The 70,767-nt window shown below is 35.7% G+C and overlaps 9 protein-coding genes and 1 long non-coding RNA gene across 10 annotated transcripts; 6 read left to right on the top strand and 4 right to left on the bottom strand.

The window, feature by feature from the left end:
- The first annotated feature begins 9,486 nt into the window (after positions 1-9,486).
- On the top strand, positions 9,487-10,037 carry LOC136797374 (uncharacterized). Its single transcript, XR_010845242.1, has 3 exons — positions 9,487-9,522; positions 9,732-9,795; positions 9,928-10,037. It is a non-coding gene; the product is annotated as an uncharacterized lncRNA (long non-coding RNA).
- Positions 10,038-11,962: 1,925 nt separating this feature from the next.
- LOC136797384 (uncharacterized) lies at positions 11,963-14,910 on the bottom strand. The gene is made up of 4 exons (XM_067053966.1): positions 14,835-14,910; positions 13,233-13,325; positions 12,722-12,781; positions 11,963-12,572 (listed from the first exon to the last, which is right to left on the bottom strand). The coding sequence occupies exons 2-4, from the start codon at positions 13,314-13,316 to the stop codon at positions 12,075-12,077; spliced, it is 642 nt and encodes a 213-aa protein (XP_066910067.1). The 5' UTR covers positions 13,317-13,325; positions 14,835-14,910; the 3' UTR covers positions 11,963-12,074.
- A 9,067-nt stretch (positions 14,911-23,977) lies between these two features.
- LOC136797379 (PE-PGRS family protein PE_PGRS26-like) lies at positions 23,978-26,202 on the top strand. Its single transcript, XM_067053961.1, has 4 exons — positions 23,978-23,989; positions 24,633-24,825; positions 25,018-25,455; positions 26,123-26,202. Exons 1-4 carry the CDS (start codon positions 23,978-23,980, stop codon positions 26,200-26,202), a joined length of 723 nt encoding a protein of 240 aa, XP_066910062.1.
- A 12,456-nt stretch (positions 26,203-38,658) lies between these two features.
- Positions 38,659-39,588, top strand: LOC136797383 (endoribonuclease YbeY-like). Its single transcript, XM_067053965.1, has 2 exons — positions 38,659-39,048; positions 39,232-39,588. The coding sequence occupies exons 1-2, from the start codon at positions 38,973-38,975 to the stop codon at positions 39,585-39,587; spliced, it is 432 nt and encodes a 143-aa protein (XP_066910066.1). The 5' UTR covers positions 38,659-38,972; the 3' UTR covers position 39,588.
- Positions 39,589-39,788: 200 nt separating this feature from the next.
- LOC136797378 (uncharacterized) lies at positions 39,789-47,992 on the top strand. Its single transcript, XM_067053960.1, has 8 exons — positions 39,789-39,981; positions 40,415-42,914; positions 43,326-43,592; positions 43,917-44,257; positions 44,480-45,177; positions 45,440-45,638; positions 46,552-46,645; positions 47,501-47,992. The coding sequence occupies exons 2-8, from the start codon at positions 41,250-41,252 to the stop codon at positions 47,990-47,992; spliced, it is 3,756 nt and encodes a 1,251-aa protein (XP_066910061.1). The 5' UTR covers positions 39,789-39,981; positions 40,415-41,249.
- Positions 47,993-49,073: 1,081 nt separating this feature from the next.
- LOC136797382 (uncharacterized) lies at positions 49,074-50,596 on the top strand. Its single transcript, XM_067053964.1, has 2 exons — positions 49,074-49,621; positions 49,723-50,596. The coding sequence occupies exons 1-2, from the start codon at positions 49,136-49,138 to the stop codon at positions 50,530-50,532; spliced, it is 1,296 nt and encodes a 431-aa protein (XP_066910065.1). The 5' UTR covers positions 49,074-49,135; the 3' UTR covers positions 50,533-50,596.
- A 5,044-nt stretch (positions 50,597-55,640) lies between these two features.
- Positions 55,641-56,384, bottom strand: LOC136797377 (CBY1-interacting BAR domain-containing protein 1-like). Its single transcript, XM_067053959.1, has one exon. It carries the CDS (start codon positions 56,382-56,384, stop codon positions 55,641-55,643), a length of 744 nt encoding a protein of 247 aa, XP_066910060.1.
- A 287-nt stretch (positions 56,385-56,671) lies between these two features.
- LOC136797376 (2-(3-amino-3-carboxypropyl)histidine synthase subunit 2-like) lies at positions 56,672-58,075 on the bottom strand. Its single transcript, XM_067053958.1, has one exon. It carries the CDS (start codon positions 58,073-58,075, stop codon positions 56,672-56,674), a length of 1,404 nt encoding a protein of 467 aa, XP_066910059.1.
- Positions 58,076-59,648: 1,573 nt separating this feature from the next.
- On the bottom strand, positions 59,649-60,647 carry LOC136797381 (mRNA turnover protein 4 homolog). Its single transcript, XM_067053963.1, has one exon. It carries the CDS (start codon positions 60,568-60,570, stop codon positions 59,887-59,889), a length of 684 nt encoding a protein of 227 aa, XP_066910064.1. The 5' UTR covers positions 60,571-60,647; the 3' UTR covers positions 59,649-59,886.
- A 6,738-nt stretch (positions 60,648-67,385) lies between these two features.
- On the top strand, positions 67,386-70,369 carry LOC136797375 (centrosomal protein of 135 kDa-like; the record flags this gene model as incomplete). The annotated part of the gene is given in 8 exon segments (XM_067053956.1): positions 67,386-67,432; positions 67,643-67,712; positions 67,715-68,346; positions 68,770-68,898; positions 69,190-69,471; positions 69,732-69,882; positions 70,026-70,087; positions 70,235-70,369. Coding segments are annotated over 7 exon segments (1,449 nt in total), but the record flags the coding sequence as incomplete, so codon positions are not given.
- Between the last annotated feature and the right edge of the window lie 398 nt (positions 70,370-70,767).

The raw sequence follows: 70,767 nt of genomic DNA, 5'->3' as shown, positions 1-70,767 counted from the left end.
CATTATGTATATTCTTTATGAAAGGGAAGCACTTTCAGTTTCACAGTACACATTCTTATGTTTGGGTTTTCAAAAGGGATTTTTATTAGATTTTTATCTTGTGATTGAAGAAAATCAACTTTGATATCATTCTAGTTCTTAATATGTTGCGAAACCTGTAATGGTTTTAATTTAAGTCACTTTGCATCAGAAAGGGTAGATTAAACATGTTTTTTTTGGATTGACACTTTCGTTATGTATGGATCTTACTGAGAAAATTTTAACCGCATCGGCTCGTGCTTCTTAACTTTAAACAGCTCTAGTAACATTGAGCACTTTTTATGAAGACTCATTTCACCAATTTATAGTCTGATTATGATTCCCTTGCTCTCTTCATGAGTAAGTTCCTCTGGGCTAATATCTTCTATCGGCGGGGCATTCATAGCGACAGCTAACTGCTAGTTTATTCATAAGATGACTGTAGGTTCAAAGTAGAGTAGAGCCAAGTAGAGTGTTGTTGAACACATCAAAAGACCTGATTATATAATTATTATTTTAAGCGCTGATTTCCAGAAATATCATATCGCCAAAAAGGGCAAATATTTAAAATGAAAGAATGACAAAAAGGAGAATATTTCACGCAGTAAGAAAACCAAAGAAAATTTTATATATTTTCAAAATAATGAGATGAAATATTTTGCATTATACTTTCATATATATAAAATATTGTAAAAAATATAAAAATTTAAAGTAACTTTTGGAGTTTTTTGAAATAATGTACGTGCTAAAAAGTAAAAATCTTTCAAAACAGGGAAACAATTTCATATTTATTTTCCGACAGAATGCAAAAAAAAAAAATCTCATTGTTATATACTGGGAAGTTACATTTCATAATCTGAAAGAATGTCGATAGGAAAAAATTCCCCTAACATAATAGTAGGGGGAATTTTGTTCGATTTTTTGGAATCGCTTGACTGTTTTGTTAGAAGCACTTGTTATACATTTTTGGAAAGCTAAGGGGTAGGGGAATCGAAATTACTATGTTTCCAATTTTTTTTCGGGCACTTTGGTGTGATTTTCGGACAAATATGACGGTCTCAGACAAAAATCATAGAGTTAAAAATTAATGAAAATTTTAGCTCGAGAAAACGGAGACCTGTTGTATATTTTTGGAAAGCTCTCAAAAAATTAAGATTAGAGATATATTGCAAGTATAGGTGATTTCTGTACCTAACTCGAGATATTAACCCTTGAAAACCGTGTTTTTCAACCAGAAACAGCTATTTTGTCCAGTTTTTGCGCTTTTTGAAGCTCAATATCTCGAGTTAGGTACTGAAATCACCTATACTTGCAATATATCTCTAATCTTAATTTTTTGAGAGCTTTCCAAAAATATACAACAGGTCTCCGTTTTCTCGAGCTAAAATTTTCATTAATTTTTAACCCTATGATTTTTGCCTGAGACCGTCATATTTGTCCGAAAATCACACCAAAGTGCCCGAAAAAAAATTGGAAACATAGTAATTTCGATTCCCCTACCCCTTAGCTTTCCAAAAATGTATAACAAGTGCTTCTAACAAAACAGTCGAGCGATTTTACAAAATGCCCTCTACTATAAGCCATTTTGTGATTTCCGAAAGCATGCTGCAAGAGCAAAAAATGTCACATACTTGGAAACAATCAAAATTTCCAAAAAAATTTCAGAAAATAAAATAAATTGTCATGCCAGGAAATCACTTGAGTTTTCTTCATTTTTTAAATGCATGTGGAAGAAAATGTAAAAATCACGACAAAAGTTTTCCACGTTTTAAATGTGCATACTGTCAACTGCTTTAACTTGGGACGATTGGTCAAAACATGGGACTGTTTGATATCTGGTCTGTATTTTCACTAACTTGTTAAATCTCTTTGACAACAAATTTGATTTGATAACTCCACCAAGTTTATCAATCATACTTCCTTTCATAACATGTCACGATAACTTTCACTGATATGTAGCGACGATTGGAGAATTAGAGAACACATGCTGCCTAACTGCCTATCGCCCTATGGGATTAACAAATAACGCGTGTGTAACTTGCTGTGCGAGTGATGTCAAACGCTCCATTGTTTGCCATTTTTTCAATACACCGTTCATTAACTCAAATCAAATGACTTTGGAGGTTCGGTGAAATGGTGACCAAATCGCCGTCCCATGTTTTGTCAGATAGTCCCAAGTTGGAGCAGTTGACGGTAAGAAAATCTCCAAATTCACGACAAAAGTTTCCACGTTTAAAACACACGTTGCAAAAGATCTCTAAATTCACAACTAAAGTTTTCCACGTTTTAAAATGCATGCGGGGAAGAAAATCTCCAAGTTCAAGCTGGTTCAAGAAAAATTTTAATTGTACATGTGAGGTGATTTCAAATTATTTACATCCATATTCAATGCAATAAACCTTTTAAGAAGTATAACATAACATTCTTCATATTGGGGCCGTGGTGTTCCGGATCCGGTTATCAGCTTTAAAATTTGAAATTTATAACCGCAACGAGTTTTCACTAACTGTCACTAACCCCAGCAGTTTAAATTCATTGTTGTAGATAAAAAACCAAGGGAAATTCAATCATTAACCAGTCAATTTTGCTCCATGTTAAAATTTTTTAGCTAAAATCAGTTCATCAACCATTCCCATTGTTGCATTGTCGGCATTGCATTTGGGTGCAAACTTTTTTCATATTGCAAGTATATATGTAATTTTTCAGGTATAACATGGTCAGATTTATTCACAGTCAATTGCCTTCGAACGATTTATGCAAATATACAAACAAAATTGAAGTTAGTTCGTTGTGAAAGTTGATAAAATGTCCTGTTTTTCCAAGTCCAAGAAAGACCAACAAGACAGTGTAGACCTAAACTTAAATAGCGTATACTAAACCACCATTTTACCTTTATTATTGTTTTTTGCAGGACGTCAGAAACTAAGCTACACACCATTTATCGCGCGCACAGTCAAACAATAAAGTCGTGACGTAATCCCCAAGAGTCGTATCGTTAGCTGAAATGGATATCAACAAAAATAAATTCTCGGTTTCGTCAACACGAACTCGGCCAGAAAATATATTATGAAAAATTGCGATGTTCTGATTGGAAGAAATATTTCCGACAGAATAAACCAATGGGCATACATGACTCACAAGACATAATTCGATAATTGATATAGCACTTATTATAAACGATTTCGAAAAAGTTGTCAGAAACAATCATACTGAAAATATGTATTTGTACATAGAACAATACACCATATCTTAATACCTTGATAGACATAAAAATAATTAACATTTGCTTTTGTATCATTAAGTAAACCATAATTCCCAAAAGACAAAAGTTAGTGATAAGAAAATATTAACAAAATCATCGTTACGGATTAAAAAAAAGTTATACATATTTACTGTACGTGTTTTGTTGAGAAAGTGGTGATGATGATAGAGAGGTTGAAAGCCGTTTGAATGTGTGTTGGAGAAGATATAAATTGAAATGAATTTGTGGAATGTGACATTAATTTTACACTTAGAAGTTTAGTTAGTGTCTGGCATAAATTTGAATTATCCTGTATAGTAAATTAGATCTCATCAAATCTGATTCGTTAAGACATTTCCCATTTTTGACTGGTCAAAGGTGAACGCAGTTGGCTATTCGCATACATTATAAAAATCATTTCGAGACAAAAATGGTCAGTTTTTATAGCTCAAAACAAAAGAAGCTTATTAACACGTAGGAGAGGAGCTAAAATGCCGAGAGTACTTTTTAATTTTGGTACAGAAACTATCGGCTTCTTTTGGCTTCTTTTTCATTGCTTTTTCGTGACCCGGGGGGGGGGCTGTCCTTGACAGCCGACGGAGACGTGCCGCTGGAATTTGAAAAGAGGACCCTGCCAGAGCAGATAAGAATTTACGGAAAATTGGGACCCTATCAAAACGAAAAATTTTTCTTATATAAAAATAGACGGAAAAAGATTTTCTAATTTCCACCCTGAAAATTGTCTAAAATAACCAGAAGTCAACCCTGTCAGGTTCACATGAAAATTAGTAAATTTGGGACCCTGTCAGATATCTTCAGAGCCTAAAAAATGGACCCTGACCAGTGGCACTTCCCCGTACGTTTTTTTGCCGAGGTGCCTTCCCCGGGTTCGTGATCTACTAGTACGTAAAATATTGCGTCAACATTTGAATCAAAACTTAGGACAGAGGAGTTGCTGAAACTGAAACTGTCGATATTGTCGATAATTCTAATAAGCTCGGCAATGAACGTTTTGCCGAGAGGATTTTGGCAAATGATGTGAAAAAATAAACCAATGCTAAGATATCGGCCAAAAACGTATTTCTAACGTTAAAATTAAGAATTTCGAAACAGCACGTCAAAAAGACGATTTAAACAACGTGGCCATTTTAAAGACACTAAAAATATTTCAAAATCCTAAATCTACGTCTATAGTCTAAATTTGGTGTTGATTTTATTAACAGAATTGAAATTATGGCCGTTTGTCGATACTGACGTCATTTGATTGCTCGGAATGAAGTGTTTCGTCGACCTCGTTCCCCGCGTATTATTAACTTTTCGATGCTTACTGATAGTGCTAGATTATAATAGCGAGATTATGTGTCTGGAATTCTCTACGACTACGGCTAGGCGAGGGAAATAGCGAGTAAGGCAATTAATGGTGGGTGAAAGCAATCTCGATATTTGACGTGCATTATGTCGACTTTGCTTATACGGTTTTTGATCGTTTTCCCGCACAGAGCAACCGTAGCCGTAATTCCCTAGCATTAGCGAGTTTATGTATGTGTGTTTTTCAGCGACGGAGACGGTAAGGTTCTAATTTGAGTAGATCCTGACCAGCTGAGGACGACGGTAAATCAGTACTTTTACCGTCCTCGATTTTTTGGGGCGGAATTGCGGGTTTTTTGAAATCACTTCAGTCACTCTACCGTCCTCAAAAGTGCAAATACATAAACTCGGTATTTGCGAACGCGTAAGATTATACGATTATGTAATTCAAAAAGAAAACGTCAGATTTCATTTGTTCTTCTTTTATGACGTATTGTTTAGAGTATTTCCCCCTTTGAAAGGGGAACTCGCATCAGCCAACACCAGGGTATTCTCTGGCGTCCATAAGTAACCTAAATAAAGCCTGGGATACACGGGAACGAGGTTGGTGTTTCTTTAGTGTGTTTCACGATGACTAAAACGGTTTTTGGCTGTTATTTTGATTGGCTTGATTTAAAATTTTCCTTAGTACTGCCACACCCATGTGTCACAGCCTCGCTTGGACCCCAACATACTGGAAATTTGTCCCCGGTGGGAAAATACCCTACAACCTCAGCCCACTTGTAAATTGACATTTAGTTTTCAGCATTCGAAATTCAATTTAAAAATATTGCACTTGATCCCCACTGAATGTTTTATATTTCGATAGAACTTTTTATCCCCACTATGTCCACTATGAGAATTCCACCGGGGCTGTGAGACAGGGGTGTACTTTCCAAAATCTCTTGTTAAAACGCTTGATTTGACCTTTATGCGAATTTAAGGAACAATGTTTTTGAATCTTGAGTTCCAAAGGTCTACGAGTCTGAAGTTTCATGTTAAAGCCTAGAGCTTCTATATTCTTCTACAAACTCTACATTCCAGTATAATAGCTTAGAACATTTAAGATCATTTTTTGTCCTCCAAGGATAGTGAATTCCGTTTTAAACCGAGTATTTTTTCCATAATTGTAGCTTAGAGTTTATGGGCTTAAGTTTGTTAAATTTGTCTGAAACCCAAGGGAGGCCGGGGGGCACTTAGGCAAAATTGGGTAAAGGGACGTGCCACTGGTCAGGGTTCCATTTTTAGGCTATGAAAATATCTGACAGGGTCCCAAATTAACTGATTTTCAAAATTTTAATCTGACAGGGTCGACTTTTGGTTATTATGGCCAATTTTCAGGGTGAAAATTAGAAATTTTTCGTCTACTTTCAGTCATTTTACCAATTTTCAGGGTGAAAATCCAAAAGAAATTCGACTTTTCGTTCTGACAGGGTCCCAGATTAAACAACCATCATATCTGACAGGGTCCACTTTTCAGACTCCAGCGGCATGTCCCCGTCGGCCATCAAGGTTAGTGTCCCCCCTTTTGAAATTTGAAATTGTCCTTTGAAATTGGACCCTTATAGTAAATGAGTAAATTTGGGTGGAAAATCAACTCTTACGTTTATTAAAAAATGTTGAATTACCTTTTTGAGGCAAATTATGATCAGATTTTACATATTTCGTTTTTTTTTCTTTTAGTTTTTATATTTCAATTTTTCGCTTTTTAAATTCTACAAAGGTGGGTTTAACAGGATATATAAAATTTTCGGTCTCGCGAAACTTTCTGACCGCGAAAGTTTCTGCCCTTAAGGTAAATCCTACTAAAATTAAGGTCACCTAAGTTTTGGCCGATAAGGTATTGGCTGGCAAAATTAAGAAATACAAATATTTTTTGGCAAATCAACATATTACATGAAAACTTACTCTCAGGTTTAGGAAATAGGAACGAAGACAATTTTATACCGCCGTGTTTTTACCAATTTTTTCTAACTTTTTGGCTCTTTTTTCTGACTTTCCTAGAAATCAGGAGATATTTTGAGTGATTGATCCCTCGAATTTTCCAGCGTCGTATTACTTTTAGCGATATCGTTTTCACCTCAAGAAAAGCTATCCTTAAAAGATCAGGACTTCAATTTTATTAGGAATACACTTTAGAGATTTCGGCCGAAGATGTAAAACGTCAAAGAAATTTCAAACAAATTTTGCTGATTTCGTCATATATGATGGCACTTTATAGCAACATTTCCTGAAAATTTAAAGCTAAATTATAAGTATGAAGGATTTTAAGAATCCCCTTGCCTACTTTGCCTACTTCGCAAAACTCGATTTTCGCCAATCGTCAATTTTTGAATTTGTTTTTCTCTAGGTTTCTCGTTTGTTTTTTTAATCATATACATGGTGTAACCCTGCAATTCATCCGTCTACCTAACGGGAATGCCAAATGTACTCTTGTCGTAGTTTGTTCACCTTTGATTCGTAAAAAAATGGTGAAAGTTTCTTCTCGTGCATTTCTTAAGAACCTGGTTTGACTACTTATAGAAATATCATTTCAATTTGAAAAAATGGTGTTCGAAAAAGGATGTGGCTGCAAAAACCATGATCCAGCTTCAATATGTAGTAACTTCCTGCGAATAGGTTCTAGCGAGATCACAGCTAACGAGGTTAAAATTATGAAAGAGCGTGGTGCTATCACTTGTAAAACTGTGCGTGTTTGTATGGAATGTAAAGATCGATACGGGGTAGCACCACCAACAAATACAGAAGAAGACATCGTTCAAAGTATCTTGAAAGACATAAAAAATATACGTAAGGAAGGTCCCCTTGACCTTGAACGATTGGGAGACTATGACGTTCACCAGTGGCTTGGAAAAAGGCCAAAGGCATTGGTAGAAAATTTGAAAGTATTCTGTGGTATTGACTTCTTGGCAACACAGCAGGACTATAACATACTCGCCCTCATCATTGAGCTAATTTATGGATGTCGCAGTAGAAATTTGGTACTTCCGCTATCCGCTATGAAAAATATAATTTTGCAAACCACAACGCAGTCAAAAGAAACAGTGAAAGTTGAATCGCGTCTGGCACCAGCTGGTTCATACACCCACATTTCTAAGCTACTAGACACTGCTGCGGTTGATCAAATTCCCGTTCCTCAGGTTGATGTGATGTCAATGCTCGATAATAATCAAGTCCTGGGGAAAACTTGGTCTTTGGAACCGCAGAAGAAGATGCCTCTTAGCGTCATCACAATGCATGCACAGAGACCAATCGAGAACTCTTTCCTGCAATTCGAAGAGCATCTGAAGCCCAAGCATTATTTATTGACACCGACGCCCATTCAAATCTTGGATCAGTCGAAAAAGACTGACTTGTTCGATCTCTTTCGGAACGAATTTCTAAAAAACCGAATCGATTCTCTCCAAAAAACTACAGAAATGTCAAAAGGTTTGAGCGATACTAGAACATGGCTTGGCAATGTGAAGTTCTGTGTGCTTTGTGATAGGGAAAATGCAAAGGTGTACCGGAAGTGCCGCGCCTGTAGGGAAGGTAACCTTGAGACACGCGAGTTTTTGCTGTCGGAATTTTTACTAGGTGATGAAGGTGGTGAGGCAGGAGAAGAGAAAGAGAAGAGAGAAGCGGTGGTGGACGAGATGGAAGAAGAGGACAAAGACGATGAGGAAATGGAGGTTGATGAGGGAGACGTGTTTGAAACAGAGGATGTGGGGGCGACGGAAAGTGAGCTGGAAACAGAAAGCGAATTGGAAACAGCAAGTGAGGTGGAAGTAGAAAGCGAATTGGAAACAGCAAGTGAGGTGGAAACAGAAAGCGAATTGGAAACAGCAAGTGAGGTGGAAATAGAAAGTGAAATGAGATCGGAAAGTGGAGTGAGACCGGAAAGTGAGGTAAGAACGGGAATTAGAGCAGAAACGGCGAGTGAGTTGGAAGATGAAAGTGGTGAAAAAGGGAACGGACCTGATCATTTCAGAGAACGGGAATGTGGAAATGGTGGTGAGATGTTGTCGTCAGGTTGCACTTGTGATACGGCTCAGTCCATCGATGATGTCGATCCATATGCCGAGGTAGCAATTCAGCAATGTAAAGGGAGTGTGGCTAAACTTGTATGTGGAGAACCAGATCTTCTCAATCCCAGCTCATATGAAAACATAGCTCACGTGCTACGCAACCATGGTATACGATCAGGTGAGGAACGTAATCTAAAGACATAGTTCATCTAATGTTTTTGACATTTTTTACACATGTACGCATGTGTCATTTCTCGTTCTTTTCCATATAGCGTTATTTAGCGCAATGTAGTAAAAGAAATGAATACGATCGGAAAAAAGATAGAAAAATATGTCGTCCTTGTTATCTTATTGTTATCTTTAGCCTGTGTTGTTATTTTTGTTGTTTTTATGATTATTTGTCAGTCTTTTAGACGGTCTGGGAAAGTTACTTTAACAGTCTGTAAAGTAATTCTACAAATATTATCTTTTGAGAGTATTTTGTAGATTGAAAAAGACTTTACACACGACAATTTGAACCTATTATTGTATAGCGGAACTTGCACTTTCTCATCATAATGCTGAAATGTCATTATTACTCTCTTTCTATCGTCCTGGTCGATGGTACTGTAAACTTCGTAGCAATCACTAGCTTAAAGTGTATTAACTTTCGTGGTTTTTTGGTAAAATCCTTCGAATTAAGTACCCGCCAAAATTATTACATTGAAGGTCATTGCCGCGAAAAACTTACCGTATCAGTCATGAAGAGTTTATCACTTTTCAGGAATCACACAGTATAACGCTGGGACGAGAGAATGGCTTTTCTTGGAGGTGGACGCGACGATATTAACAATTGTCCTTGAGTTGTTTCAAAAAGCGTACATTTGCAAAGAGTGCGACAAAAGCTTTTACGGAAAGGCGCTTTACGTGGTAGGTGGTCGTTTTCGGTGTAAGGTTATCAGAACTTGTTTGTAATAATATATCAATATGTCCTTTGCTTTAATGTACCAGCAAAAGACACATCTCAATTTTTGCTTGTGAGGTTGAATGGACCTAAAGCCTCCAAAAAAGACAACTTACTTTGGTATCGCCTTCCTTTCCGACGCGAGGTCCGTAACGAAGTACTTTTTTCCTCATAGGATCATGGATGTGTAATCCCAGAGAATCACGTGATGGAATTTGACTGGATAGTTCCCATACCAGGTAAATAGTTGTGTGCCTTTTCCCTTCCCCCGAAAAAAGTAAAATGATATACACCTAATATTCATCATATAGTAATAATAGTAATAATATATAATGTAAATATCTGACAATCATAAATACGATCTTTCTTAGGCTTACTTCATATAGAGATGAACGCCTGCAAAGCATTTATGAAATGGAATTGGGAAATCTTCTTGAGGAAAATCATAATTGACCTTGGATTCGAGACAATTGCTGCACAGCAAATGGTATGTGATGACTTCGCTGTCAAATTACGTAAAAGTTATCATATATGACCTAGTTTCCTGGCAAGGAATTTCTAAAAATAGAATGATTGTTTGTTATGATTAACCAAAAGAGTTTATATAACAGTCACTGTCTTGTTAAATTGTTAGATGAAAGCTTGCAAGGATCACCATAAAGCATGGCGATTTTGCGAACTTGTACTCTACGCATTCACTGATGAGATTCTAGCAAGATATCTGCAAGAGAAGACATCAGGCGAAATTTCCGTTCCTGGATTTTGGGATTGGCAGCGCAAGCAAGAAGAGAAGCATAAACTGTCGACCAACTATGTTTACACTTCAGAGATGATTTTAAATGTCTTGATGGGTATTCATGTCTTTCGCATTTCTGTTCGTAGAAATAACTATGATGGTATGTAAACTTCAATCCCCTCTTCTTAGGAGCAAAAAAACCGAACATAATGTCCGCGAAACAAATTTTTGCGGGGACCAGTTTTTGAAGTTGACACCCATTATCTGCTTTTTTAAATTTTCTAATGCAAAATGCATTTCGAAAGTTAATTCACGGCTTAACACCTAAAACGCCAAACTATAGCTGCCGAAAGTATTGTTAGTTTTTGGTATACCCTTATAACAATTGGGGCGCTCATGAAATCTCAACAAGTAAAGCATCGCACATACAAGTTTCGTCTTACAGATCCCTTCTTTCAATTTACAGGCATGATGGCTGGTTTGAAACGGATCAGTCCCATTTTCTTTGGAGGAAATCATCCTTACTATCAAAAGGTTATATACCTATCTTTAAAATTCAAATTTCAGGCCAAACGTATGTCGAAAAGAATCTGAATATTTTTTTACATAGAAGAAGTCTGTATTATTCTCGCAGAGAAGTGGAATGGTAAAAGTGGTTATATTCTTCCTAGGGAATGCTTGTTGCAGAAGGGCTATTCAGAGCTTGCGGGGCAGGTTTGTTTCTAAAAAAAATGCCATTTGGTTCTTTACATTATTTATTCTCTATCCAGATCTACACACACTTTGTAAAACTTGATGCCACAATGCCAGAGGAAGTCAAACAGCTTTACAGGAAGAATATGGCATCTTCGACAACAGAGCTGTCCAACAACTGCCAAGGAGGTGTGGGTCTATATACACCTTCATTTTCTGTTCACAATTTCATCTGTTCATGGTATTACCAAAGGTATTACCGCAGTGCCCGGTGGCACTTGCTGTCCTCAGTGAGGATGAAAAAATCCCAATTTTTCCAGTGTTGTGGGGGCAGTGACAAGAGGGTGTGTTATTTGAATACCATACTTTAACCAGTTTACCTTCCAGTAGTTGACAATACAGTACAACGTGGAAAGATATTACCCAGCCCATAACATTTTTTATTTTGCTTTAGGTGATGCTCTTCTTGAAGAGCTTAACAAGAAAGTCAAATATTGGTTGCCAGCCAGAGGTGTTCCAACAAATACACAATGGATCCGGTGTGTCAGGCTTCATGACCGAATGGAAAAGGTAAGGAATAGTTGTAATAATTTAATGAATGATAGATCATGATCTTTCACTATAGCATAATCTCGGACAACAAGACAAAACAAACCTTTGGAACCTTTAGATATAGGGGCATTTTATGATGACGTCGATTGTTTTACATCTAGAAGATCATTTCAATTTATGATAAAGAAAATATTACGTAGAATTGAAATTGACGCCACCGTCCCAAAATGCCCCAAAAGGGGCCAAAAGTAAATTTCAGCACATATACCCAAAAGTGATTCTAATTCTGCTAAACGTACAACGTACCTTTTAGAAATTAAGCTTTAGAAACCTAACAAGAACAATAGTAACTACAAAATCGGGGTAAAAACTAGATCACAAATGAATGGTAAACAAGTATGTTAATTAAAGATATATAGTCAGGTAGAATTAGGTCATAAACCACCAAAACGGAGACAAAAATGGTGTAGAGATGAAACATTTTTGTCTGGGTAGTTATGTAGTTAATTCTACCTGACTAATAGAACAACACCATCGTCAAAGATCCAACTTTTTTGTCGTCCTGCGCAATCTTCCTGATCGTGTTGAATGTGGAATGTCTGAGTCTCTCTCTTTACTCTCTGCAACGGTACCAATATCAACAGAATGGACCTCTTTGTGCTTCTCTTTGTCTTTATTTTTATGACGTGGGCAACGAAAATCGATTGCTAATATCTGTGCCTCACTCTCCACGGACATATTAACACAGCGGACGTGCACCCAATAATTACACTCTGACCCACCCTCGCATCCCATCATTCGATTATTCAATCCACATGCGTCGTTTGCCACGTCATCAGGACTTCCATAAACAACCTCGCAGATAGCGCATCTACTTTGACAGTTTGCCCGCCGTCGGCGGTTTTTTTTGGTCTTCTTTCCTGGTAACCCTTGAATCGGTGACATGTCTTTCGCTGGATCAGAAGCAACGATCTTTAATGGCTTCCGTTTAACAGGCGTGTGATTAGTTAGAACAAGCTCTGCCATTTCTACGTCCTAGAAATGAAAAAACTCCAATGAAAAATACAGTTTTTACTACGAGACACCCAAATCCCATAAAAGGCACTAAAACATTGTCAATTTCGTCAAAAGAACAACAAGAGTCTATCTTGTTAAATAACCTCACACCTTTCAATACTAGTTACCTGGCCTGGTCTTTGATTGGATACATCATGCTGCACATCATCAATATTGTTATCCTCGTCCTTAAAGTTAAAGAAATAAAATTAAAACAGGAAGCTGTTCTCCCATTTTGTTTTTTCTTCATCTGTTGAAACTTTCTTTATAGAAGAGTTAGGGTTGGTGAATTGGCTAAGAAAGATGAAAGTTTAAAAGGTTTTTTCATGCCAACAAGCTGATTGTAACTTTCGATGCAATAATATCATCAGACAAATAATTAGATAGCATAAATCCGGAGGCTTTGAATTACTGTTATACCGAAATAAAAGGAACTAGCATAAAAGAATAAAGTTGGTACTTCATTATTTTCCTCTATGATATCAAAAATTTGGACTCAAATTTTTCAATATTGTGCTCTGGATAAGATTTTCAACTATACTCTATATAATTTGTTAGAATTGAAGCTTTGGCTGAAGAATGGCACACAAAAAAGGAAATAGTATACACTTTATGAGAATGGACTTTAATACTACTTACCTCTATATGGCCATAAGTTACAATTTGACCCTCCCTAGTTTTTACTCGTATTTCATAGCCCTGAAAACTGAACATTGTCTTCATCACATCAAACTGAAATAAAATAATTTTTTTCTTAGCTACAAAAGAAACTAAGAAGTACCGTGGGTACAAACAGTCAATCGAACGACAGGAAAAGGAAGATTCCGTACCTGCACATTGCATTTGTGCGTTCTTCATTGAGAATGGTGCACTATTTAGATGGGGGTAAGAAATGAAATTTCTTGTTATTGTTCAATTGTCATCCTCATTTCTATTTTCTTATTTCAATCAGGAATGCCTTTTCAACGCCCAGATCATTTATACCAGAACGGTATGAATCAATCCGATTTCTTTCAACTGCCAATTTTTTGGAGACTCGATTTTAGAGACTTTCTCATTGCCCGTAAACATTTACCTTTAAATACACTTTTCCTATAGATTCTCAAGTACACACAAATTTGGAAGGTCGTGACGATATTGATGAAAATCTAGTTTGCTACCCAGCACTTGTGGACCCGATTAAAAAGAAAGTCATGGGTGCTATTTGGAAAGATGAGAAATTTTATGTCGATCCATCTGAAAAGATATATGTCACGAAACAACAACGTGTTAATGCAAACAAACTGAAAAAGCTTACAAAGCAGTAAGTTTCGCACTACTCATTTATAATCCTATACTGTAATGCTGGGTGTAAAATCTAAGAAAGGTGGAATTTTGGTCTTATTTGTGAAATAAATACTCTTTACAAAAGGATCCCCAAAGTTCACTGAGTACTTGCGAAAATAGTTCAACCCTAGAATGCGCGAAAGTTCATGTCGTAAATTTCTCGCATTGGGTAAAATAATCCAGGCGTAATCTATCGAATTTTTCGATTGTCGAATTAATCGAAACTAATCATGAAAGTTTCTGTTCGTTAAGGTTCATTTGTACATTAAGACAAAATACATTTTCTATATTCTTTAGGCAAATTGAAGACAAGATTAGAACGCGATTGAAAAGTATTGACGACGAATCGCTAATAAAAAAATTAGATCAGATTGTCAAAACAAAAGCAATCAAAGATGAATATATTGCCTTGCATGAGGAGGTTTTCCAAGAAGAAGAAGAAATTTGATCTTTCGAAGTTATTTTTTCTATATTTTACCTAACGCTATTGCTGTACATAATTTATCCTTATTTAAAATTTATGCCAAATATCTTCATTTCTTATTATTCTGACGGAAACTTTTGACTATATATTTTAGTCTACGTTAATTTGATGTGTTTCATGGGACTACTCACTATAAAATTATAAGTAAGTACTACAACCCCAGGGGTACTAGGGTTGGCAGATGAGGGGTATGTGCGTTCCATGACCTCCCAAAACCGACCCTTAGTGATACATTTTTACAATTTTTTCACTCTAAATTTGCTAAAATTCGCGAATCTTCCGACCATTAGAGAGACAGATTTAAATTTTTCTGATTTTCGCAACCCTTTGAGAGACTTTGAAAGGTGAAAAAACCGACCCTTACCGTCTGCACACCCAGCGCCCATTTTTACCTAAGTACCCCCCCCCCTGGGACAACGGCAGAACCTCACCTCAGCTGTAAACTTGCGTATTTTTTTCCTTTAAGATTTCATATCCAGAGTGTCCTTTCTGTTTTTCTTTGCTAATGAAAAAGATTATGATTGTAATTAAAAACCTTTTGAATAAGTTTGAGAATCTTGTAGAGATTTTATAAAGCACTAATTTGAGAAACGAAATACCAGAACATTATAAGTGAACTTTAAGAAGAATTAAATTACTCAAACTTTCTGAAAACCTTAAAAATTAAAAAATGTTGTGACTAGTTCGGCAAATTAGAGTAAGAAAAAAGACCAATGGTGATCGAGGATGAAGAAATTCAAGAAGATTGATCAAAGTTTAATTCCAGTTCAAAGTTAACGCATGACACTGAGGGCTAACTATTATCAAAGGAATGGTAAAACTGCCTTATCACATCCCTGTCTCAGCGACCCGGTGTAGTGTTTTCAGGAATATTTTCTAACGTTATGCCGTTGATTTGCTTTTAAACTATATACGCCAGCCCAATTTTAGAGCCACGTTCTTATAAAAAGGTTTGATGGTATATTTGTGAGACTATAAACCTCGAATCATTGGGACTAATTCCTGCCTTTATATTTTAAAAATTAATCCACAATACATTGAACAAACCTTTTCCAGCCGAAGTTTTACTGTTCTTTCTTTTTGGAGGCATGTTTTAATGTTATAGCGTTATGCTTTCCTACAATATTCTACCTATTTCGTGATCAAAAAGCTTCACATTTATGATTCTTGATAATGTAAACTTTTTGAAATTACCGCGTTAAATGATTTTTTTTATCTGATGCATAACATCTTTCCTTAATTTTCGCAGTTTGCATTTGCATATATTATGTGATATCCTAATTCCCGAAAATTCTCGCTGGTAAGTCGTTGACATTTCTCGTTTGCGAAATATCAGTCTTCGTTGCTCCGTATTGGTCGTTAAGAAAAACAATTAAATATGATATTACGTTGAAATGAAATTTTCCCACGCTCTAGCTCTAACACTTGTTCGCGCGTATACTATCTGTCGATTGCATGTTGATTGTGTTTGGATATAATAGCTTATTGAGAACTTTTGCAAAAAAAAGGAAAAATAGAAAAGTTGTATTTTTTACTGCTCTATCCACATACTGAATTTGAAAGATCTTCTATGTGGCGTTTTTTTGCAAAATGCAAAAAACTGATTTTTGTCCCGCTTTTGCGGGACTTTAGCTTAAGTGCTTGCGCGCAGCATAGGGTACAAAGTCCAAATATGCGTTTCCCGTAATTCTTGTATGACACAAGGTTGTAGTAGTAGTAGTAGTTCCCTGCCGCTTACCGCGCCCATTTGTTTATCCTTTTAGAAGCAACACACAGTGGGGCTGGAACTTCGATTTTTGAGGATTACGATTTTACCAGCTTTTTAGCGATTTTTGCCCAAATTTCGCAACCTCTTTACCTTAAGAAGGAAGGAAGATCGAAATTAGAGTTTTTCAGCATTCCGAAAAAAACACATTGCAGATATTTTTTCATCTTCACAGGATCGATTCTCAACAACAAAATACATCTTTTGGTCTTTGTTTGTTTCTGAAGTTTTTCCTTCAAAGAATATCGATCACTTTCATTTTCCCCTTGAGCGCGCAAGAAAAAATGATTAGCTCGGGTTCTCACGCGGGCAAATAAAGATGAGGTGACAATCTTGCACTGAGGGTGCTACTTAGTTTCCGCCCTATTTTGCGCCCACGACAGCACGATAGAATGGTCCAAATACGGGGGTATTCCAAATGATAAACAATGTCGTTCTGTAAGTGTTTATTTTCTGAGAGATACAAATTGTACATTGAATATTATTAACTTATTAATTTAAGTATTTTTGACCACAAATTTAAATATATGGTTGAATAAAAAGCAAATGATAGCAGCACGGCGATCTGTAAACGGATTTATCGGATCAAAAAAATGCTCTTTTTGGTCGTGAAGAAAAATTTACGATATTTAACGACAGAATCCTTCTTTTATCCGATAAGGAAGATAAAAACGAATATCCAGGGAAAATTTGAGAACTTTAGCCCTTCCCAATCGGGAATTAAGTTGATTCCGATTTTGAGGGATCTAAAGCGGGATGAAGCGGGATTTGGAGGGATCTAAAATTAAACTTTTCAAAAATTTCCCGATTTTGAAAAGTTTTTATCAAAAAAAATTTTGTTTTCAACTAGTTTTACGTATGGGCATTATTGACTCAAAAAATGGGGCTGTTTAAAAAAATAGTACTGCACTTATTAAAAAAATAAACTTTTGGTTTCCCCGATTTTTAAACATTACTGTAAAGATCGCCGTGCAGTTCTGTTTTTTCCTCAAACCCCTGGAAAAAGTTGTTTTGCGACTTAGTTATTTTACAAATCTCGGAAAGAACTCCCATAGGAATTCCGATACACAACCCGATTGGTTAATTTCGGAACGGCTTCAAGAAAGTCATAATGGCAGATAATTTTAAAAGTTTCTGAGGAAATGTGTGGAATTTATCAATGTTGATGGCTTGTTGATTCTTTGAAGAAAAAAGATAACAGATATAGCTTTTTCTAATCCTGGAATATCGAGGTTCCAGCTGCACTGACACAACATCAACAAACAACAACAACAACTTATACAAGCAACTAGATTTTTAAGAAATATACAAAAACAACACCATACATAGTAGACGGCCTCAGATCCTTTTCATCATCCAATATATATAATATATTATGTGATAATTTAATAGAACTAGAACTATAAGGTGCACTTACAGATATTTTGATTTCCATTCTAAAAACTCTAGAAAAGTCTGGTCTGGTGTTCGCGATATAATCTCAACAAGGGCTAACTCAGAATCACCCATTTCAATCATCACAGGTGACTCTTTGACATCAGATCCTGAGAAAGTAGCCAATTCCTTCAATGATTTCTTCACTACTATAGCTGATTCTATTCGTGAAAAAATGCCGCCTTCTTACAATCACTTCAGCAGTTTCATGAAAGATCCAAATCTGCATTCCATCCTCTTAGCACCAACCACTAATCAAGAAATTGCGAAGGTGATTGGCTCTTTCTCATTAAATAAAGCAAGTGGTCCTCATAGTATTCCTATAAAAATCCTTAAACTTTTAAGACTTGATATTTCTGTGCCAATATCGGCGCTGATAAACTACTCCTTTCTCAGTGGTATTTTTCCCTCTACTCTCAAAATATCCAAAGTTGTGCCTGTCTTCAAACACAAAGGTTCTCCCCTTGAAGTCTCTAATTATAGGCCAATTTCACTCTTATCTAACATTGAAAAAATTTTTGAGAAAGTGATGTACTCACGTCTTTCTGATTTTCTTGAAAACCATAATCAAATCTACTCTCGACAATTTGGTTTTCGTAAGGCTCACTCTACTGAGCATACACTCATTAATATTGTCGAACGTATCCGAAACTATCTTGACAATGGTGGGTTTGCCTGTGGTGTATTTGTCGATCTACAAAAGGCTTTCGACACAGTTGATCACGAAATCTTACTTGAAAAACTTGATCACTACGGAGTCAGAGGCATTGTTAATGACTGGTTCCGATCTTACCTCACTAACCGCTCCCAGTATGTTTCTCTTTCAGGCTCAAATTCCCTTTTAAAATCTATTAATCATGGAGTTCCTCAGGGTTCAGTCTTGGGTCCTCTGCTGTTCTTGTTGTATATAAACGATCTTCACCGCTGTATAAGAACCTCTGAAACATATCATTTTGCTGATGATACTCATTTACTAAATTTTTCAAAAACTGTATGGAGTCTTTGTGGGAGGGTTAATGCTGATCTCAGAGTTTTAGTCAGCTGGCTTAATGCCAACAAAATTTCTTTGAATGCTAGCAAAACTGAGTTTGTTATTTTTCGTTCCCCTTGGAGACAGATGGACTGTATTCCAAGAATTAAGCTTTGCGGGAAAATTCTATCACCAAGTAAGAGTGTGAAGTATTTGGGTGTTCACCTTGACAATCATCTAAACTGGAAGGTTCATACTTCTTTCGTTGCTGCTACATTGAGAAGGGCAAATGGGGCAATATCCAAACTTCGTCACTATGTTCCAATTCACATCCTTCTAAACATTTATCATGCAATTTTTGCTTCTCATGTTCGCTATGCTAGTCAACTCTGGGGACTGTGTGACAATACTGTCACACATAGAATTCTTACTCTTCAAAACACTGCACTAAGACTCATGACCTTTAGTGAACCAAGAACTTCTGCCACTCCCCTGTTTGCTGAACTTAAATTACTCAAAATCTTTGATCAGGTGAAAGTAATGAATATCTTATTTATTCAAAAATACCTCCAGGGTAATCTTCCATCTGATGTCCTATCAACACTTAATTTTGATGAAATTGATCACAAAACTGGCACCAGGGGCAAAGCTATTAAACTACTAAAACTTTCAACGGTCAAAACCACAAATTTTGGACTTAACTCTTTCTCTCGTCTTTCGTCAAAACAATGGAATGAGTTACTAATAAATCATCCTGACACTGATTTTCACAACCTTGATACTGATGAACTAAAATCTTTAGCTACAAAATTCTATTTAGACAAATACAAAGCTGAAAACGAATAATCTTTGTGTGTGTGTATGTGTGTGTGTGTGTGTGTGTGTGTGTGTGCGTAATTGTGTGTGTATGAGCTTAGTGTGTTTTCCCAGGGTGGGAGGGGGTGGGTCGTGTAACAGGAAGAACTTTTAGATAAAACTACTCAAAGAAATTTTCATAAAATAAAAGAAAAATATTTCTTATATTCATTATTTTGTGTCACTATTAATATTATGATAATCGTTTATTCATTTGTTCTTTAGTTCTGTAATAATTTTTCAGTTTCTTCTAGGTTCCCCATTGTATTAGAGAAATCTATTTTTTTTTTGTAAGGGGTTATCCTGCTGTGTTGCAGCGAAAATATATTCAATTCAATTCAATTCAATACAAACATCGAACAGGTCAGGCCCAATTGATAGTTTGGTTTATTTCTTCCGACCAACTCTAAATATTTGAGAAAAAGAGTTTCACTTTGAGTCAGAAAAATCAAATTGTCTTACCTCCTTTTCATATTATAATATAATAATAATATAGTTTTACAAATTCGCAGGCCACCGTGTGGACACATGGGCCTCTATAAATCGCTCATACATTTTGGGTTAATTATTACATTGTTATATTATAGACAGGTATGCAACAATAGTGACACTTTCAATCATATTCAAACTTTTATCTTTCCAGGCTACACTAAGGGTCTCTTTAAATTCTTGAACTGAGGATGAGTTGACTACCTTAGAAGGCAAACTATTCCACTGCTTAATGCCGTGTGGCGCTGTGGTATAGTGGTCATCGACCTTGGTTGCTGCACAGGCGACTGAGGTTTAAATCCCATTTGCAGCGGTTCACTTGGCAAGTGAATGAACCTTCGCCCGGGTCAACCCATGCCATGTGAATGAATGAGATTTCTTTTCTCTAAACTTTAACTAGAAAAAAATTACAAAATCAACCTGATGAAACAACCTTTAAGAGGTTTACAATACCATCAGGCAGTTAAAGTACTGTGATAGATGAAGGAACGCTATGTACATTTAAAAATAGCTATATATGTTTAGCAAAAAAAATGGCGTGGGTTTGGCGCGAAAATGGAGAATATATACATATGATTTACTACTAAATAATAAGAAATGGTTAGGATTCAGATATTTTATTTGGACACTGTAAGCATTCCAGAAATGAGGACCGTAAAACATAATTGGATGGGCAGCAACGTCGAAGTGTATCACCTCCATACTTCCATTATTTACGAGTCTGGTTTTATGTTTATGATCAGTCAGTTCAAGGTGCTGACGGGGCGCTATAATTGAAAGCGTCTATAGTTGCAAAAATAGGCCTCAATGCCTCCTGCGACTCGTGTGGTCTGACAAATGTTATGTACAGTTTTCAAAACAATTCAGGAGTGAGGTATGTAAAGGTCCGTCTCATAAGACCAGCCATTGAATTAGCTTTTTTCACCTGATTTGATATGTGTTCGTCGAAGGAGAGATTCTTATCAATGATAACAACACCAAGATCTTTTTCAAATGATTCATGTTCAAGGATTTTATCCCCTAGTGTGTATTCATGTACATGTTTGATAATATTTGGCTTTCCTAGGGTTAGCACATGACATTTGTTCGGATGAAAAGTTAATAGCCATGTTTCAGACCACTTTAGTAGTTGGTTGATATCGTTTTGTATTACTAGCGCATCCTCAACTGATTCCACTTTATTGACGAGTTTGGTGCCGTCAGCAAAAAGGAACAGTTTTGACTTAACGGAATCTGGTAGATCATTGATATAAAGAACGAAAAGGGTAGGCCCTAGGACACTACCTTGAGGTACTCCACTGAGCACTGCTTTTTGCACTGATTCAACTCAGTTTACTTTGACAATCTGGGATCGATCCTTCAGGAAGTCTTTGATCCATTCATGCAACTTGATTTTTATCCCATATGCTTCTAGTTTGATTAGGAGCCGTTGATGAGGAACTGAGTCAAATGCTTTTGTAAAGTCAAAATATATTGTGTCTACGACTCTACCGTTTCCAATATCTTCGGTGCGAGCATCTAGGTAATTTAGTAATTGTGTTACAGTTGACCGGCGGTTGATGAAGCCATGTTGTTTGTTAGATAGTAATTCCTCTTGATCAAGATATGTCATAATGTGGGTTTTCAGAATCTTTTCTATTATTCGGCAGACTATAGATGTTAAACTAATTGGACGATAATTTTCTGCTATGTTTTTGTTTCCTTTTTTATAGACAGGTGATACGTTTGCAAGCTTCCAGTCCTTCGGAAGACAACTTTCGTTGAAAGATTTTGTCATTATCAGGAAAATCGTTTCTGCGATGTATTCAGCAAGCTTCTTGAGCATCCTTGGGTGAAGCTCATCTGGACCAAGGGATTTATTCGGATTTAACTTTTTCAATTCTTTCCTTATAGTTTCAGTGAGTATGTTAATCTCAACCTCTTTCTCTGTCCTAGATTCTAGGAGCTCCTATAACTTATCTCTGCGATTCTTTTTTAACTGACTGCTATGATTCTTCTATAAACACAACATCCACTCCACACACAGAAAATTTCCTGGTGTAATCCATACTTAAAAAGCAAATATTAAGCACCTAAAAGCAGAGAGTCACGGCTGTATTCCTTAAGCACATTGCGAACGCCTTAATATGCAAGTGTAGAAGTTATCTTGCAATCGCATACCTTTGTGGATCCGGGCCTTCAGGCTAATTCTTTCTCGGGTAACTTAGTGCATGTCCCAGAATTGCATTAATTTTTCCGCCCCAGTTCCAGTCCCTAAACTATAACAAACTATACATTTTTGGAAGCGTATTTGGATGTAGAATACCGTATTCGGTGTAACTTAAATTCTTTCTCAGCAGAATTTGAGTTTTTTTAAGAAAACGTGATTATGATGTCATTATTTATGACGTCATAACTTTAAAAAGTTGAATATCTCAAGAACTAATACTCAAAGCTTTATGAAATTTGGAGTTACGTTCTAAGGATTTTTATACCATAAAAAGTCACTTAATAATTTTTGATCCAGTCCTCTAATTTTTACCTAATATGGATTAAGGAAACCAGAAAGTTTGAAATCAAACTTTGAAATTATCATTTCAATATGGTTTCCACAGAGTGCAGATGTCTTGAATTTGGAATTTTGGATGTCAATATCTTAGGATAGAATCACTGTTGACAACTTTGACTTGAATTTCTCGAATGCTTTTCATTATAGCTATTCATGGATTAAGTTTCATTTTTTATGCATGAATCCCTTTAAGCACAGTTTTATGGTTCATACTATAATTAAGGGTGAATTGGACTTTGGCTGTATTAAATTAGAAGACTCAGAAACTTACTTACTTACTTACTGCACGGTTTATCGTCCATTGTTCCCAGCAGCTGGGGTTGGACGCCTTCCTCTCTTGATGGCCGTACGCCATGCAATGCGATCGTTTGTCAGGTCGATGTTGACATTTAGGGACTTCATGTCCGCATTGATATTGTCCGACCACCTCTTTTTTGGTCTGCCAACATATTTCCCTTGCACTACATGAGTGAGCATCTTTTTTTGCCAACAGTCGTCGTGCATACGCTGCACATGACCGAACCAACGAAGTCTACCTTGGGAAACTAAGTCTTCAATACATGGAATACCAAGTCTTTCTCTAAGCTGGGTCATTGAAATCCTATCAGCCAGACGAGTTGAACAGATCCAACGAACCATCGCGTTGTCATTTCGAACAAGCCTACTACAGTCATCAACCGTGACTGCCCAGGTCGGGCTTCCATGAAGCAAAACACCCCTTACGGCCGAAGTAAAGACACGACCACGACATTGCAATGGGATGCTCTTATTAGTCAAAATTGGCAACAACTGTCTAAATTTATTCCACGCAGACTTCACCCTTGAGGTAATTGCATCAAAACAGCCTCCATTGTCCCCAATCATATCACCTAGTTAACAGAATGTGGGTACTACCTCAAGATCTGAACCGTCTATAGAAAACACAGGGGAGGGAGGTACAACAACAGGATTTAGACAAGCAGGACAAACATAGTTAAAATCTTCCCTTAAACGCCCTTTTATGCCCGAGCATCGTTTATGAATGTAGTTTTTACATTGGCGGCATAAAATAGAGTTGCTCCCTACTCCTTTGTAGCAGACACCACAAGGCCATTTACTTGTCTTTTGCCTTTCCCTCAGACCATGTTTGCAATGCATTACTTTGTTCTTCCGAGTGTTCACACGTAAACCCTTTGAAACAGAAAACCCAGAAACAAGCAGAGAAATAATTCTTGAAAGTGTATGAGTAGCAATCCTTGGAAAATGGCAAAATTTGCAAATAATTCGTACTTTTAAAGTGCGGTGGACAAACTAAAAGGAGTCCTTTACCCCCTGGAAGTTTTAGAATAATTTTTTTTCACCCCGTGGAAAAATAGAAAACTTTCCTTAAACCCTCAGGAAATTCTTCATTGGGGTATACCCTGGAAGATTTCGTCAACTCATCCCTTGTATGGATATAAAATGGAATGGCCAAATTAAAGGCTTTATTTTTACATAAGTTTCATCTCAGCCCGAGGGGGGGGTACTTATGCTAATGGAGGGTATGGTATGTGCCGCCCTTTAAGGTATCTTTTCTGGATTTCTGGAGTCCTGCTAAGGGTTGGAAAAATCAGAAAATCTAATTTCAGTCCCACTAAGGGTCGGAGAAATAGAAAAATTTCAACTTTTTACCCCCAGAAAGATCGAAATTTGGTCTAAATTGGTCAAATTTGTCCGAATAAGGGTCGTAAAAGTCACAAAATTTTCCTTTGTTTTCTCCTTTTTAGTCCCGGTAAGGGTCCAAGGGTCGAAAGTCAGGTGGCACTCCCGTCAGCTCGCAACCCTAGTACCGTTGTTACTAAAAGAGGTAACGAGTGGTAACGAGTGGTAACGAGTGGTAACGACGTGGTAACGAGTGGTAACGATGTGGTAACGATGTGGTAACGAGGTAACGAGTGGTAACCAGTAGAAAACGGTGGCCCTAAGTCTCCAAATTTGAATTTCTCGATTTTGGTGTTTTTGCAACAGATGCTGATGGCTCTTGAGGTTCTGCAGCAGGACCTGGCAGATCTGGTGAATGTGCAGTAGGAATTGGAGATATAGGCGAATGTTATGGTGGAGTTGATGGATCTGGTGAATGTGATGGTAAAGTTGGTTGTTTGGGTGAATGAAATGGTGGAATTGATGGTTCTGGTGAATGTGAATCAAAGATTGATGGTTCTGGAGGTTCTGCATCAGGAGTTGGCGATTCTGGGGAATGTGCATCAGGAGTTGGTGATTCTGGTGAATATAATGCTGGTGTTGATGGATCTGATGAATCCAATGGTGGACTTGTTGATTTTCGTGAATGTGCATCAGGAGCTGATGCTTCTGGTGAATGTGCATCAGGAGCTGATGCTTCTGGTGAATATACAGCAGGAGTTGGTGGTTCTGGTGAATGTACAGCAGGAGTTAGTGGTTCTGGTGAATGTACAGCAGGAGTTGGTGGTTCTGGTGAATGTGCAGCAGGGGTTGATGCTTCTGGTGAATGTGCAGCAGGAGTTGGTGGTTCTGGTGAATGATCAGTAGGAGTTGATGCTTCTGGTGAATGTACAGCAGGAGTTGGTGGTTCTGGTGAATGTGCAGCAGGAGTTGGTGGTTTTGGTGAATGGGCAGCAGGAGTTGTTGATTCTGGTGAATGTGCAGCAGGAGTTGTTGATTCTGGCGAATGTGCAGCGGGAGTTGGTAATTCTGGTGAATGCAATGGTGGAGTTGGTGGTTCTGGTGAATGTGCAGCAGGAGTTGGTGGTTCTGATGAATCCAATGGTGGAGTTGGTGATTTTGGTGAATGCGCGTCAGGAGTCGATGCTTCTGGTGAATGTACAGCAGGAGTTGGTGGTTCTGGTGAATGTACAGCAGGAGTTGGTGGTTCTTGTGAATGTACAGCAGGAGTTGGTGGTTCTGGTGAATGTACATCAGGAGTTGGGGGTTCTGGTGAATGTGCAGCAGGAGGTGGTGATTCTGGTGAATACAATGGTGGAGTTGGTTGTTTTGGTGAATGCAATGGTGGAGTTGATGGTTTTGGTGAATGTGCAGCAGGAGTTGGTGATTCTGGTGAATGTGCAGCAGGAGTTGGTGGTTCTGGTGAATGTGCATCAGGAGTTGATGGTTCTGGTTAATGTGCTGCAGGATTTGATGGTTCTGGTGAATTTGATATTAGCATTGTTGGTTCTGGTGAATTTGATGGTGGCATTGAAGGTTGTGATGAATGGCTGTAGGAGTTGATAGTTCTGCTGAATTTGCAGCAGGAGTTAATATTTTGATAAATTGTTATTGAGATGTCATTCATGGATGTAATGAAAATACAGTTATGGTGAATCTGAAATTTTTCGCTAGTTAATGAACGTGTTGTTATTACATCCATGAATAACATCTCAATAACAATTTATCAGTATATCAACTCCTGCTGCATATTCACCAGAACCACCAACTTCTGCTGTACATTCACCAGAACCACTAACTCCTGATGCACATTCACCAAAATCACCAACTCCACCATTGGATTCATCAGATCCATCAACACCAGCATTTTATTCACCAGAATCATCAACTCCACCATAACATTCACCAGAACCACCAACTCCTGATGCACATTCACCAGAATCACCAACTCCTGATGCAGAACCTCCAGAACCATCAATCTTTGATTCACATTCACCAGAACCATCAATTCCACCATTTCATTCACCCAAACAACCAGCTTTACCATCACATTCACCAGATCCATCAACTACATCATAACATTCGCCTAAATCTCCAATTCCTACTGCACATTCACCAGATCTGCCAGGTCCTGCTGCAGAACCTCAAGAGCCATCAGCATCTGTTGCAAAAACACAAGAATCGAGAAATTCAAATTTGGAGACTTAGGGCCACCGTTTTCAACTGGTTACCACTCGTTACCTCGTTACCACATCGTTACCACTCGTTACCACCTCGTTACCACTCGTTACCACATCGTTACCACTCGTTACCACTCGTTACCACTCGTTACCTCTTTTAGTAACAACGCCCTAGTACCCCTGGGCATATTAGACATATTTCATATCAGGACAGTGTCTGCCTAATTATATTATACTGATATAAGCAAAAAATGTTTTTCTTTTCCTCTTTCTGACCAATTTTGCTCCACATCCGTATCAATCCAACGCGAAAAAGCTTGTGAATTAAAATTGATGAGTAAGCAAACGATATCACTTCTTTAACAAAAGCTTTAATCAGGACTTGTTAAAATAATTTATCCACGTTGATTATAGGACACGTTGAATTAGAAAAATGACGATAGGCTGAGGTTGAGCACACTTGGGAGTTTTGACACGGCAGTAATAACGTAGCCATCCTAGCACCAGTGGTATATTCAGACTTAAAAATCTCGTATCCATTAGGTGTTAATTCGAAAATAACTTAAGGCTCGATTCATCATTGTGTGTCACGAAGATTAATAAAATTCGGTTTGCGTTCGATTGGGTTGGTTTGAATCAGGCGTAGTTTTTGATAACAATCGATTGACTTTGTTGTATTATATTTTCAATACGAATTGTCATTCATTTTAAGATCAAAACTTGTTTCGTTTGCCAACTCTTCAATCAATGTTTCAATATCACATATTTTTAATATAACATATTATAAACCTTTGAAAAGATAATTAAGTGTGAATTAATTTTTGAGAAAAATAACTTCAAAATCTTTTGAAAATGAAGATGAATGCCTCTAGAAGGTAGCTCGTTTGGGTCGAAAAATTCGTTTTTTTGCTGTTTTTTTTTTTCACTTTAAAGGTTTTGTTTTTACATAAGTGTTCCCGTTTCATATCTGACACATATTTCATATCAGTAGGGTTTGAACAAAAGCTGGCTCGCCTAGTTGGCCCGGGCCATTTGGCCTACTGTATGGCCCACCTTTTGGCTCGCTGATTTTGCTGAATAAGCAATATTTAAAAAAAGCGAGTGAGAGTCGATCGTCGATATAAGGGGAAAATTACGAAATTTATAGACCCGTGCGGCCCGGCAATCGTCCTTACGGGAAGGTCTTGCGCTGTACTAAAGTCTGTTCACGATAAGTGTGCACTCTTTTTTCTTTTACTTATAACTTTTGAAGGAATTCTTCAATCTTTATAAATTTGGTATCGTTGGAGAGATATTTTTAAGTGGAACAATTTGAAATAAAAAAGTCTTTGAAAAAATTCTAAAAACGAAGGTGAAAATGAAGAAGAAAAAAATGAAGATCTTGTAGAGAAGTGCTATAACTTTCATTTTCACTGGAGAGATTTTTTGATCTTAGGAGATCATCACTGTGAAGAAATTTCACTAAAATATTTATTCAATATAAAGTTATGATACAAAGTTAATAAGTGAGTGACCCCAAAAAACAGCAGAAAACAGCAGAAAACAGCGTTTTTAGACGTCGATCAGCTTATAACTTTGCTTGATATCTTTTGACTGAATGATTATTTTCGAGAAATTTTTTCATAGTGATAATGTTCGATAACCAAGGATTCACTTCAGTGAAAATGATAGTTATAGCACCTTTCTACAAGATCTTCATTTTTTTCTTCTTCATTTTCATCTTCATTTTTAGAATTTGTTTAAAGATTTTTTTATTTCAAATTGATCCACTCACTAATATCTTTCCAATGATACCAAATTTATAAAGATTGAAGAATTCCTTCAAAAGTTATAGGTAAAAGAGTGCACACTTATCGTGAATAGACTTTAATTGTTAAAAAAGTCCAGACCGGTTTAAGGCAAAACCTAATCGGGCGCTGCGTCTTCAATTACGCCTTATACCACTAGGCCAACTTCAAGCCGTGCGCTATTTTAACTTCTCAGGGATGTCATTTCTTCGCTAGCTTGACTTGGCCCAGAGCTCAATAGGGACCCATCAGTATTTTTTAGACTTGGCTGAAGGTGTACAGCACCAAATTTCGTAATTTTCCCCTTATATCGACGATCGCTTTTTTAAAAACTGTTTATTCAGCAAAATCAGCGAGCCAAAAGGTGGGCCATATAGTAGGCCAAATGGCCCGGGCCAACTAGGTGAGCCAGCTTTTGTTCAAACCCATATCAGTATAATTGTTACATTATACTGATATAAGCAAAAAATTATATTTTTTTCCTCTTTCCGACCAATCTTGCTCCACATCCGTATCAATTCAATATCAAAAAGCTTGTAAATTAAAATTGATGAGTAAGCAAACACTATCACTCTTATTTAAAAACAAAACCTTTAATGGGAAAATTCTAGTTGTCATCAGCGATCCTGTTGTTTTTTTTTCGAGAAGTTCTACTAATTTTATGAGAATTTACAGACTCGTCTGACGGCTCTCTCCCCCGCCCCGTTTCAAAAATACTCTGTATGTAGGAGTGTTGATAAAAATTTCACTTTCGTTTTCGAAATCTCATTCAAAACAAAAACCAACAACAGTCAGGAGTAATACCTTAAACAAGGCGTATACCTTGTTCAAGTAAGAATTCCAAATTTCTATTGTTTGATACTTCCTATTTAGGAAGTAGTGGGAATATTTTCCAAACTAGGAAAAAGGGCACTCTTTCGTCTCTACCATTGGAAAGAGCACGAGAAACTGAATTCCCATGGTGATTTTTAGAAAATTCCACAGCCGGAATTGATCACAATCTTCAATTTTAAAACAACCTTAAAGTCTAGTCTACATGAAACGAAATCTGCTTTTTTAAAGGGTGTAGAAAGAGCTTTACACAAAAAATACAAAACAATTTAAAATGGTACCCGACGTTTTTTCAAGAAATCTTAAAAAATACCTTGAACAAGGTACCCCTACCTTAAACAAGGTATATGCATGTACCTTGTTTAAGGTACATCCTAAACAAGGTATACACCTTGTTTAAGGTATTATTAACTATTCTTCTTTGCTTCCTGTCTTCTTCCCCTGAATTTATGGTTCCAAACCTAGTTCCAAAGATAAAACAAAGATGAAAAAAGATTCCGTCTGTAGATTTTGATGATTTTTTCACTACTTGGTCAATCAAGGACTCATCTTTCCTTTGTGCTAAAATTCAACATGCCCTTTTTCCTTAACACATTTAGAATCGATGTTTTTTGAGGAAATCTTGAAAAATACCTTGAACAAGGTACCCCTACCTTAAACAAGGTATATACATGTACCTTGTTTAAGGTACATCCTAAACAAGGTATACGCCTTGTTTAAGGTATTACTCCTGACTGAACAACAAGTGGAAGTGATCTCTGTCTGGAACTCTATATATAGTAGTCTAGAAAAGTTTATTGCTCCAGAAACTCCAAAAGGACCAAAATGAAAATATAATGTGAGTGAATGATATATGTTTCTGCTTCTCAAATATTTACATAATGATTAATGTGGTTTGTTTAACTTGAATAAAATATATGAATATAAAGTCCAAAATTATCATTATCAAACATGTTTCACAATATCCATCACAATATTAGCTATATTGATATTAGAATTTTTTCCTATTATATTTTTCCCTTATTTTGTAAGTAGCTGGCCAGGACAATGATAGATTGGTTTGTTGTTTGCCTCTTTAAAGCTAAGCCCAATACATTGACAGTGGTACCATTGCGGACAACGATCACAATTAATCCAGTCTGTTGACTGATCCGACTCTGTCTTACGAGAGATGCAAACCTGAAAAAAAAAAGAAACTGATTTTTAACATTCATTATGCCTTGAGCCTAAAAATAATGCCAATAAGGGTTGGCGTTATAAAAGCCAATAACAGAGAGCATAGCATAAAGTTGTTTTTTCGCTATAGTTATACCTGAAAGAACTGAGAAACTTACAGGGCAAGTGTCATAAAACTTTTGGAAGTTCTTTTTTTTGTTGAGTAAGCAAAACCCAACCAACATACGATATATTTCCTTGCGCATGGTTATGGTGTTAAAATGTTCTTCAATGGACCTTCCTAAAAATAAAAGCAAAGTACATAAAGAAGCTTATTTTGAAGAAGCGACTTTGGAAAATTTTGTCTAAACTAGCCCAATAGACCAACGTTAGTTCATGTCCAAGTATAGTTGGTCTAATGTCAATATCCCTCTTCTAATTTCGACACCCTTCTTTAGAGGGAATAAGAGATAGGAACAATAGACGCTGAGGAAGGTCGGAATCACTGATTGACTTTGATTACCGCGATCAGAGAGGAGGAGAAGATTGGGGGTTTAGTGCAGTGCTGCAAATAAGGAATTTCAAGTTGGCCGGTGATTACTCAATCAGAAAGTACTAATAATGAAACCATCAAAATTTCACGTGAAAATACACACATATTAGCTTAAAAATTATTTGCAGCACTGTAGTGCTTTATTTTCACCTGTGCATAGTTGTCTTGCATAAAAACTTGCAAAAACACCACAGTTTTTCAAATCTTTCTGTAAGGAATGTGCTTTTTTTTCACAACAACATTTCTTTTACGAATTTTTGTGAAAATAGCATCATCCCAACTTTTTCACAGAATCTGTGGTTGCTATTATGTTTTATATCAATTTCAGACGTTAACGGGTCTAGAATCCACATTTCCTCCTTGTCAATGCATAGGACAAGGAGTATCCAATGATTGTCCTCTGGATTGCATGGACAAAATACAAGTTTGACTTCTGAAAGTGTTGTTCCATTCCAAAGTTTCTGTAATGAAGAACATTTGAGATATTACAAATTTATAGAGACAAATAAATCAACATTTCACATGGGCAAATTCTATTGGTGCACACAAACAATAGTGATCTTAGAATCAATTGGAAATAATTTAAATAAGGACACTTCCGTTTTTTTTGCGTTTGAGGAAAAAATTCTTCTAATAGTTTACCGAGACAGTTCTATCCTTTGATAGAGCCAATGCTATAGCAGCCTCACAGTATGTCACATCTGTCCGTCCTTGACACAGCATGAATAGATAGGCTGCAATGACTTCACCCTGGAGCCATCCTTCTTTCAGGTGTTTTGATAAGGATCTCGTTTGTTTAGTATTCCACGTTTCTTCCAACGTCATGATGGATAAAAACGTCAATTCATGTGGCCCAATACTAAAATTAATTTTGTTTAAAGCTCAAAATTTTGTGACTCCATAATATCATTTTTTAGCAAGCCCCCAGAAAAAAAAAACCTGTAAAATAACTAGAATCACCAGGGGTCTTGATATCTATGCCTATTTTGAATCATTTTACATATATACCTTAAAAGCTTTTTATTAATGTCTGCGACTTTGATTTCATCTGTTATATTTGATGGGATTTTTTTGTTTGTCATTTTCTTCATCTTGGGAGGGTTGCACGATGTTGCTTGTTGCCTATCTGATTTTGATTTGTCTGAAAGTTCAACTGTTGTCTTCAAATTGTCTCCTTGGAATTTCATTTCGTCTCTAAAACAATAAACAATTCAACAAAAGGTTTATGGAATATCAATAATAAAAAAAGAAGTATATAAAAATAAGGTATCACAAACTGTATAATTTTAAAGAATATTTTTGAAAAAAATCACACCTTTCTTTCATACCAGTGACATAAATATCATCTGTTGCCTTCAACTTGTCACCTTGGAATTCGATTTCGTCTCTGAAACAATAAATAATTTGAAAGAATATTCATGGAGAAGCAATAATAAATTAAAGTATGTAAAAGAAATAAATATCACACCCCATACCATTGTATTTTTGGAAATAAAATCACACCTTTCTGTCATACCAATATCATAAATATCTTCATCGTCATCTATCACGATTTCTTCCTCTACATTGACTTCAGATTTAGATTGTAAACTACGATTCTCCTCAATCCTTAGTACTTTTGCTGCGGCCATATTTTCTGCGGCAATACCAACACGATTTGGTTGTTTCCTTTTCCTTTTGGGCAGTGTATCATATCTAAATGATTTAAAATACTATTTTTACAAAAAGTCAATTAACCAAATTGACCAATGAAATCCAATAGATCCCCAACTCAAAGTTAGCATATTATAAAAGCAAAGTCTTTGGCATCAGGGACAGATTGTAAATTTCTATACCTAGTTTTCTTTTTTGGTTGTCCAATCACTTTTTTCTCTTTTTCTTTTTCCAGGAGTAATCCATGATCTTGTGATGCTGCAACCTTCATCTCACGGTAGACCTGTTCTAGAACACTGGTGTTGACTTCAAGAACGTCTTTATTTTTAACCAGTATGACAAAGTGTTTATTTCTTTTATGATGTCTCGCATTTTTTCCTGCTCTGTCAATATGCTTTTGGACTGTGATTTTACCTCCTTTGTATTATTGTTGCTGTCGGCTATCATTGGAATTTCATTCTCAAAATCATCAGGTATTGCACTCTCAGGTTCACTTTCATCTTTTGTGGGTACCTTTAATGTGAATGAATTGAAATAACTAAAAAACATTTTTTTAAGATTTTTTATTTTGACAACCTGATCATCAAGTATCAACCTTAGTAACGATTAAACATTAATATTTTGCAACATACCTCAGCTTTCAGTCCAATTGCTTCAAAATCTAGATTGAAGAAAACAGAGTTCCTGTAGACATCAATGAAAGATTCCCAAGAAATTTCTTCAACATTCTTGAGGACTGACATCATATGCTTGCAAGGTAATGAGGACCGTCTCCAGCTCATACACGTGCACGAGGGAAGATTCCCATCATCTCCAAAGTGGACCTCGTATTTCGTACTGCCATTCTCACTTTTTACGTGGAATATTTTGCCTTCCTTTGAAATGTCTTCATGATGAAGATCTGATGCTGCCTGGATCTTCTTGACACAGTGTTTGATAAATTGTTTTGGTCGTTCATGAAGCCATTTTGGTAAGGCGCTGTTGTAGACTTTGTATGTACTGCTGCATTCTTTGTTCTTATTGAGATATCTAAACGAGAAGATTTGACTTTTTTAATTTTTTTTTAACTGACACTACATTTTTAGTGTTCTATAAACAAAATACCCATCATTTACAAGAAAGTATTATTTTGAAAAAGTAGATATTATTTACCCTCTATACTTTTGTGGTAGAAATTGTTCAACCAGCACAGTCATCATCCCACTCAGTGACTTGTCTCTGTATGCCTTGAGGTACTTATGTTTGAATGTTTTGTTTTGAGTTTCAGTACCATTGTTTGTGTTTACAGCTACTTCAATCAAATTGAGTCGAAAGGCAGCTACCCACTTCTATTAAGAAAAATACAGAAACAGAACCAATGATTTATAACCTTTAATAATTAAGGAATCATAAGCAGCTTTTAAAAGGAATATTTAGTGGTGAGGAAAGTGATTTTTACCTCGTGTAACGGAAGCCAAGTCACACCAATCCAATTTCTAAAGTGTTGATGTTCTTTCCAAATATTGCTATTCTTCAATTCCTTCACAGAGTCTTCAAAAGATTTCACTGTGGAAGCATTTGCTATCTTCCGTAACATCGCCAACACTTCGTCTTGAAGTAGCTTCATACCATTATCTCCTTTCCTCAACCATCTTGTCCAGGCTTGCTCTCTGTGAAAATCGCAGATTAGGATCCAACAATCTATGAAAGAGATTAGATTCAGAGATGAATGACATCTTCATTGTATTTAGGAATAAGCAAAAATCGAATCGTTGAACCAGATGGAACCAGAATAAAGAAAGTTGCGATGTTAGAAAACCGCGAATTAAATACTGTTTGAATATCTATCTATGAAATACCTGGAAACATGGTCTCTATAGATTTGATCTCAGCCTCACAATTATCGATCATAAAGGTTTTCGGATCCCACTCTGGTGTCCATCGTTTGATTATTGAGAGGGCCTCTAAGATGGTTTCATATCTCTCATCTTGTGTCGCAAATGACGCTACCACCTGATAGTCTACATTAGTCTTCACCACCACAAAGAACAAAGGCACTGCATACTTTGTGGTTTTATGGGTTGCGTCTAGCAGCGACATTTTGTTCCCATACCTTCTTAGTAGTCTTTGTTGGCTTTTTGTCTGGTGCACGATCAAAAGCTGGCTTCCATTCTCTGTTTTATTGTCTTCCAAATCCGAATCGTTATCCTGAAAGGATATAGCCCTTGTTATTGAAAAATATTGAAAGATGAAAGGTAAGGTCATTCATTGTTTCTGTGGAAACTTAGTGCTTGCCCTCCTCCCTCTCAAATAGATGAAATTATTCATAAACTTACAATCCTCACACCATTTTCATTAAACCACAATTGTTCTTTAACGCCAGGTTTTGATCCTTTTATGAAAGGCCTATAGTGAAAATGATCTTCAGGATACTCCTCTTTCCACTTGTGGATGAGCTGGTCGAGATTTTCCTGATCAATTTTCGAAAATTTTAGTCGGTTCTCTTCATTCAAAATGTGATTTGCAACGTCTTTTGGTTTTGGATAATACCGTCTGTTGGTTTTTGGTGGTGGAGTTTTCCCTTTAAATAAGACATTCTTGACGAATCTGTCGATGTTTCTGACCATTTCATTTGTGTCGTGTGTTCCATCCCGCACAAGTTCTTTGATATGACTGATGATCTGTCTGTCCACTTGTTGGGATAATCCTCCGAACTGAATTGAATAAAGAAATAAAGAAGAAACCAAATATATAAGTTTGTCTAGTTGAAATTCGACCTCGATGATTAAAAATAAACGAGTATGATAAAAATTTAACAATTTTGACAATGTACATACCTCGTCAACGGTATGACCTGAATGCTCAGATACATCAGGAAACGACCCATAAATCAACCTTTCTGTTTCCATCTCGTTGCGCGCCTCTGCCCATTCCTTCTTGATTTTTTCCCTGATTGTGCGTTTACAACCTTCAGTGTTCTTCTTTGCCTGTTTGAAAAAAGAAACATGGAAACATCTAATTGCCGAGATTAGGTAAGACGGACAAAATTACAGACTATAGCATAGAGTTGATGTTTTTTTCACTACTGCAAAAAAGGAATCTAAACTTGCCTTAAAAGATGGAAACTTCACAATATCGCGTAACACTATTTCAGCAGGACAGTTCATTTTCTTCGTGTTTTGTGCAAGGAATCTGCTGGCTCCAGTGTAATGGTCATTCTTCATCTGAAAACATAAGAAAATTAACATTAATACACGCTTTTTCATTTATAATAGATTTAGACCCTCAGAACAAGAGCTTGAATGTTTGGATTGATAAAAATATAAGAACAATTTCAGGCCAAGCAAAAATTCTAATAAAACAAATTATGTAATACGCAAGAACTCATTAATTTTTCAGAATTAATCATGAAATAATCCTGTGAATGTTTTTACCTGCTCAAGTTTATTTTCTTTGTATTTCTTTTTAGAATAAATTCCTCTATCAGGACCATGAGTGCAAGCAAGTCTTTTCCTCGCCAGGATGATGAATGGAACGCCAGTAAATGGGATTTCTTGCGGGTGATTTTTATTTTTGACATCTTCAAATAAAATTTGTGTCCCTCCAGATCAAAATCTATAAAAAGTCAAATATATAAAGGGTTCAAATTTACAAAATGCATGCATAACCGCTTGAATAAGAAGTCGTAGCATCGAGTTACAAACTATCTTACTTTCCTTTCTATAAGATAGCTCTTCTGCACGGGACACAAACTTTGTGTTTGTTTCGATCTCGAGGTTTTCAATTGCCCTCTCAGCTTCCTTGTCATCTCTGAAAACTCTTACTCTTCCTTAAATGGAATAATGATAAAAATCATTTAAGATTTATTTACCGCAATTTGATTCAAATTCATCAGAAATACAGTGGAAGAAATACTAAACGTAGAATCGTAGATAAAACCTATATTCATTCTAATACCTTGCATATTTTGAGGAATGTTTTCATTCTCTTCTTCAGGATCGATGACATCCCCATTTTCAGCAATCAAAGACGGCTCCTCTGGATCTAATGTTTGAGAACCCTCTGTTGTATCTGATGCCAAAGATATCGAATCGGATGATGTTGGTGATCCTCCTGATTGAGCCAACAATACTGGAGGTACAGGGGATGATGCTGGAGATGACGATGAAAAAACGATCAGGTCTTGTTCATCAATGTCTGTAAAGGAAAGATTGAAGTTAAATCCTAAAAGAATTCAACGATATATACTTTTTTTAAATTTTGGCTTTAAAATGTTGAAAATTTTTGGCTTTAAAATTTTTTTAATCTTGTTACGATAATATTTTATTTCAGTCACTTAATTTGAAAAGAAAAAATAAAGGAAACTTGAAATTGAGATTAAAGTGTAAATTAAGATCCAAATAACAAATAGTCAACTCACCGGCTCTGTCAATGTTACTGTCATACTTTTAATGTCACGTAGAAGTCATTGTCATTAGGTGTACAGTCTGGTCAAATTTAAAGATATTGTAAAAGTGTCATCATGTACGATAGTCACTGGCCGTCAGAAATATATTAATATTTTCATCTACTTCAATCACCATTTTTATAAAATCCTCGTCATCCATTTTTGAAAAAAAAGCTCTAAAAAATTTTATCACTGGATAATGCTGAATTTCCCTCATCTACCCTCCCTTTCAATAAAAAAGTCAAGCCACCCAAAAGAAAGTGGACACTCAAAAGTAGCCCGTACCAAACTCGCTGACTAAAAAGATAATGCAAAGCTCGGTTCCTTATGGTTAGAGACTCTCATATGGCTGATGCTAATTTAAAAAAGTATTTAAATCGTTTCGCTTGTTTGATACAGGCTAACATACATCTTAGGTTAAATAACCGCTTGTGGTTTTTTCTATAAACTGAGTTGTGGAGCAATCCTTGAAAATCTGTTCATTTTGCATATTATCGGAACCTGAGATCTAGAAAATAAAGGAATGTGGTCTAAATCCATGGAAATCAATATGATAATATTTTCCCACCAATATAAAACAGCAAAATATATTTTAAAATTACAAAAAATAAGCTTACCATTACCAGCAGCAGACCTGGACGGAGTAGATTCTTCTTCGTCAGACTCAGTTGAGTTGTTGTCACAGTCGGAGCTACTGGAGCTACTAGATGTGGTTAAAGCATTAACCAAGGATAAAAATTTCTCCCTCCCGCTAATTTTTCTCGAACCTTTTGCACCTTTTTTTCTCATATTTTTTTTCTTCACAGAGTTTTTATTTCAGATTTTTACTCTCTCGGTGCTCTCTCCATAGAAGGAAACGGAACATGTGTTGAAGTAGAAACTTTATATTATTTCCCGCGCATTTCATAACATTACATCATGTTAATACGTCACGAGTTTATTCTGGTCTGTAAATTTAATATCCGCGCAATTCGAGACTTAGAATTTCTGTGGAAAAAAAAACAACAGGATCGTTGATGACAACTAGAATTTTCCCCTTTAATGGGCCACCTTAAAGAGACTAACTTTCGATGCAAGTACTCTGTGGAAAAAATAATTATTTAGTGGAAACCAGGAGGCTTTAAAGTACCTCCATACCAAAATAAAGTTTCTAGCACCAATGGATAAATAGTTACCTTTTTCATCTAAATTTTCAAAATATTTGTGAACACCTAAAGCTATTGGGCTTTGCATATGTTCCAAAGTTTCTTGCAAAATGCAAGTTTATCGAGTAACCAGTCGGGTGTTTAAGATATAAACTGCAATTATTGCTCTTTTCGGAAATTATTGCCGAAAACGGCAATTTTTTCAACGATGAAATGCTGAATCAGCAGAAAAATAAAAAAGTAAATTAATGAAAATTGCCGTTTTCGGCAATTATTGCCGTTTTTGGAAATAAAAGTTGATTTTATCATTGAACACGTAGTATTTGACACCCTCGCGATAACTAGGCCCACTGTGCCTCGTTTAGTTTTGTTTTCAACTGGTTTTTGTTGGAAATGCAGATAGCAAAATCGAGTCATATGTAAACAAATTTACAACGGGGGTTTTGTTATCTCTTTCTGGCTGTGTTTCGGCATCGATGCAGGATCTTTTAACATATTATTTTAGAACTTTTCATGTTATTGAGCAACGAAAAATTGAAAAAATCACTTTTAAAAATCCGAAAAACCTTTTTCTCGATGCAATTTTACTATTTTCAAACACCTCTGACATCTTTGCCCTTAAAAGGACAACACATTTTGCTGATTCAGCATTTCATCGTTGAAAAAATTGCCGTTTTCGGCAATAATTTCCGAAAAGAGCAATAATTGCAGTTTTTATCTTAAACACCCGACTGGTAACCCTGAACCAAAACTTTTACCAGATGATGTGACAAATCGGTAAAAATATCTTTCTTAGAAACATGCAAGTAAACTAAAAAAATGAAAGATAAGTCAACAGTGAGCAGTCACAAGTCAGAACAACCCCACAGTAGAGGAAAAGGATGTTTTATTTGGTTGTGACAGTATGAAACAGCCAACTCTTCACAAAAAATCTTACCTTTTTTTACTCTTGTAAACACTTTTTATTGGTTTCTTCTATTTACAGCTAAACATAGGTTAGTTGATATATATTATTAGGGAATTAATTTTAAAAAACTTTGAAAGATTGTGTCCATCAAGGTCCGATTTTAGCTAATTGCATTCTCTTCTTATTCAAGGTACTATTATTAATCTGCAGAAATGTCGAAGGTATCAATAATAGGAAAGGCGAATCGTGTTGCTGGCATGCCAGACCTTACCATCGATGAACTGGCTGGTATGTAATGTTTTGTTCCTTTATGTTTTGCACATTGGTATAAACTCTGTTTATTTTATAGAGACATCCGAGTTATGCTAAGCATACAATATGATTCACGTTATCAATTACCTAATTCAGGGGAATAAATTCTCGTGGATGTTTTCTCTTTTAAAGAAGTCAAAATGTCTCTTTTCTTTTCAGGTAGAGTGAGCACGAAGAGTGATCTTGTCTCCGTGGCTCACGTTCACGCGAAGAAAGGTCGAAAAGAACCCTTTCTCCATATCCAATATGATGAATGGATTTGTATTCTGAAAGGCAAGATGTTGTTCGAATGTGATGGAGATGAAATCACTGGCAATGCTGGTGATACTATTCTCATCAAGAAGAACACAAGATTTCGACCATCCTTTTTGGAGGATACAGAATATATTCCAGTTTGTTTACCAGCGTTCAGTCCTGATTTGTGCACCAGGGAGGATGATACTGATGCTGAGAATGTGAAGTTCGCTGAGAAATTGAAGAAACTTCATGCAGATCAAAAAGAGAAATTAGAGTAACTTAATTTCACTATCTCTTAATTTCTTCCTTTGGTATAGTAAACCTTGATGATGATTATAAACTAAAGGAAATTTCCTCATAGCTTATTCTTGACTTTATCAGTGTCTCTTTAGGCATTTGTTTTGAAATAAACAGTCTTTATATGATACATCTATTTCATGGCGTTCTAAACCTAGAGTTAGAAAGCGATGAGGTATATTTGTTTTTATTCCCAGACCTATAGATCCAAATAAACCAGAAGTACTGTACCACATGACAACTAAAGCTGCTTGGGAACAAGCTGAAAGAAACAATTGTGCATATTTTCCCGAAACATTCGAAAAAGATGGCTACTTTACACATGCAACTGCTATCCCTGGTCGATTGATGGAAGTAGCAAACTGTTTTTATCAAGTAGAGTTTTATCTTTGTGGTTATTGCTTCTGTTCCATTCCAGGGCTTGAAATTTCTTGAAGGGGGAGTTTTTCCTTGTGCTTATTTGATCCTTTTTGTGGTCCATCTATCTACATGATTTGTTTTTATTCTTTGCGCCAAGAAATTCTTATTGTAAATGACAATGCCAAAATATCGATAATAAAACTATCCTTGTCATGATCTTAACCTTTTGGCGTGCAATAAAGGTTATTTTTGTTTTTCTCAAACTCCCCAGTCCATATCTTTTTTACTTTAACACCTTAGCACAAATATTTGACATACAACATATTTGAGACAATTCCTCATCTTTGTCGATTGTTTTGAGTGGAAATTGTGACAGTGCTTTATTCTAACAAAGAAGTACTCTCTCTAAAGAAAAATCAGGCAATTCTTTATTTGATTTGATTTTTAGGATGTTGATGGTGAATGGATTTGTCTGGAATTCCGACGTTCGGTATTGTCCCGTAAATACGGGATCGTTACCAAAGACGAGGCGGCGATGCCAGTTGGTGACAAAGATGCTGGTGAAAACATTAAAAATGAGACATTTCCTCATGTGTATGCAGGTTTACCGTGTGGCTGTGTAGATCGTCTTTATAAAGTCAAGCGCGACGGACCAAAATTCATTTCCATAGAAGGATTGACAGATTAGTAGATCAATTGATTCCTTGTTGTCTTAAGTTTCATTGGATTGTTATATAATCGAAACTTAACAACATGAAACCCCAAAAAAAAATCTTATGTACATGATTCTAGATTTACATATTTTTTATACTTTGATAAATTTAACATATACATGACCCAAGAAAGGATGAGGTCACATATCGGCTTACATTGTTTGAGAAATTTGTTTTGTTGACACTTGATTCTTTGTTTGTGTTGTTAGCTAAAGTTGTTTCTTTATATGAAGTAATTGATTTATAAAGACTGTTTTTAAGAAGGGAAATTTGGGTGCAGAGCTGCTCTTAAGTTCCATGGAAACTAATGTCATTATCTGATTTCTGAAGTGAAAGTTTTGTCGTTTTATGATGTCATTAGGGAACTCGTTTATCTTGAAAGAAAATAGCTATTTGATGAGTAATTATTGTTTGGGATATTGAGACAATCAAAACATGCTCTACTCGTGATGTTAATTCGTCCTTCGTGATATGAAATAGATTGCATGATTTTTTTCTCTTATTGTCAGTTATATGTTAGCTATCAACTAAAGGAGTGAGAGGTCATTTTATGGATCGAAGAGTGAAAAGATGTTGTTGAATACTGTGCTGAAATGGTTTTTCTGTGGATTACTTTGCACTTTACCAGTGCTATCAGTAGATATACGCGTAGACCAACAGAAAGGACTAGACACCGAGATTTGTTTCGAGGATGAATCCCAACCCTGTAAAACACTTGATTATGTTTGCACTGGTATTATATCAAACCACAACATATCCACTGCCAATATTTTCATTCAAGGAGAATACATTTTATATGAAACTTTGTTATTGGACCAGTATTCAGTTAATTTGACCAGTATCCAGTTTATTGGAAATTCAACAACGATTAGAACCAATAACAGTGATATCGGTATAATGATTGGTCATAAAAGTACTTACGAAACAGAAACGATCAGCTACAACATAACATTCTCAAAACTGACTTTTACTGCTTTTGGTGAGAATACAACTTCAGTGATTCTAAGTTGGGGTGCAAAATATCTCGTAATCCAAAGCTGCCATTTTGGAAAGAATAGATGTGCTGCAGTTAATGTGGTTGATACTAATATATCCATCGAGGATTCTGTTTTTGAGGATAACTCTGGTAGCGCCGTCAATAAGGGTGAGGTATATGGTAAACATTCAACGTTTCCTTACGGTGGCAACTCTGCAGGTGGTGCGGTGGCAATATTGTTTACCAAACGTGAAACTATGGGAATAGCAACTATCAGTAAAAGTATTTTCCGAAACAATATCGCTGTTTCGTTGAGTCAAAAAGTCATCATCGATAGTGCTGAAACTTCAGTTATCTTCTCGCATACTGGTGGTGCTCTATTGCTTGCTTTCATGGGCCAATCATCGTATGCGAAAGTGCTGATTCAGCAGAATTTATTCATGAACAATTTAGCATCACTTGGTGGTGGGATGACTTTGACATTTCATGATACTTCTGGTCAAAATCACGTCAACTTAGTGGAAAATGTGTTCCACCAAAATCGTGGTTCAGTGTGTGGAGGCGGTTTCGCCATAGCAACATGGCGGCAATCGAACGCCAACCAAGTTATCTTTAAAAACACTAACTTCACATATAATGCGGCGCAGGTGGGAGCTGGTGGCCGCATTCTCCTACAGTCCTACGCCAGTATTTATTCAAAAGATCCATCTTGGCAGAACATTCAATTCCAAAATACTCGCTTTTTCAGAAACAAAGCAGCCAGCGCTTCTGCCCTTCACATTAATTACAACCTTGGTACAGCTAGACCTTTCACACCCATCATTTTCGATAACGTCACTTTCGCTAATCACTCTACAGAGGTGTATAAATTCTCTCTACAAGGGCCATCAGCTTTCTCCGGCGTTCTCTTATCCAATCGAGTGGACCTAGAATTTCGAGGAGATAGTTATTTCTATTACAATGAAGTTGAAAGTCCAACCTTCTTGTCGAACTGTGAATTTTACGTCAAAAATAAAGTGGTGTTTTACAAGAACCGGGTACAGACATCAGGAGGAGCTTTAACCATGACAGATGTTAGCCATTTGTATCTGTACCCTGATTCAGTATTGCAATTTATTGAGAACTATGCACCGGTTGAAGGGGGTGCCCTTTACGTACAAACTGTTGGATTTCCAGATATGGTTTACAAGTACAACCCATCATGTTTCATCCAATACTTTGTCAAGGAGGGAGACCCAATACCACCCTCACAATGGAAGGTATATAAAACTTGATATATCGAATAATTTATCACTAATTTGTCACACTTTCAAAGACTTGAAAGCGATTCATAAAAGCTTTTTAGGTTAGAGTTAAAACCCTTTGTTGAATCTTCTCGATTCTTGATTCTTTTATAAATTTTGCGAAAGACAAATTTTATTAGATCTCAAGCAAATGATAAGGCCGCAACTTTTCGGCTTGTAGCTTATTTTTCCGCCTAATATACACAGTTTTTTTATAAGAATAGTATACTTTGGCTGAGGTTGAGCATTATTCTTAATTTTCTATTGTTCTAAACAATAGGCCTATTGTTTCAACTCCGAAATCTCACCCTGAAATTCTTATAGAAATTATTCGTATTAAAAAAAAGAGCGTGTAGTGTAACATTCTGGTTATCCCTTTCATTTTAGGTGACGGTTGATTTCATCGGTAACGGGGCGGGTCTAAAGGGCGCCGCCATTTTTGCAAACACCATCACGCCTTGTGTATGGGATGAGGAATTTCCTTATTACAGTTTCCAGAAGGCTTTGCATTGGAAAGGATTCAATTTCACAGCAAACTACATCAGTGGACGGATGAAGATGAATAATAGCTATTCAGAATTCATCAATCAGCACGTGGAAATTGCCACAGATACAATCAACTTTAAGTTGACTTCTGATTCACGCAACCAAACGGTACGTGAAATTGAAATATTTCTCTTGTCGAGGTGTGATATCAATATGTTGAGATTTAGAGTGTTACATTTTTTTGCTTTGTTCTGATTTTAAGATTACGAAATTAACTTTAGAGAAGTTTTTTGACATTGGAGGAAAAACACTCAATCGAATTATCTGGTGGAATAGCTAGTTTTTTTTACTGCACAACTATAATTGCCCTTCTCTGTAATTCTCTCGAAATTCATTGTTGTAACTCTGGTACCAAGTTTGATTGCCCTGATAACACTGGACATAAGTAAATACATTAAACATATTTCATTTGTATACTTGATTTTCTTACAGGTGACAGCTTTTCCCGGTCAAAAGATTCCATTCGACATTGAAGCTACAGATGAATTATCAAACAAAGTATACAGTGTACCTGTTGCTTCTTTACAAGAAAATAAAGAAATGAATTTGTTGCAAAAATATTTCATATTCAACCCTAATGATGCAGTTGATGCTAAATTCGCGTTAACATACTCCTTGGAGAACGAAGCTTATGAACAACTGGTGAATGAAAATAAGCAAATCATCCGGGATATCACTTTCGTTGATAGCTCCTCACAATTCATCTCCAATGCCACCATCAAGGTCAAAGTGCTTAGGTGCAAACCAGCTTCTACTTTAAAGATGATCGATGTGTATGTGATAATGGACCTGGTTCTCACGTTGTAAGGTATGCTAACATTTTCCATTTGTCTCCTTTTCTATCAGAGAAAGTTTTTTTGACCTTTTGGTTGGTTATTTTTTACTTCTTAAAACAAAGGAAAGCATACGTGTTTCTTTGGGTTCTTACTAAATTTTTGCGAATTTTAAGTTTTTGTACTAAGGTAATAAATGGAGATTATGGAAACTTCTTTCAGGTGCGAGGATGATGTTGTTTACATAGAGAAAGGATATTGGGGTTACCACGATTCGAACGATCAACTGAAAGTTCTCCAATGTCCAACCAACTTTTGTTCGTGTAATCAAACAGATTCCACAATGCTGGGATGTGCTTTCAACACAACATCACAATGTAAGCCTGGTCGCACTGGTGTTTTATGTGGTGAATGTAAAAGCGGAATGGGGCTTGACTTAATGACATATGAATGCGTCAAATGTAACGGATTCAGTCTAGCTTTAATCGTTATTATCGTAGTTACCATAGTAACCTTGGGTGTTGTAATTCTCATCCTTGTTATCAATCCAAAATTCTCAACGTTACTTCGAAGTATTTTATTTTTCGTTCAAATGTTACCTTATGTCTTGGATGGACGATTGAGTTTCAATAAAATCGTTTTGACCGTTACTGGATGGTTGGATGTAGGTGGCGTAAACAGCGTTCCAGTCAAAAGTTGCTTTATCGAACAATTTAACAGCATGTATGCTGTAGCTCTGGGTTACCTATATCCAGCACTTATCTTTATGGTTTTGATTATCGTATACGTTCTACATAAATGCTATTTGGTTCACCTGAAGCGTAGCTCTCCTTTCCAAGCGTTCTGGATTCTGATTGTATTGATGTACAAGTTTCTGGTGGAGACTTCTTTATTGTTGTTGTTTTGTGTACCAATTAATGGTAAGTTTAAATCATTTTTGTGATAAACTGCCTAAGGTTTATTCTGAATCGCAAACCTCCGCTAATGTACCGGTAGTATACAGTGGACAATGGGACTGTTTTTATGTTACTAGCCTAATTCTGTACTGTAACCTTTTTCTGCTCATTTTATTAACATCAAAGTCTCACATCTGATCGATGTAAGTGACAGACTTTTAAACTCATTAAATATTTTGGTAAATTTATCTAAAAATCCAATCCACCACCCTGTCATTTGTTTTAGACTCAGATGGTGGACGTCGCATCTTTTACCTGGATGGTTCGGTACGTTGTTTTCAAGGATCTCACTTAACCATGACTTTCATCGCAGCTGTTGTTTTACTAATGGCGGTCTTTCCTCCGCCCATCTTAGTCGCCCTAATAGTCAATGGATATTTGAACTTTGGACCTAGCATTGTTGATGCGCTAACACAAGGTTTGGGGTAAGAAAATTTTGTTTTATTGACTTTGGTATTTCGTCATTTGATTAGTTTGACATTATCATGATCATCTCATATTTTCGGTCTGTGTCTATTTCTTATTTTTCAAAACCCTCGCTTTGTTGGTTGACAAGTCATGTACAGGCTACGTGGTTTGTTGATTTGTTTATCTTTCAATACAAAGGCAAAGAAGACCGCCTTGGAACCACTTCCTCTTTAGTGTGGTATTTTCTCAGTTTAGACTTCTCTATGACGTAAAGAAAGCCATGTTTATTCCTTCGGGATGCGACCTCTTGACTATGCGAACTTAATAGAAACGTGCTACCATGAATACGACTGGACATATATGGAATAATTTTAGAGAGTACGGGATTCAAATTATGATATTATTATGACACAGGCTCTCGACTCTATTTTTTAACATACTATTTTTTTTTCAAGTCATAAAAAATTGGGTGACAAAAGTGATTCAAAAGTATACGCAGTTGAAATTTTGCATTTCAGTGTTAAAAAGTATCGATAAAATATCAGAAAAATAAAACTGTGACGGAATAGTGTCGGATGTTTTATACCAATTTTGAAATACAGGCTGCAACGAAGCTCGCTTCAAAGACACAATAGAGGATAGACGTCCAGTCGTTTATATGTTCATGGTGCTACGAAAAGAAATGCTCAATGAGTGTATCTTTTTCGAAAAGTGCCAACTAGAAACCAATACAGCACCCCTGTCTCACTGACATGGTTGCGATTTTCACAAGCTAAGTTAAGTGGAAAAAAATATTGCGCTGTTTTTGGAGGAAAAGGTTCTCGATTCAAGAAGAGCTTTGCTCTACGTTTTTTTCGCGACTTTTTTATATGAATCTGCTAATAGGAAATTTGTGTATTAATGTTTCCCTCCCCTTTTTTTCCTTCTTAGGAGGCACGTTCGATGGTGGTGGTCGATCGATTTTCTTCGTCGAATCGCGTTCATTGCAATTTACGTTTTTGCTACTGATACCCAACTTAAACAGGTCTGTACAATTGTCAAATTTCTCATTTATTAAGGGTGCCCTATTTCTATGTTATATTCAATCTTGGCAACTTGGCATGTGTAGGAAAATTTTCAAAGGGTTATAAACGTGGGTTCGCTCCTATTTATCCACACCCCTGTGTCATAGACCCGCTGGAAAATTTGGCAAAAATTTCGTCTCCAGTGGGAAAATACCCTGGAATTTCAGACCCATTGGGGAAATTGACTTTGAATTTATCCCCACTCGAAATTCAATGTTTAAAAATAGCGCTCCCAAACCAAACCATCCCGACTGGATTTTTTAACCTTGGAACAATAGAATTTTTAGATACCAGGAATTTTTAGATACCAGGAAACATTTTCATGTTTTAAACTATTGTCACAAAGTAACCCAGCCTTTAAAATCCTCGATGGTTACTAGGTACTAAATAACATGTCGAAAAGAAAATATGATATGCTTTTCATTCCCGGAAGACTTAAAGATGTTGGAAAGTCTTACGAGATTTTCTCTCTCCAAATATAGCTGTCCAAATATTTACGTTGTGTTAACGTTAAATCCTCTGTAAGCATATTTTCAATATCAAGGCACTTATCACGTTTCGACAGCATGACAGTGTCATGATTTCACGTGCTGTTTGATTTGAAGGTTTCGCGTAGGACGAATAAGAGATGAGACGAAAGAAAAATTAAAAATTCTCAGCAAGATTTCGAAACATCTCACGCGTTGGCTTATGGTCAAGCATCGAAGTTTTTCATAATGCCTTTTTAACGAGCTAAAGATTTTGGGTTTTATCTCCAAAGTTTGTAATAAAAGATGGTAACCAAATAATGATTTCTTTACAATTTCTCTCCACAGACATTGCTGACGATATGCTGCGTTATTGCTCTATCTTTCCATATCCAACAACAACCTTATCGAAACAAACTTGCCAATCACGGTGAAACATTCCTTTTGCTTTGTCTAACCATAATCGTGGTTATCGAGCCATTAGGGAATGAAGTTGACTCCATTAGCCAGTCACAATCGATGGTATCGGCCATCATAATATCGATGGCAGCAGGTTATTGTGTTTTGATCACCCTTTATGTCTGGATAGCGTATTTCATCAAACGCTTTCGAACGCGCGGCTACACGCAAATTGACGATCTAGATAAAGACAGTGGCGACGAAGGAAATTATCGTGAAAATCTACGACGAAGAATTTCTGGGGGTAAGCGTAGATATGACCCCCTGACTTGGTTGTCGTCACCGACAGAGAAACTGAAGAAATCGCAATCGGACCGGATCGTCGGGGGAAGGTGTCCTTCGCCATTCCATACCCGATCTTATCTTCATGATAAAATATAAGTTTTTCTTATTTACTTCCATTTTATTTTACATATTTGATAATTTCTTAAAAAACGAAAATTTTGTAATATTTATAATATTGAGCTAAAAGATTAACATCGAAATTGATATTCCCAGAAACTTCCAAGTTCTTTATGGCGGATAACAATTTTTAAATAAGGATCTGCAATAAGGGGCACTAACTGTACGCCCGGGGGAGGGGGTACTTAGGCAAAAATGGATGATGGGTATGTTTAGACGGTAAGGATCGGTTTTTTTCCCCTTTCAAAGTCTCTCTAAGGGTCGGAAAAATTAGAAAGTTTTAAATTAGTCTCTCTAAGGGTCGGAAAATTCAGGATTTTTAGGAATTTTTTTTGATTTCCAGAGAAAGAAATTGTAATGAAGTCTCTCTAAGGGTATGATATTTTTCAAAAATTGAAAAAAAAATTTCAGAAAGTCTCTCTAACCTCTAAGGGTCACTTTTTCAGCAAAAATCAGTCTCTCTAAGGGTCGGTTTTCGGAGGTACCGTCCGCACAAGCACATACCCCTCATTCGCCAATCCTTGCGGACTGTACGTCTTGTACAAATATTAAGAAAAGTAAAGTTTGTACAAAAGTTTGTGCGGGCACACTTTTTACATTTTCTCAGCACCTACTTATGAAATATTAAAAAGTCTTGGGCCGTTGGAAAGATTTTTTGAGGAGGATAATCTAAAAAATAAAAGACTTTGAAAGATCAGATATTTAGCAAACGCATTTTCGCCGCAACGTTTCCAGGCTAAATCTATGACAGCAACAAATATCCAAAGATACGAGAGAAACGAGTGCGGATTTTTCGGGTAGTTATTCCCTCGCTCAATAAAATAGAGTCTGTATCGGATAATATTTTAATTCACGAAGAGCTATCTTCAAAAGGTAAGATAACTGTGAACTTCATTGTAAACGATTAATTAAGGTTTAAAAGTTGTCAAAGTTTCGTGAATAATGAGAACTCCATTTTCGAAATACAACTTAACAGTTTCAGTTAAACAAACTCAGCACGGCATGGAAGGTCATTTGTGACGGACAAAATATGAATATCAAAAAGGGATTTATAAAAATTCACTACTCAAGAAAATTATTTACTCAGTTTACTTCGAGCAGAAGAGACATAATTGGATTGAAATGAACTTCGTACACGTTTTTGTTCTTTTGGTGGTTTTCGTCAACAAAATCGAATCAAAATGTGACGCACTCACTCGATCAGTTAACGGTCAATACAATTCAAAATTCATTTTAAATTTGGGAGATGGATTTCGTTCAACAGATTTAACGATCAAGTTCGTTGACGTTGTACAGAATGTTGATGCTTCGCATAGTAAAACACCGAACGCAAAGAGTATTATAGATGGAGGGAAAACTTTCAAAATAACAGGTGGCTTCTCACAAAGAAGAATTGAAGTTCACGTCAAGGGTTACAACACTAAACTTTCATCAATCGAAGCAACAGGGATCGACTGCAACTTTGAAGGAAAACAATGTAAATCAAGTGACTTTGGTGCAGCAAAATGTGAAAGAATGCTTCGAGAAAGGACTATTGAGCAAGGAAAGATTCAAAGTGGAATTTGGTTCACAAGCGGAAATGATTTTCGCTTTGGTGCAAAATTGACGGTAAGTTAGTGTAAAAAATCAACTAAAACCTCGCCAGCATTGATATAACATCAATAGTTTCAAACGAAACCAAAATCCTTATTTTCACTTTTAATTTTTAGTTTGGTTTTGAAACAGCTGTCCCAGACTTTCACGCATGGCAAGGGATCAACAGACTCTATGAAAAACCACAATGTCAAAATATTTTCCACTTTCAATCACAACAAGGAATGGTTGCTGGAGTATCTCGACTTTCTGTCAAATTTCATTACTCGCCACCTGGCAAATTAGTTTACATCGCTTTTGGGGATGTAGAATGTCTACAAGTGTGTGGAACAAAACCAGACTGTCTTCTTCCAACAACGCCTACAACAACAACCACTACGACCACAACAACTACAGAAGAACCCAAAGTAACCACAGAACCCGAAGTAACCACGGAAGAACCCGAAGTAACAACGGGAGAACCTGAAGTAACCACAGAACAACCTGAGGCCACCACAGAACAACCCGAGGCCACCACAGAACAACCCGAAGTAGCCACAGAACAACCCGAAGTGATCACGGAACAACCCGAAGTAACAACGGAACAACCCGAAGTAACAACGGAACAACCCGAAGTCACCACGGAAGAACCCGAAGTAACCACGGAACAACCCGAAGTAACAACGGAACAACCCGAAGTAACAACGGGAGAACCCGAAGTAACCACAGAACAACCTGAGGCCACCACAGAACAACCCGAGGCCACCACAGAACAACCCGAAGTAGCCACAGAACAACCCGAAGTAACCACGGAAAAACCCGAAGTCACAACGGAAGAACCCGAGGTAACTACGGAAGAACCCGAGCAAGCCACGGAATCAACACCTACGACAACCACTCGAAGAAGACCTATCATTGCCGTCTTAGAGGATTTCGAAGTGAATTAAAAGAAAAACTGTTTTTTATTATCGCTTATCTAGAAAACATGGAAGTAAAGGACGATTTTTGTCACATATTGTCTTCTACCATTTCTCAAGCAGACTTCAACAATTAAAGTTTGTCTTAGAAGTATGTGGAAACTTTACTTTCTTAACAATTTCTCAGAATGCTTTAATAGTAAGCTATGCATCGTTGCAAAGATATTTTAGAGGTGAAGAATCTAAAAGATTGTAACTTACTTTAGTACTAAGTAAAAAAAAGTAAAGCGTCCACAAATACTTTTGATACGCGGATTTGGGTTTCATCCGCGAAATTAAGTCTCAATGGAATGTTTTCAAACAAATATCCTGTCAAATAAACTACTTTTTCAATGTTTACTGGCATCAAAGAAGTGCTAATAGCGCGTCTTTAAACAACCAACATGCATGATGTGATGATTTGACAGTAAAAGCAACGAACTCGTGAAAATATTGTCTCCCAATAGTGCCACCCGCGAAAATCTATCCTATTAAAGTATGTATGTCAACACATTGCAAACAATTTGGTAATTTTAGATACCCCATTCTCACAAACCCTGCACAGACTCGGTAGGATTTTTGTTAAAAAGAACGGACCAAAGCTCGATGGTTATTGATACTCCCATGTTTTATATGGCTGGAGAATTCCATTGTTTTTGAGCAAGAAAATTCAGAGGGGAAGGACGAAATAGCACAATATTATGCAGTGAGGATTTTCTTATCTGGTTATTTTCAGCAGGGACAAAAATTGGAGAAAAACTTTCAGATAGGAACGATATTTTGGCCAATTTTTCCAGTAGCAAGGGGGTCCCAGTGGAGTGGGTATGTGAGAAGGGGGTGTTTTAAGTTTTTTTTAAACCTGCATTTCAGCAAGAAGTAAGTGAAGATTATTCTCTTCTACCAAGAAAACATTAGCTTATAATTTTTAATGAGAATTTACTATGGCGCGCCAAAGCGGAAATAAATACTATCTTTCATTTCGCGACACTATCTTTCATTTCGCGACACTATCTTTCATTTCGCGACACTATCTTTCATTTCGCGACACTATCTTTCATTTCGCGACACTATCTTTCATTTCGCGACACTATCTTTCATCTCGCGACACATTTCGCGACACTATCTTTATTAAAACGACACTATCTTTTTTAAAACGATACTGTCTTTTTTTAAACGATACTATCTTTCCAAAAAAACATTATCTTAATTGAAACGATACTATCTTTTTTACGGGATACTATCTTTTTTTATGGAATGGAAGCCGAGAAGTGCCATCGACAAAAAAATATTAAATCTTAGTAAAAACAAGCAACATGCTGAATGGACCTACCTGTTGATCAAAATCAGATAAAAGTAGATTTATTTTCTTTTATCTTTGTGTAACTTGGTCGTCTTTTTTTGAAAATTTTATGACGAAAAAAAATTTTCCGAGAAAAATTACTTCAGCCACATTTTAAGGTACCTTGCACTCTATCTTTCTGACAAAAATCAGGAAAAACTAAAGAAGCAATTTTGCACCAAGTCTAAAAAACCTTATTTTTAGGTAGTTATTGGCCCAAATTTACCCCAATTTTTTTTTCAAAATTGGGCTCCGTCACTTTTTAGGCATTGCTATTTTGTATCATTGTGCAAAAAATGAAAAAAAAATAATGAGCCGATCCCGAGAAAAGCTGCTAACAGGAAAATGGTAAAACAGAATTTTCCCCTAAAAAAGAAAATTCGTATTTTACGACGAAAAAAAATTTTCCGAGAAAAATTACTCCAGCCACATTTTTGGGTGCCTTGCACTCTATCTTTCTGACAAAAATCAGGAAAAACTAATGAAGCAATTTTGCACCAAGCCCAAAAAACTTATTTTTAGGTAGTTTTTGGCCCGCAAATTTGCGAAAATCCGTATTTCACGACGAAAAAAAAATTTCCGAGAAAAATTACTTCATCCACATTTTAGGGTGCCTTGCACTCTATCTTTCTGACAAAAATCAGGAAAAACTAATGAAGCAATTTTGCACGAAGTCCAAAAAACCTTATTTTTAGGTAGTTTTTGGCCCAAATTTACCCCAATTTTTTTTTCAAAATTGGGCTCTGTCACTTTTTAGGCATTGCTATTTTGTATCATTGTGCAAAAAATGAAAAAAAAATAATGAGCCGATCCCGAGAAAAGCTGCTAACAGGAAAATGGTAGAACAGAATTTTCCCCTAAAAAAGAAAATTCGTTTTTACGACGAAAAAAAATTTCCCGAGAAAAATTACTTCAGCCACATTTTTGGGTGCCTTGCACTCCATCTTTCTGCCAAAAATCAGGAAAAACTAATGAAGCAATTTTGCACCAAGTCCAAAAAAACTTATTTTTAGGTAGTTTTTGGCCCAAATTTGCGAAAATCCGTATTTTACGACGAAAAAAAATTTTCCGAGAAAAATTACTTCAGCTACATTTTAGGGTACCTTGCACTCTATCTTTCTGCCAAAAATCGGGAAAAACTAATGAAGCAATTTTGCACTAAGTCCAAAAAACCTTATTTTTAGGTAGTTTTTGGCCCAAATTTGCCCCCCAAAAATTTTTTTCAAAAATCGGGCTCCGTCACTTTTCAGGCATTGCCATTTTGTATCATTGTGCAAAAAATTAAAAAAAACTAATGAGCCAATCCCGAGAAAAGCTTGTAACAGACGAACGGACAACGGTCAAATTAAAGGACCTCCCGGTAGGTCCAAAAATTAAATTTAGAAAAGTTATCAATTTAGACTTTAGTTTAGAGAAAAAAATTTAATTTTAGAAAAAAAAAAATATATATTTCATGAAGAGTTATTTAGTTAAGAACATTGAGTAGTTATGCTTATAAATTAAAAAGGGTAATAAAAAGAGTTTGTTACGTAGATTAACTTTTGTTACCGAAATCTAACTCAACCGTTATCTATGATATGATACTCTACTTTTTTATGCAAAAAATCAGAAACAGAAAACATTTTACCTACTGTACTATATTCAATATTGAGCAAATCCTGAAAAACCGCATTTTTTGGGTCGTTTTTGGCCCAAATTTGCCCAAAATAATTGTTTTTTCTTCAACAAAATTTGGTTCTGTCAACTTTGCATTGTTTGTGGATTGACATCTATGTGCAAAAAATCATCTGATGGTCTTCACAAAGTCACAAATCCAGGAAGCATGCAAGTGTGCACGGAGGAATCGGGCCAAAAGGTTTTTCTCTTTTAGAATTTTTTTTTCAGACGGTGGACTTCGTGTATGCACGCACGGAATCTGGCAAAAAAAAATTCTCTTTTTTCTCTTTTTTCTCTGGAAAAAATTTTTTTCTCTAAAATTAAATGTTTTTCCTAAAATTAATTTTTTTTTCTAAAACTAAATTTTTTTTACTAAAGTAAAATAAAATGAAATATTTTTTTGTCGATGGCACTTCTCGACTTCCACAATAAAGATAGTATCCTGTAAAAAAGATAGTATCGTTTCAATTAAGATAATGTTTTTTTGGGAAAATAGTGTCGCGAAATGAAAGATAGTGTCGCGAAATGAAAGATAGTGTCGCGAAATGGAAGATAGTATTTATTTCCGCTTTGGCGCGCCATAATGTACCGTGCAAGCATGAAGGTAATAAAAATATAAGATGGACAGTCAATGCCTTTTATTCTATTCTGATTTATCATCGGAGGCAAACAGATGTTTGGTTGCTTTGGGAATAAGATGATTAATTTTGGGTATACTTGTGGGAATATTTAAGATGAATGAAAAGACATTACATTTTTAACAAGTATATTGAAATATAATGGCCTTGTCATGAAAAATTGAAAAAACTTCACATAATAAGCACAACACTCCAAACTTCTAGGAGAAGCTGCCCATAAAGCCATCGATAGATTTAAAAAAGAATTACGTTTTACGATTAGGAACCTTGTATCGATCATTTTGTCAGAGTATCAAAACCGCTGCCCACTTAAATGTGAAGATTTTAAGATAAGAAACTTTCAATGATAATGTGATGCAACTCTCAATGTTAACAAAATGCCAGCCCAAAAATGTGTCCTTACATATGAAATTAATATACTCTTTTAGTCTTACATCAGTCGAAACTTTTTCGAATCGCATTTTAACAAGAATTTTCGGCAAAATTAAGTTTTTCAAAATCAACCAAACAGTCTCTTTCTGTTCTTATAAAGTTATAAATTGATGTTTTTTGCTTCCAATGATGGTACATCAAAGAAAAGCCGCCTTGAATAGATTTATAAAATATTTCAACGACCATTTAGATCATTACCGAGACGTTTTCTCTCCATCTATATCTTTATTACCTTCATGGTGCAAGTAAAGAAATTTTTGTTTTAAGAAAAAATCAATTTTTACAGATTATTTCAAACAGAAAATTTACAATTGATTAAAAATCTAAACATAACAATAACAATTATTATTATACAATAAATACATTGTGCCCAAAAAGAAGTAACAGAAAAGATAATTAGCAAAGGATTGTTAATTGAATTTCACAAAAGACTTCTAATGTTTTCCAAGTTGATTTGAAGGTTTCTTAGTATTTTGCTCATGATATAAGCCTCCTCATAGTTTGCAACCCCTTTTAAATAGAGAGGGTGCCAATTTATGTATTTTTTTTGGATAGGGGGTATCAAGATTTGTCAAAAAACTGGGGGGATCAAATAAGAAAGGTGGGTTAGAAATTTTATCAATTTAATCATATACAAATGGTTACAGTCTGTTTCGAAGTAAAAACATATACCACCAAAACACAAAATCATGTTAATAAACACCCTAGTTATATTGTGAAATTGTTGCACACGTGACTGTTTACATTTTGTACTCTTTGATCATACTTTAGGAGCTTAGAGCAAGTTTTCTTCAAAACAGATTTTCTGTAAAAAAAGGGGGATGGGATTTCACTAAGGAAGGGGGATGGGTATATAAGGAGGATAAAATAAACCTAGGGGGTTCATACCTCTTAAAATAACATGTATTCCCGAACACGCTCAATTTATCCTACGATATTCTAACCCCCCCTTAAATATTTAGAAACAAACGCCTTAGTGACTGAGAACGTGAAAATAAAGAGCTCCAAGACCTAAGACTGAATCAAATGATTTGTTAGGCTACAGAGCTAAAGGAATTCCATCGAACAAATTTTGCACGTTCTTCCTTTTCAGGATACAACAAATTATTAGTGAAATGTTCAACATGTTTTTCCACATCGATGCTGGAAACAACTTGGTAGGCTTTGGTATAATTCTCCACAGCTTTTACATGGTACGCTAAACAACTATGAATATACGTTTTCAAATTCCGCTTCATCCTCTCTATTTTGTCACGTTCAAAGATCTCCATTTGAGTGGTTAACTCGTTCAACTGTTTCGTGGTTTGTAATAACACGTTCGTCTGTTTGGTACGTTCTTTTTCGTTCAACTTCTTCGATTTCTGAAGGATTTTAGCAGCTGATGTACGCTGCTTTTTGACGTCTGAGCATTGTGCAAGCTTTTGCCTGGCGTCGCGACAACTCTTAGTTTCTTCACTTATCCGCTTCACAATTTTTTCTTGTACAATATCAATGTGCAACTTGAGAGACATTTGAAGTGTGTTCAGAGAAGTGTATACTTGGCTGATACTGTTCTCAAGAACTGGCGACTCTTCCCGTGCCAAGCTTTCAAAATTCAAACATAGCTCGTGCTGCCTTGACAACAATCGATTGAGGTCAACAACAATATTGGTGAAGTCTTTTAATAAATTAGCATTGGTTTTCTCAGCAAGGGCGATCTGTTTTTGCACTTGTTTAACTTCATGGTCGATCTTCTTTTTGTCCGATACTAGATCGGTTTGAGATTGCGCCTTTCTCATATTATTATTATATTGAGCTGAAAAACGAAAACGAAGAATATTTAAGCAATGTTCAAGATGTAACTTCTCTTTTAAACATCAATAGCAAGGTTATCGTTGAAATCGAAGGCTCTTTCAAAGTATTGCAAAGTATGGTTTTCCCGAAAGGTTTCTATTATCAAAATACAATGTGGAAGCAACGGATTGTGGAAGAGACTACAATAACAAACAGAAAAGCATACATAATTATTCGATCATTATTATTCATTTCAGTATAAAAATTGTTTACAATTTCTTCAAGGCCAAATCTACTCTTTTTCGTTTTTATAATTCATCGCTATTCCAGATCGTCCTTCAACAGCAAGTTTAACTTCAGTTTTACCAGAGTCGATTTGAAGTCCCTGCCATGTTCTTGATGCTAAATATTCACTTGCATTTCTTGCAGAAGACGCAACTAGACTGTTCGATTCATTACGTGTTGCAACATCAGTACATAACGGCTCTGACATGGTGTTATTATTTCGAAGTTTCCCAGTAATGAGAGAATATTCTGGTTTTTTATCTTTTCCGTCATTTTCTCCGTCAAGTTCAACAAATCGTTTTGATCCCGAAAGTAATTCTCGAAAATCAGTCACAACATCACCGGACCAAGAACGTCCAGATAAACAAGCCATCTCCATTTCATATGGCGTGATGATAGGTTTATAAAACTCTTTCGAATCTAATAAACTGTTTTCTGGACAAGCTACCAGCACAAACATATCAATTTCCATGAAATTTGCTAATTTAGCAGGGTTTATCTTTCCAATAATAAAGGTGTAAAATTTCTTTCCAGATTGTTTTAAAATGGATTTCAACCTGTTGACCATATCATTGTATCTGGCAACTCCAAGAGTACCCATGACAATGCCAACTATCTGTGCATCCTTGGCTTTTTCAATCAAATAAAATCTTCGCATTAAATACTTGTTCACGTTTAAATCCTCTTTTTGCAGTTTTTCAAGTTTTACATCATAACTGTAAACAGTATTTCGAGGATAAGAGACGATTGTGTTATATAATGTTCTTTCATTTGATCCAATAAAAACTAAGGTGTATTCCTCAATAGAGTGTGTCAAGGTGTATACACGACCAAATTTGATGGTAACATTATCAGCAATCTCACTTGAGTTGCACAAATTCAAACACGAGATTGAAGCATTCTGAAAGTTTTTCTTAACAACATCCAGGTTAGAGTTAATAGGATAATCATATTGAACATCGTATAGAACCAATATTTTGTCGTCTGGTGTGAATCTTTCTCCTAATTTTGACAGAAGCACATCAATGTCAATCAATTCTTTTCCAAAAGAATAATAAACAGCAATTTTTCCTGTATTAGATAGGCAGCTTTGTCCAAAATGGATTATTAAGTCAGCATTGTAATGACTTGCAGCAACTTCATCAACGCAACAACTTCCGTAAGATGTGTCAGCTAAAACAAATATTTGAGCTTCTGTTTTAGATTTTAATTCAGATGCAATAGAAGTTGAGTAAGTCATCAATTCATCTGGAAACTGCAATGCAATAACCGAATATTTTCCTTGTAAAATATATTGCACAATTTTGTCTACATCAAAATATTTTTCCAGATCTTTGACATTGATTTGTTCCACACATGCATTTTGATCGACTATTTTATCGTCTGAGTTAAAAGCAATTTTTGTTGCCATACTCTCTAAAAAAGAAGAAGAATAAGAACCTGGAATGAGCAATTTCATAATGAAAAACAATGAAACAATTCCTTCCTTGAAAGACTATTAAAGGGACATTACAGTAGTAAAAATGTAAACATTGCGCGAACCACGTGTCATTAAAGAGAACAATGAAAATCACGTGTCCAAAACAAACTTGTAAAACAATTGAACAATAAAAATTAGCCATATTTGGTTTGATTTTTTATTTTGACATGTGACATTTGTTTTGATTTTGTATCCGCTGCATACAGTTTGTTTACAAATTTCGCAAGTACTGTTATGTCCCTTTAATGAAAGTATTTTAAAAGAAAACCTGTTGCCAAGGAGATGAAGTCCCTGGTAAGATAAGGGGCTCAATACTAAAATCACAGACATACATAAGGAATAAAAGAAGGACTTTTTCCAGGACACACAAAAATAACTTTAGGCAACTTTTGGTACCTTTCAATAAAGAGACATTTATGCCAAATATGTGTTCCAAGTCCTCTTTCCAATAGATACCATTAGTTGGTCCAATTGTCAAAAACCCCTGTGATTCCTTCTTTTAAGATAGAAATAATAGAAAGGTCAGAATAGCTCATTGAAAGAAAATTTTTCCTTTCTGACTGCTGAGCAAAGAATTGGCATTAATTCTTTTATTGCTGGTATCTTAAAAAAGGGTGAGAAGGGTAGCCAAAAAGTACTATAAAATTGAATTTTTCTGGGATATTTTGTTTATCATTCTGTTGTGTAACATACAAAAGTTAGAAAGTTTACAATAAATTCTTATCCAAACTCACTCAGTGTGTGTGTTCAGAAAAAAATTGCAATTGTTCTTACTATTTTTGGAATTTTTTTAATTAATAAAATGCTGAATGAGCAGTATAACAAAATCTCTATTGCAAGTAATTTACATATGACTTTGATTTTGCTGGTTTGGCCATAGTGTCTTCCTGGGTTGGTTCCCCCTACTAAAAATCCAAATTGTTCTCAATTCCCCCCTTATTTTTGCGTTCTAAAAATGCCCAGAAATGCCTTAAATCAAGTTTAAAGTTTTGGAAATCTTGTAAATAATGCCTTGAAACTGCTTTTGAAAATGAAGTTTTATGGAAAAATTGAGGTTGATTTAAGTAAGGTTTGCTGATTTTATTGCTTTAAACAGGTCTTCTACACGAGATTACCTTGAGATCAGTGAAGTTCCCCCAATCAAAATTTCCAAATTTTTTAGTTTTCCACCCTCTTTATTTTCCCCCATACCTCCAAAATTGGGGCAAAATCAGAATCCCCCTTTACAAAGAGGGAGGACACTATGTTTGCATTATTTTTTTGCTGGCTTAGCATATAATTGTTGTAAAACTTATATTTTTTGGCTATATTTGCAGAAAAACAGGATTCTGACGTTGCTCCTCCTGCAATCAGTAAAATTTTGGTAAAAACAGTCTTAGTAGTGGAAAAAACTAGAAAATTTAGTGCCTCTTTGACAAACAATGGAAACTGCATTGTCTTTCTAAAATTTCCCTCAATAGCGCACCAAAAAATTAAAAGGTATAATTATTAAATGATTTCAAAATGACGTTATCATTAAATATATTTCTGCTTGAGTAATTAGTTATTCAAAAGACCCCCCCCCCCCCGCTCTCCCAAACGGCTACGGACATCTCTGTAAAAACAAATTGCTCCACAACACTTTTGGATTATTCCTTTGAAGAAAAGTAATTTAACCAATTTTCAAAAGTTGATGTAATAAGTGAAGTTTCATAATCATAAAAAGTTTTGATTAAAATAATAAAACTTTATATATAAGAATATCATTCATCTTCATCTTCAACATCTTCCAAAACCGTAAATTTACCATCTGATGTCCAAAGACTTTTTAAAACCAAATGAAAGCTTGCTAATTGTTCAAAGAAAAGTTTGAGCACTCTACATTGTTCAGGAGATAAAACTTCATCCTTTTTACATACAGTGTAGTCTGTTGTCAAGTGAATTATTCCTTTTTTGAGTTCTGTTGGCAAGCTGAGGGACCTCAGAGCAGGTTCCATATTGTGAGGATATGAATTTTCATCCAGAGGTCCGGCTGGCAAAGTGATTGTCTTTGTGGCTTTATTTCCTGATCTGGCATAATCTGGCTCTGTGAATGAGCTGAACCATTCTTTCACTTTATGATCTTGCTCATTTGTGAACATAAGACCAACATTACCACTGAGTTGCTCTGAAACTTTGTGCAGGTTTTCTTTGTACTCGTCTTCCTTTGTTCGTCCCAAAGCTATTGTCATCACTTTATTCTTTCCAAAGAAGAATCTACTCGTTCTCCAGTGTTGTCTGACATCTTTTAGCTTTTGGTTTCGCATATCTTCGACCGAAAAAATATATAACGACGCAAACTCATCACAGCAAGCTTGAATTTGGGAGACTAAATCTTTCTTCAATTCAAACCCTTTCTTAGTTGTCTTACTCAAGGAAACAACTTTGTTCCTTTTGGATTTCGGCATTGTAAAAAGAATTTGGTGGAGTAATTTATTTCGCCAGCCAGCAGTACACACCAATCGAACCAAAGATAGTTTTTATAGATCAATATTTTTCACGTGGGAAAGCTTCTTATTAAAGTGCAGACCCGAATCTTATTTTCACAATCGCTTTCTTGTCTTAAATGCAGACCCTACGTTATCACCTATAAGACTTTCATTTTAATCAAATTTGTGTACAAAGTCTTTCCGATCTGGGGTTTTATCATCAGCTTCAATTAGCTAACTCGCTTGTTCAAGACTTCTAAACACTTCATGTTAGAGAAAGGCAAAATCAAGCGAGACAAAAAATTTAAAGCGCCGAATTTTCAAAACATGGATGGATGTACGGATGATTGTGATCAGTGATTTTGACCTGATTTTCAATTTTGGCTTCTGATTTTGGTAAAACTTCATGTCTTTCTCATATATTACGTTAAGTTACTATCAGTTTATTCCATTCTATTAAACCTTTGTCTTTTTACTGATATTGTCTTTATAACAATACGGGTAGTTTTGGACAAAAGTTTCTACAATTTTTTGTAGAACCAGACGTCCGCGCTCGATAGGATCAATCATCGGAACGGCTCGATGACGGATCGATATGTGATCGATGGATTACTTAACGATCCGGATGGGAGATCGATGGAGGATTGATACTCAAGATTTTTTTAAGCTTATGATTAGTTATCGATTATTTATCGATCTATCATCAGTCCATCACAAACTGCCATATAAACAAAACTCAACATTCTCACAAAAGTTGTCTTTTTGATTTCCCAAACATTCGTCGAAAGCGTTCACTTCCACAATAATTTATGTAATTGCAATTTCGGTCAGTCCGGCAATTATTCGATCGATCTATCATCATCATCGATCTTATCGACCCTATCGACTCATACTCGATTTACGATCGATAACAAATTGATTAACGATCAATGACAAATCGATTAACGATCAATGACGAATCGATTAACGATCAATGACGAATCGATATACTCGATTGAAATACTAGCTCGATAATGGATCAACGAAGGATCGATACTCAAGACTTTTAAATGGCTGAATCTTCCATCGATCTCCCATCCGGATCGTTAAGTAATCCATCGATCACATATCGATCCTTCATCGAGCCATTCCAATGATCAATCCTATCAAGCGCGGACGTCTGGGTAGAAACACTTCTTTCTGATTGCCAGACGGTGTCAATCGAACCAATCAAACGTAATCGAACGCGATCGAATAATTGCGATTCGATTGTCGAACGTAATCGAATCTCAATCGAACGGTCAATTCCTGGTTGTGTTGAATTGTGTGAATTGTGTTCGATTGCGTTCGAGTAACAGTACTGTTACTCGAACGCAATCGATTGATTGTCAATTACATTCAATTAATATTCGATTTTGTTCTAATTACGATAACGTTCGATGAGTTTTAGCGTGGGTGGCCGAGCGCTAAAGTATCGTACGGATTTATAAAAAAAACAAGGAAACTTACCAGTTTCATGTGCGTTTGTTGCAAAACCATAAGGCCCTCAAAAGAGGGACGTCCTTCGAATAAATTCATTATTCTCTGGTCTGACGAGGACGGTTCTTTTGGTGGAGGACCACCACCAGTGCCATTTTGATGTCTCTTGAATTTGTTATACACCAGCTTTGCTTCAGATTTAATGTTTTTAAATTTGGTTTGTATACTAGCAATCATACGAGGGGTAACCCCAACAGCATTAACGTTGCTGGCTATTTTTTGCCATGATTCATTCTTGTTTTGTTGTGTTAGAGCATTTGAAATTTTCCTTCTAGGATATCTTTGAATTCTTCGTATGAGTCCAGTAGGACTCGTGTTTCATCTGCTGAGAAGTTCGGTTTTCTTGTGAACTTTTCTTGGTTTCTTCTCATTTGCATTCTCCATTTTTATTTGAGTTTTGGTAATTTTAGAATTTTTTTTGGGGTTTTTGTTTTTGTTTTGGAAACAAGGGAAAACCCCGGCGCATTCGATTTTGCTCGAATTGCGCTTCAAGGTCTGCTTTTTTCGGGAAAACCCCTCAGATTAGTAAATCAAGTTTTGAACAACGCTAGCAAGTTGTGGGAATAACAAATCTAAAATTAATCATGGTTAGCGGTAATCGGCTCTTAATCTAATCTTAATCTAATTGCTTTTTGAACAACTGGGCCCAGACGACGGTACCAATCAAACGTTCGATTGTGATCGAAGTAATCAATAATGATCGATAATAATCGAAGGTGGTCAGTGACAACCTATCAATTTTATCGGTGATAGAATACTCACTTGACTCCAGATTATGGCATTTTCTTTGACCATTTTCACTTTGTTTAATCATTGCGATTACTTTTCGATTACCTTAGATTATATACCTTTCATTTTATTGAATATGTTTCCTGTAGTAACACGTCAAAATAATCTGAAATCAAGTTTATCTTGCCCAATTAACACACACAATTCACATGCGAAAACTACTTTCGTTTTCTCCGACCAATCAGAATTCGTGATATGAGTTTTACTTGAGGAAACCCAAAGGGTCAAGGCACACAAAATGGTGGGGGAAAATGTGGGGAAACAGTCAGGGAAATCCCTCAATTGCGATATACTGCAATTGCGCCTGCGGTAGTTTTTATTTGGGGTTAGCCTACAACAGCTACATATAGAAAGATAAACAAACATCGACTGTAAAAAATCGAACGAGAAGAAAGCTTTTCTTTATTAAAAGAATCTGATCTACGGAAAAATATTTTGTCTGTGCGTTAAAAAGATTATGATCAATTATGTACAAAAATTGCCTGTTTTCTCCTTGAATTATGAATTCTGTTTCTTGAATATACTGCAATTGCGGTATATGAAAAATGTAAAAGTGACGTTTGTACCGCAATCACAGTAGAAAATAACTACCGCAATTGAGGGATTTCCCTGACTGGAAAATAAGGGGGTCAATCTTATGGCTGGCGCTTTTTTTGTCAATCTAAATATAAACTCCTATATCAGGATTAGAAACTAGGCTAGTCTTACCTCTTATTATCTTTTCCTTTACAACAATACAATGCTGACAAGTTGACAGAACACATGTGTACATGTACATTGACAAGTAATCCCTGAGAGAAGTTTTTATAGAAATCTGCAATAAAAACGAAAGTGGTCTCTTCTGATTGCTTCCCAGCGCTCTTTCACAGCTGTTTATCAAATTTCCACCAATGAGGTTGCCGCATTTCCAACAGTCCTTCTTTTTGGCACCCGTGGCCTTTAGTGCCTTGCACGACGGGCGGCTGTAAAATCCCACCCTTCATGTATTTGTTTCAATCCGTGATCCGTGGCTTAGGTTTTTTCTCATCTTCAATTTACTGAAGAAAGCGAGAATTTGATGCAAGAGTTAGATTGTCAACAAAGTGGCGTAAAAAATCATTGAATAAAAGAAGAACTTAAAGTCTTGAATATTTTCTTTTTGAAGAATAGGTGCAAAAAAGTGAAACATGGAAAAGTTTCATTTTTCATTGCATTTATCTTAAAGATTATATTATATTGGTAAAGGCCACATTTTTGGTACACCTGTCCCTTCCGTTACACTAAAAAATATTTATCCTCAAAAAGCTTCTAAACTTATTTATTTGTATTAAGTAATGGTTCTACCATGATAGTCAATTGCGTGCCCCTCAATAACATTGTTTTATAAAAGGTTTGTAGCTCTAATTTCCACCCAGTCAAGTTTTTAACCCTTATCAATAAACCAATGGAGACTAGGTTTTTCTCCCTATATTGCAATTTCAAGAAAGACATTTATTGGAAAATGCTTCTTCAGAGTTGTTGAATCAATTCCACTGATAAAATTTGAATAAATATTTTTCAAGTTGACTGTAGAGTGTATTTTGTGTAACTTATTTTTAACAATGGAACATCTTTTTTGGGTATAATAGAAGAAAGCTAATCAAAGGGTCTAACAAATCTACCAAAACTATGATTACTATGATAAATATTATCATAAAATATCAATTAAATGATAAAAGCGTAACAGAAGGGACACTTTTCTGCTTATTTTTCATCAAATGTCATTGAAGTGTTTCAAACCTTTTCAGCTTGAAACACATTGCAATGTCTTCAAATACCTTAGTTTTGAAAAGAAAAAAAAAAAAGTCTCAAAGTTTTTATTATATTAGCATTTATAAAAAAATGCCGTAACGCGTAAGGCAAGTACTTTTTTATTTTCTGGTTTACAGACATTTGGAGATGATCTTTTGGAGCGGAGGATGGAAAAAAAATAAAAATAAAATTGTTGTTTTCAAACTTTAATGTTGGAGAAAATAAAATGTGTTTTGAGGAAACTTACATACACAGCAGAAAATCAAAGAAAGTTTTTCAGCTGGAAAATTGTGTTGAGCGCCATTGGAGAAAGCATATTGGGAAAAAGAGATAACTGTTTTTATACCCATTTATCTTCCTTTCCTGCTCTTATAAAATGAAGTTTTCTAAAAAAATCCATTTCATGGCAGATTAAACAGAATCGGAAGTGCAAAAATAAATAAAATTTCTATGAATTTCAATTTTATTTTTATTTAATTTTTGCAAAAAAAACGTCGGCGATTCCGTAAACCAGAAAATAAAAAAGTAATTGCCTAACGGAAGGGACAACAAGATTCACTTCACAGTATCTCCATGAGACAAATTCTAGTTCAGAAATGCTTTTGTGAAAATAAGTAGTCCTATGGGTATAGAAACTACACCAAAGGAAAATCATTCTTGCGAATCAGTTGACTAAATATTCCAAATCATACATGCGTAACGAAAGGGACAAATTTGGTGACCATCTCCCATGTCAGGCACAATTTTTGAAAAAACTGAGCTTATAAATTAGATGAGCGCATGAAAATAGAATCTAGGAACATCCCAATGATAAACTGACAAGAAGAGGCCCAAAAAGTAAACTTGACTAGGTAATTTTGACTAAAAGTAACTAGCGTAACGGAAGGGACAAGATCAGGGTACCAAACTGTGCATTTTAGAAAAATTTGCTTGCTGGGCAATAGATACACGATATCATGATTAAATCTGATGCTGGGGGATAATGTGAATGAAGTTAACTTTTTGAGTAGGTTTTATGCCCTAGTGCCAGAGAGAAAAAAAAATTAAGATCAAGTTCAATTTTTTATTATTTATTAAAGAAAAATTGAGATATTTGGACTTCAAAGGGACCTCAAAGGTGCAGAAATCATTTATAGATAGTCACATTATATTTTTTAAAGGGGCATCTTATCATAGAACACAAAAAAGTTAAAAGTTTTGAGTACTTTGGCTTGATTTCTGACCGGAATAAGTTTAAAAACGTAATGGAATGGACAGTGTACCAAAAATGTGGCCTTTACCCATATGATAGTAATTAGTTATCGAAGTAATCATTTGGTTATTGAAGTTATCGAAAGTAATCAATCACAATCAAAGAACTCAATGGTTATCGAGTCTTCAAAGGGTTGTTAAGAAAGTACATACTTACAAACTTTTTAAAATTTTGATTCTCCAAATTCGATTGTTACCGTCAACTGCTCTAACTTCAAACAATTGGTCAAAACATGGGACTGTTACATATCTGGCCTGTATCTTCACTTATAATAATGTTAAATCTCTTTGAAAACAAATTTGTTTTTTATTAACTCCACCAAGTTTATCAATCATACTTTCTGTCATAACATGTCACAATAACTTTCACAGATAGCGTGCCCTTTTTAACTTTTTTGTTTTCATTCAAAATGACCGGACGTCGATTGGAGAATTAGAGAACGCCTGCCACCTAACCGCCTATCGCCTGATGGGATTAACAAATAGCAAGTCGCATATTTCGATTTAAAAGCCTACTTAGTGCGAAAGAGAAATGGTGTATTTTTTAATACGCCGTTCATTAACTCAAAACAAATTACTCCACATACATCACTTTTCCTCAACCAGTACAAATTGGATAAAAATTATCTTGTCCCCTAGGTATAACTGCTGCCAACTGCTGTGTTTTATGAAAGACAAAAGAATGGGCTACCAAAAAAAAATTGTACAAGGCGAGGGACGTATTGTCAATACTATTGACAAACTTTTTTCACTAACCTACTTGAAATTTTGGATAATAAACTTTGGATAATAAATATAAAATAATCTCCTGGAAATTAGGGGTCAGACAATTTCTTGAGATTTCATCATTAGTTTTTTCTGATTTTTGTACAATTACCCCCAGGACAATTGCCCCCAGACAATTACCCACAGGACAACCCCCCTAAAAAAAATCCAAAAAAAATTCCCTAAAAGGCAATTCTTGATCGTTACATTAGTCTTTTTTTACTATTTCTCTTTTTTAACTGCATTCAAGAATGCTGTATGAAAGTGTATGAACAGATGCTGTTAAATAGTATGATTTTTCCAAAGCTATTTTAAGGGTCAGCTTCAAGTATTTCCTCCCCTTTTCAGGGGGAGTCTTGGGATTAAGTTTTAGCTATGAAGTTTTGTATCAGACATCAGGCTTGGTCCAATTCTCACCCAGGTGCCAAAGGCCTTGTGCATAATGTGTAATGTATAATGCTTAATCCTCACGTTCAATTCTATGAACGGAAAAGATTTTCTTCAGTTTTTAATCCAAAGGTTCATTAAAACAAGGGTGGACCCAGTCTGACCGCTTATTTTCTTTTCTACCTTTTGAGACAGGGATGCTCAAAAATTAGATAAAGATTTTTTCAAACCCGGCATTTCGATTGGGAAAAAATAGTTAAAAGAGATGCAAAACAGCTTTTCCTGGTACTGTACCTCTAATTTGACACGGACATGGTGACAAAATTTTTTTGATTTCAATGGGAATTGATTTTGGTGAATGGTAGGTTTTATTTCGATAATAAGCAAGTGTTTGTCTCTACTTTCTCTTTTTTGCTCCTTCAAACAATGGCAATGAAATTTTATTATACACAGTGAAATATATCATGGTGTGATAATAATTGTTTGTGAAAGTCAAATGAATGTGTCTTACCCTGGTATACCCTATAAAGGAAAATCTAACACTAACAGTTTTTTTTAATTTTCAATTTAGATGTGAGCAAAAATGCCTGATAGAAAATTTACAACACTAAGAAAACGACTCGATCAGTTAGGTTATCGGCAACTTTGGTTATCGAGGCTGTACCTTTGGTTGAGAAACTGTTCAGTGATCTAGTGCATACAACTGAAAGCTTCAAAAACTATAAATCGCGCCCACAAAGATTAGATGAAAGTCTGACTGACTTGAGTGAGCCATACAAAAATGACAATGCCAGATTGGTTAAAGAAAATAATGACTTACATAAAGATGTCATCAAATGCAAAGATGAAATTGACAAGTTGGCATTGGAAATGAAATCAGCTGTCAACAAACTTGAAAATGAAAATCAAGATTTGAAATTTCTGAATACTCAATATGTTTACACCATTAAGAATATGGAAAAGGAAGCCAAATTGAAGAGTGAGCATATACTAACCCTTGAGGAACGAAATATGAATGCCGTTGTGGAAACTCCTGGTGGACGTCGAAAGAATATCCCATTTAGGAGACAGAGAATGGACCTTGAAAGTACTTTGCCACAGCCTAGTTTTTCTACAACCTTTGCAAATGATTCCAAAATTCAGGTCGAAGACCCTTATGTTGTTGATTTATTGACAGTTGCTGATAATCAAATGCAAAATTACAAACAAGAGATTTTTGATCTTCAAGGTGTCAATAGTAGATTGGATAAACAGTGCAAACTTTATAAGAAACAGGTACTTGTTATTTTGTTGAGTTAACTCTATTTTATGGTTGATGTTTTGTGACATTCTTTTTACTGAAATTTTCATGAGATGAAATTAATAAAAATCATTTTTCATATAATTTCCATAGTCAATAATTTTCGTATGTTTTAAATTTTGTAAATTGAAGGTAAATAAAAAAAACTTGGCTTATTTTTCTGACCTCTGTATGAAGGTATGTTTCATTTCTGTTGATAACGGGGGATTAACTAAATCTCTAGTTCACTAGAAAACTTTGATGGTATTTAACTGTCCAACAGTTTTTTTGCCCTATATGCAAGATTTATGATACAATTTGCTAATAATCAATAATTTTGATAGGAATATATTTACTTTTGCAAGATTTTCAATTATATTTTTAACTGATATCATAATTTAAGATTTTTGTCTTGACAGGTTGAAAGTCGTGAGCGAGAAATTGAGAGGTTGAACCGACAGTTGGATGGTGGTCGTCCTGTTGAAGCTGTCGTCAAAGAAGTGAAGAAAAGCAGTAATAATAAAGTTCTTTCACACCTCAATATACAGGTATGGTGTATTTAGGGGGGTTCATTTTTCATCATTGCTCTCAGTAACATAGACAGGAGGGGCACAAAATTTGTGTAGGAGAGCAGAGTTTTATGACAGTAATTATCTATTCATAATATAAAAAGATAATTACTGTGTCATAAAAATCTGCTCTCCTACACAGGTTTTTCGCCCCTCTTGCCTACGCTACTGGCTCTACTCATTACCTAGTTTTGCTTGGACTGGTTTGGTGCAGTTTTTCTGAAAAAAAATGGTTAATTGCTTTATTTTCTGGTGATTTATCAATCATAGGTTGATTATTTACAACAAGCAAATCAAGATTTGGAGAAGAAGATATCAAATTTCGAACTGTCGAAGAAAGAAAGTACAGAGAAAGTAAAGAATCTACAAGAGCGAAATGATGAATTATGCACAGAGCTTGCAGCTATGGACAAAGTGTACCAAAATCTTGGTAAAGAAAAACAGAAGAATGATCACGAGGTCGACGGCCAAATGCTTTCACTGCAAAACGAAGTGGATGAACAGAAACAAAGGATTGTGGATTTGCAATCCAATCTTCATAATTTAAAAAAGGTATCATATTACATACACAATTTTCGTCTTTCGTCTTCAATTAAAGAGTGCCAAATAATAATCTGATAAAGGATTACTCTAATCAGACAATTAGTTTTATAACTCATAACAAAAATCAAAATATAATAGCCGCATTCTTTTTCACCGTCCAACATATAACTCATAACAATTCTTTGGTAGCACCCCTGATTCGACGTTTATGTTTAGGAAGTTAGGATCTCAACAATTCTTATTCAGAATTTTTACTCTATAAATTTGAGGAACGAGATGGATTAATTGAAGAGATTGAACATATGAATATCGCCCACAAAGACATGAACATCGATAAAGATAATCTACTTCATTTGTATGAGAAATGTGAAAAAGAAAAGAAACGATTAGCTGATAAAAATGCACGACTGACGGTCGCAGGTAATTTTAATGATCCTTTTGGTATCATTTGTTGTATTTTAATTGCGTTTTCAAGCAATCCAAACACCTAAACTTTGAAGTACTATCCTCCTCCTACACATGCTATTGTCAATGTGTCTTATTATGTTGTGTGTTGTTTCTAGAAAGAGAGCTAGCCATGGAATTGGAACGAGTCAAAATATCAAAAGGAATGCTTCCTAAAAAGGTAGGTTAACCAAACATTGTTTGTTATGTATAATATGTTATAGTCTGTTCCTTATCCTATGTTAATGCAATCAAAACTAACATCTTATCTTTTTAAGTCTGATCATATTGTCAGTTTTGTGAGGTTCTCATTTACTTTTTGTTACAGTCGCCAGACCAGTTAAGATATTTGATTCGTAATTTGGAAGATGACAGAGACCATTACCGAAAAGAATTAGAATCTCTACAGAAGATGGTCCACCAACGTTTGTTCTCGAAATCTAACATTCGCTCCGAAAGCAAGGTAAATTTTTACAACTCCTTTCCTCGCTAATTAACCGAAGACTAAAATTTTGATAACCTTTACCAGGCAGGTTTCAATTATGGCGTGGTAAATTTCTCAAAATCTTGCGGTAAACGTTACTTTCAATCCACGTGTGTCATACAACCTATGTAGGAAGTAAGAGTGTGATTAATTACGTGCGTCTCGTGCCCTCGTGGGTAGCTCGTGGGTCCTGAAAAAAATTACGTGGGTCCTGAAGAAAAAAATGACGTGGGTCCTGAAGATGATTTTGTGGGTCAGGAAAATGATTTCGTGGGTCCAGAAAATGATTTCGTGGGTTCAGTAGTCACGTGTATCCTTGTAATTGTGTGGAATCTTTTTTGGAGAAGTTGTTGCGATAAATTTGAGAGTTTAATCGG

This window comes from Clytia hemisphaerica, unplaced genomic scaffold, assembly GCF_902728285.1.
Source record: "Clytia hemisphaerica strain Z4C2 unplaced genomic scaffold, Clytia hemisphaerica genome assembly, whole genome shotgun sequence".
Taxonomy (NCBI): domain Eukaryota; kingdom Metazoa; phylum Cnidaria; class Hydrozoa; order Leptothecata; family Clytiidae; genus Clytia; species Clytia hemisphaerica.
The sequence above is the reverse complement of the archived record's forward strand: the minus strand, read 5'-3'. Positions and strand labels throughout refer to the sequence as shown.

Excerpts from the sequence above, each read along its gene's own strand:
- LOC136797384 (XM_067053966.1), bottom strand. The coding sequence starts at position 13,316 with ATGAAGACAATGTTCAGTTTTCAGGGCTATGAAATACGAGTAAAAACT. Across the intron at positions 12,782-13,232 it reads TAACTTATGGCCATATAGAG|GACGAGGATAACAATATTGA; the intron begins GTAAGTAGTATT and ends TTTAACTTTAAG. Across the intron at positions 12,573-12,721 it reads CCAATCAAAGACCAGGCCAG|GACGTAGAAATGGCAGAGCT; the intron begins GTAACTAGTATT and ends TTTCATTTCTAG.
- LOC136797379 (XM_067053961.1), top strand. Across the intron at positions 24,826-25,017 it reads ATCAGGAGCTGATGCTTCTG|CAGGAGTTGGTGGTTCTGGT; the intron begins GTGAATATACAG and ends GTGAATGTACAG. Across the intron at positions 25,456-26,122 it reads TGGTGGAGTTGGTTGTTTTG|AACCATCAATTCCACCATTT; the intron begins GTGAATGCAATG and ends CACATTCACCAG.
- LOC136797383 (XM_067053965.1), top strand. The coding sequence starts at position 38,973 with ATGTCGAAGGTATCAATAATAGGAAAGGCGAATCGTGTTGCTGGCATG. Across the intron at positions 39,049-39,231 it reads TACCATCGATGAACTGGCTG|GTAGAGTGAGCACGAAGAGT; the intron begins GTATGTAATGTT and ends TTTTCTTTTCAG.
- LOC136797378 (XM_067053960.1), top strand. The coding sequence starts at position 41,250 with ATGTTGTTGAATACTGTGCTGAAATGGTTTTTCTGTGGATTACTTTGC. Across the intron at positions 42,915-43,325 it reads TACCACCCTCACAATGGAAG|GTGACGGTTGATTTCATCGG; the intron begins GTATATAAAACT and ends CTTTCATTTTAG. Across the intron at positions 44,258-44,479 it reads ACTTTAAAGATGATCGATGT|GTGCGAGGATGATGTTGTTT; the intron begins GTATGTGATAAT and ends AACTTCTTTCAG.
- LOC136797382 (XM_067053964.1), top strand. The coding sequence starts at position 49,136 with ATGAACTTCGTACACGTTTTTGTTCTTTTGGTGGTTTTCGTCAACAAA. Across the intron at positions 49,622-49,722 it reads GCTTTGGTGCAAAATTGACG|TTTGGTTTTGAAACAGCTGT; the intron begins GTAAGTTAGTGT and ends TTTAATTTTTAG.
- LOC136797377 (XM_067053959.1), bottom strand. The coding sequence starts at position 56,384 with ATGAGAAAGGCGCAATCTCAAACCGATCTAGTATCGGACAAAAAGAAG.
- LOC136797376 (XM_067053958.1), bottom strand. The coding sequence starts at position 58,075 with ATGGCAACAAAAATTGCTTTTAACTCAGACGATAAAATAGTCGATCAA.
- LOC136797381 (XM_067053963.1), bottom strand. The coding sequence starts at position 60,570 with ATGCCGAAATCCAAAAGGAACAAAGTTGTTTCCTTGAGTAAGACAACT.